Source organism: Diadema antillarum, unplaced genomic scaffold, assembly GCF_040938485.1.
Source record: "Diadema antillarum isolate AM-2024a unplaced genomic scaffold, OU_Dant_1.0 scf00000071, whole genome shotgun sequence".
Taxonomy (NCBI): Eukaryota; Metazoa; Echinodermata; class Echinoidea; order Diadematoida; family Diadematidae; genus Diadema; species Diadema antillarum.
The window spans coordinates 5340638-5392500 of NW_027270960.1; the positions used below are offsets into that span (position 1 = coordinate 5340638).

At 37.8% G+C, this 51863-nt stretch overlaps 1 protein-coding gene across 1 annotated transcript; it reads right to left on the minus strand.

Annotated features, from left to right (window-relative positions):
* Positions 1-4937: 4937 nt before the first annotated feature.
* LOC139716900 (thioredoxin domain-containing protein 3 homolog) lies at positions 4938-48023 on the minus strand. Its single transcript, XM_071628423.1, has 20 exons — positions 47973-48023; positions 39056-39223; positions 38360-38463; positions 37084-37272; positions 36280-36376; positions 32905-33012; positions 30214-30296; positions 29233-29480; positions 27735-27809; positions 26899-27017; positions 25969-26113; positions 24653-24760; positions 23565-23716; positions 22615-22759; positions 21783-22021; positions 21058-21093; positions 16364-16606; positions 10575-10673; positions 7336-7416; positions 4938-5084 (listed from the first exon to the last, which is right to left on the minus strand). The coding sequence occupies exons 2-20, from the start codon at positions 39144-39146 to the stop codon at positions 4957-4959; spliced, it is 2490 nt and encodes an 829-aa protein (XP_071484524.1). The 5' UTR covers positions 39147-39223; positions 47973-48023; the 3' UTR covers positions 4938-4956.
* Positions 48024-51863: the final 3840 nt, after the last annotated feature.

The window sequence follows — 51863 nt, forward strand, 5'->3', positions numbered from 1 at the left end:
ATTCATATGTGTGTATGTGTGTGTAAGGAATAAGAATAGAAGACAGATAAAGAAAGTCTCTCTCTTTAGAGATAGTATATATGTGTGTGTGGATATAGAATAGATGGATAGAAAGATCTCTACACACACACACACACACACGCACATATATATATGTGTGTGTGTGTGTGTGTGTGTGCGTGCGTGCGTGCATGCATGTGTGTGTGTGTAATATATATGTAGAGAGATAAAGAAGGGAAGAAAAAAGGTAGGGAGAGAGGGAGAGATGGGCAAGGGGAATAGAGGAGAGGAGAGGAGAGGAGAGGGGATAAATTAAGACCAAAGAAAGACTGCAGAATAGATAGTGGAGGAAGAATGCAGAAAATATGTAGGAGTTTATGGCAAAAATATTCTAAAGGATTCTTCAAGAATGAAGAAGAGAGATTACTTTAATAGAGAAGTAGAGGGAAAAAGAAAAAAAAACTTAAAGGGAATTTGTTATGTGCAGCATCATACAGATGTGTATTGAAATTAATCTGAGAGGGTGAAGAAAGAGACAAAGAGAAAGAGATTGTACTACTCCCTGTCCAACAGGGGTTGGGTAGTAAAGAAGAAAAAAAAATTTCAGCATCTAGACATATTGACTTTGTTAATTGAATAAGGGTGAGCCACTACCCCTCAATGTGAAGAGACAATTGCTTCAATGCACAGTCAAAAAACATTGTGGCATTCCAGTTTTAAAGTCAATGCCAAAACCGTGGAAATGAACGACTGTATTTGTAATTTGATATGTGTGTGTTTTTGTTTTTACATGCTCAGAGTAGACATTTTTTGTCATTTTGTTTCTATGGCAACACTGCTATTGAACTCCTGAGCGCGACATGGAGACGATTCAACCGGACTACTCAACAAAGGGTGGGCAGCATCCTCATTGAAAAGCAGAGTGTTGACAGACAATGATCACTGGAGATGGGCACAGCAAAAATAGTTCTGATTGCTGCAGTTCACAAGCAACGTGCATGAAGTATACAGTACTTTAGAACTGTGTCATTCTTGCAATATAAAAACATATTTTGCTAGGTAGATGCAGAGGGGGCATGCTGTAATGTCGGTGGGAATGCTATTCCACTGGGAATACGAGGGAGGAGGATCGTTCCACTCCGAGAGATCTATCGACACGTCGCAATTGGGGGGTAGACCTAGAAATCCCAGATCGGTCTGGAAGTTGTCAATTATCATGTGGTTTATCTCCAGTCTGGCGAGGCTTCTCTGCGGTTAACATTTTGACTCGTCTCCCTGATCGCCCAATAGTTCAGTCTTCTTCATCCCTCTCATTAAACACCACACCCCTCCCCACGACCCATCCTAGATCTCTTTTTCACTATAAATTTGTACCTCCTCCCCTCACCTCCTCCTCCCTCCTCCCTCCCCCCCCCCCCCCCCCCCCCCACCCTCCCTCAAGATTCTGAAGTACTTATATTCTTGGTTCAGGAACCAACTTTTAAAAAATCATCCATCTGACATACCCTCTCTTTTATTCCACCATGACACAATGCTTCCATCATGCATCCTCCACCCTGTCCATTCCACCCTACTCTCAATCTTTCTAAATACCCTCTGCCACCCCTCTTTTAACTCTTTCCACCTCTTCTACCATCTATTGTACACCGTCTCTTTGATACCTCTCCTACATCTCACATTACCCATTATACACCCCTTTCTCCCCTCCCCCCCCCCCCTCCTTTTTTAACATCCCTACCCATTGCCCATCCTGCACCCCTTCGGAATGTTTTCTCTCAACCCCTCCCACTTCTACTCTATGCCCTTTCTCAGTCCCCAGTTGTACCCATCCTAAAGCTCTCTCATCACCTCTACCTTCTATACCCCCATATGTCCCATCCTACCCCCCTCTCTAACCCACTTTATCACCCCTTCCTTCACCCCTTTCCACCCCTAACAGCTGATCTTCCACACGTCTTCCCTTTAAATCATATGTTAGCCTTTCTCATTATCCATCTCACACCTCTCCTTATCCTTCAGCCGCTTACCACAAATCAGGAGTCTTCCTGATAAGTGACGGGGAAAGGGGAGGGGGAAGGAGATATCTGCACATTATAAAACCCAGTTCAAATACCATACACTCGCAAATTATATAACTGCACAGTCAAACTGTTCTTCAATAAAAAACAAAAGGATAAAACTTGGATTCTTTGTATACCATTAGCCCATTTTCTCCAGGATTCTGACATACAGTCTTTATACAGGACCACCATTTTTTTTCCTTTTTACCCCATGAGAGTCCAGAACTGGCATCACTACTGTATGTACATCCTATGCCTCACCCACATATTTCCTTGTTGACATTATAACAGTGATACCGGAAAGATGGGTGCTACCAACATATTGCCTTTTTTGCTCCGCCCACACATTTTGTATTAAGATAAGTTGATAGGATGTAATGGCCTCTCTGATGCTTCTTGGCAGTTGGTCTCAAATACATTCTATTTTTCTTTAAGTTTGTATACTACATTCTGTTCAAGCACTGTGTGCAATGCCTTCAGAATATTTTCTCTGTATCTTTCTTCCACTATGTATCTCTTTCTACAGTGTATCTCTTTCTCTTCCAGCAGTATGTATATCTTTCTCCCTCTCTCTCTCTATCCTCCATTATGTAGCTCTTTCTCTCTCTCTCTTCTCTTATATGTTTCTTCCACTCTGCATCACATTCACCTATTCCTTTTGTTTGTTTTTTTCTGGATGTGTTTACTTTTTTTTTCATTCAGTTTGTATACTACATCCTGTTGATTAAAGCATTGTGCAATGCCTTCAGAATATTTTCTCTGTATCTTTCTTCCACTATGTATCTCTTTCTACGGTGTATCTCTTTCTCTTCCAATACAGTATGTATCTTTTTCTCCCTCTCTTTCTCTCTTCCATTATGTACATGTATCTTTCTCCCCTCTCCCTCTCTCTCCTCCATTATGTAGCTCTTTCTCTCTTCCTCTCTGCATGACATTCATTTAACATGCATTTCCAGATTTGTTAAAGGTTTGGGTGTTTTTTTTCTTTTGTTCCACTATATCATCAACTTACACAAAATGAAATGTGTCAAATTCCCCTGTCCGGTAGGTGATGTCTAACTTCATGTTTTCTTTTGTTTGTGTGTGTTTAATGATTTATCATGATCCTTGATTAAAACTGTTCTTGTCTCTCCATTTGGAGTACAAAAGATGACTTGTATGTATCCTCACTCATCTTTCAAACTACTCCCTGGCACCTGACCGGATAAAAAGATCTCATAACTTCAGAACTACGGGTTACTATCATCATATTTATTGCAACTGATTGACAAATTGCCCTACATCAATGTACATCGATGTAGGGCAATTTGTCAATCAGTTGCAATAAAAACACCTCGAAGGAAGAATTTCATGAATTTGAATATCATCATTTTTGCTTGTACATCTTTTTGTCTCTTTGTTTTCAGCTATGATATAGCAGTGCAAGCAATGCTCTCATTATATTCTGAAAGTATTGACCATTTCTATGGAGTCTTATGAAAATATCAATTTCTTGGGGATTTTCTGAAGCACACTCAATGAAAGGACGTTTTAATGCAAGTACATAAATCAGCTTTTTTATTTTCTTTTTTTTTTATTAATAACTTTATACATTTACTTCACCTTCCAGCATGTACATAATAATAACATAATTAACAAGCACATTACCTGCATTTCATAGAATAGCAACTGCAGTAAAAAAGGACGGACATGAGGTGTGGGACATATGAACGGGTGTTTTTGCAAGATGGGTCTGAGCTCTTAAGTCACATTCCAAGCTTTCTCATCAGTACTGTGCTTCCACATGATCAACATATGTACTAGACACAGACACCGAATGAATAACTTTATATTTACAAGCTTTGGCAGTGCTCAAGAAACCCCACCCCTAAAATGCTGATCCTATGGTGCAGCTTTCGTGCACGTTATCGGAACCCTTGCTAATGATTTGAACATGAATGGCATACTTGGCTACTGTTGAGTACTACATATCTAGCTCAAACCCGAGTAGGTGATCGAATACAAAGGAATGAATCAGCTTTATTTGTAAGATATTGTGCCCAGCACAATAGCCAGTGTAAAACTTTTGGGAGAGGGGGGAAATCACTGCTTTATCACCCTCCAGGACTTTGTCTGCCACCCATTTCCTGGTGATAATACCCCCAAATGTCACCCCTCCAATGAACCTGCAGGTGCTATTGCAGGAGGGGAGCACATCCATTTTGTTGAAATTTCACAGGGATTGGATTTCGTCGGCAAATCAACACGGCCTTTGCAACTTTAATCCTCGCTCCCGCTTCCATGCTCCCAGCATGTACTAAACAGGAACCTCGGAATCTCCTTTGGAGATTATTGCAAAATCGGCACGGGTTGAAAACCTTTTCCTTTCATTGAGCCACCAAGACTTAAGTGTCTTTGGATTGAATTGCAAGGTGATATATCGGATAGATATTTGATATGCTAGCAAAATTCTGTAGAGCAGAAAGTGAATTCTAAGACGGTGCCTTTAAATAGACATCATACACTGTCTGCAGACAGAAAACATACATCATTAAACATAGCATTCAGATATTACAGCATACCAGTCGTTCAAAACATAGTACATTGACATACTACAGAAAAATCTCTGCATGAACAACAGATTGATTTTTGAGAGATATCTGTACAAAAGTATACAAAGTACGGGTGAAAGAAGGAAGATTTCATATAGAACCACTGTCTTCATCAGCAAGCAGAATGGAGTGTATAAGGCTAAAATACACACACTTAAAAAGAAAAAAAGAAACTGTTGGCCAAAGCATGTATGGCAGGCATGTCCAAGAAATGTTTCCGAAGTGGGTATGTCAAGCAGAAGGGCAAACATTCACACCCCTAAAGGTAGCTCTCTCACCCCTCCATTACATTAAGAGTCCATCCACTAGGCTTCTCCGCCCTCTGCTGGTGGGGTCTCCTCGGCTTTGGTCTCCTCTCCCCCACCCTCGGGCTTAGCGTCTCCGTCCCCCTCCGCTGGGGTTTCCTCCGCAGCGGCGGCAGCAGCAGGTGCATCTGTGGGAGAGAGCAATCAAAATAAACAGCTCAACCGATATTGTTTTGACGTACGACGATGACCATGTTTAGAAGTGAAGTGCGGGGGCAGACATATTTATCTGCGAATAATACAGACGTAGGGTGATATTTGGCAATTGTAAGCCCTCGTCAAAACAGATCTTCTTGAGCCCTGCTGAGCTGTACATCTTAATCTCATTTCAAGCACAGGAAAATAGCATTGATTTGGATTTTCCTCTGTCTACAAAGCAACATCATTTGGCCTTCATGTGTACTACTACTGAAAAGACAATTCCACCGTCCTCTGTCAAGTTGATGAAGAGTTGATTGAAAAGTGATTTTGAGAAATATATATTTTCTGATTTTTAGGATTTTGACAACTCCATACTTGCCAACCTTCCAAACTAAGAAATAGGGACATCCTTGAACTTCCTATACATTATTACATACAAATTTTGAGAAAAAATAGGGACAAAACTGTAAAGAAAGTCAAAAGATGGCACTTTCAATTGGTGAAAATCAGGAATGTCCCTATCAAATACAGACAGTCGGCAAGCACAAAAAAAAACTATAGGCATTTCATTCCCAGGGTAAGGTGTATCAAAATGTTTACTTCCTATTTACGAGAAGAAAGTTTTCACACATCTACAAACAGAAAAATAGCTATCAAAAGTCTGTCTGTTGGTCTGTCTATTTGATCAATTAATCTTCCTATTTACGAGAAGAAAGTTTTCACACATCTACAAACAGAAAAATAGCTATCAAAAGTCTGTCTGTTGGTCTGTCTATTTGATCAATTAATCTTCCTATCTTTCATGTAAAGTGCATTCCGGTTTTAACGAACATGGTTATAATGACATTCTTGTTACAACGAAGTTAAAAATTCATGTCCTAAAATTGTCATCTATATATATCTTTGCGTGTTTGACTGTTAAGCTCTAGCAAAATTTCCACATAACGAAAGAAAACTGCTGGTCCCAAGGACTTCGTCATAACGGGAGAGCACTGTATCAAATCCATCCATCCATCCTTCCACCTATCCACCTTTCTATCTTTCTCTGCACCTAAAATTTCATGCTAGGTAAGGTCTTCTAAGTGTACAGTATTCAGAACTCCAAGCCTTTCTGACAGAAAAATATGGATGATTTGGCTCATAAGTAGGAAAAAAAGAGCAATTCCCACACGAGTGTGCAGTAAAAGCATCAAGAAAAATTGGAAACTCCTAATGAAACAAGACCTGGGAATGATCAAAATTCAGATTCTTTCCTCCAACTTCAGAATGGTTGAGAGTTCTGCAGTATTCTACTATCCTTTTCATTCCATATCTTCCTCTGTTAACCCCCGCTTGCCCTTTTCCAATGTGTTTAACCCTCATATTCAAGAACTCTGTCATGTTTTTTTTTTTCCTCTCTTTTTTTTTGTGTACATTTCGAACATTTCCTCACTTCATTATGCTAAATTCCATCACTTCTTGTTAACAAGACTTCATTCCTTCCTCAGCACATAACCACAAGTGGCCACAGGCATCTCTGCCTAGGCTCATTTCCAGGCAATCAGAGAATTAATCGTACAGCTGTTGCAAATGAACACAATGCACCTTATGCACTCTCCAGTATATTCAACTCTATTCCTACTTGAGTACACCCCCAAAATGGCACAGTCAATGCCGTAGTAGGCTAAGCAGTTCTTGTTTTGATTTTGTCATTTGCTAGTTTGCTTGTGTGCTTGCTTGTTTGCTCGCCTGCCTGCTTATTTTGTTCTAACGGAGGGCTGTCTCTTTGTAGACAGCTTGAGTATAAATCAATCTGACACACTGAATATTTAGCAAATCAAATTTAATATCTAATGTGTATGCATGAACAAAAGTGAAAAAAAAAAATCCTCTGGGTGTTAAAGTTCGAATAATTCAGAAAAGTGTCTTTTGATCTCAATGAATCAGAAACCAACAAGTTATCGATATCATTGTCATCATTACATGATTACATGATTAATGAGAACCGTGAATATCATCGAGTACAATGAATTACTAATTAATAAGTACATGTACTTTGAATATTCCTCTTTTTTTTTTGTGTGTTATAATACTGCATGTACTCAGGTATACATTTTATATTGTGTTCAATGATCTGTCCTTCCCAGCTGGATGAAAGTCCTTTTTTTGTTTCATTTTTTTTTAAGAGGGGGGGGGGGGAATGAATAAACTAGTGAATTGAATTGAATATTTTGCTGAAGGTGATGAGGCTCAACTAACCTGTGGTTTGTTCAGCTTCTTGAGCAGCCTCCTCTGTCTTCTCGCCTTCTTGAGTCTGCTCGGCTTCAGCTGCTGCTGGCTCTGGAATTTGAAAACACAAGAAAAAAGTTTAAAAAAAAAAGAAAACAGATTAGCACTGCTTATATTAAGTAAATCAAAATTCCCCCCAAATCCACCCTGTGTATTGCCATTTCTGGACAGAAGACATGACAGTGTATTTGCTTCATACATGTACATCACTCATACTCTTCAGGTTTCCTTGGGTTGGTGGTGTGTTGTTTGATTCAGGAACCTGGTAGCCTGTTAAGTCTATGGCGATTTCATAATTCAGTATGAAACGGGTTAACAAAACATCTTTGGATTCATTTGGACAAGGTAGAAAACAACAACATTAAAACAAAAGATAGCACTGTTAGTTGCTATTGTTGTTGTAAAGAAAAACATATGCCTCCCGCACCACTTTGTGGCGGAGGCATAAAAAATGACATCTGACAGAGTACTTTATTTGGCAGAGCAAATACGGGGCCAGGGTTTAATCTAAAGCACTTTCAGAGTCAATCATTCATCTATGTGTACGTGAGAAAGAAGGGCATGCAATTTACTCTAAAACTGTGCTAAACATGGCTCTCTGTGTAATCTATGCCATACAATGGGCATTGTAACTCTTTCTTGTGCGATGTGATGGGAATATATACATGATGCTGGTGGATAGCGACTTAGATATCCATTCACGATGCCTTATAGAGAAGACAACTATAACAGAAAATATTGCATTGGGCAACACGCAATCTTTGAAAGCTACATTTATGGTGTGCATGAAATGCACGTGAAGATCAAAAGTGAGTTGGAATAAGCATGATAAATTGACATGGACAGTTTGTAAGAATATGTGTGATTGTGAAAACACTCATGCACAAATCAGAACCTTCCTCTTAATGATTTCCTCCTTGAAATTTGTCAACCTATTTGTTATGTGATGTCTGTGAAAACATTATGGGCTTTGCATCCCTATAGGAACCATTATGAGGTTGATACATGTAAATAAAAACATCCAAATCTCCATAACAACAAAATGGGTTTCAATCAACAGAAAAATCAGGCAATAAAACATCTAAACTGAACACTGCCTTAATCTTGTTGAATCCATCGATACAAAGTGTCATTTCAATTATCATTAGCAAAGTTGATTTTCAAGCATGATTCTCCTGTTGTTGTGATCTGTTAGTGTCACCCAAAGACAAAACATCTGTACCACAACATTAAAATAAATTGAATTTGACGGTATTGAATGCTTAAATTGCACACTCAACAGTTGCTGTGAATAAAATCGCAAAGATGTTACAAGACACTCTTTCGCACACACCAATGAAAACATTCTTCACAAAATGATGGGGGGGGGGGGGAAATATGATAGATTACTATCATGCTTCCACTCCCATATTGCACATACATTGTACATGTGAAGTTAGGAGCAGAAGTTATTGTCCAGCGAGTGATAATAACATGGATGACAAAAACAGTGGTTAGCATTAAGAACAGTGTTACATGATGAAGCTGCGAAAATGAACATGTTTTCCTGCATGGCAAGACAAAAGTCAGATGAGATGAAGGTAGCGTACTTGGTAAATACAAGCCACCACCAGCTAAAATGCATTAAATCTTGCACCAAAAATACATATATTTCTTCATATGAATGATGAGAATACTATAATTTCTTTAGGATAGACTTTGTGTTATATCTTTAGTTTTTTTAATATTCATCTTCAACATATGTGACCCGCTACAACAAAAGGATCCTAAAGTTGCTGACAGCTGAGCCGAGAAAATCGAGTTTGAAGTCACATCATCAAACTTGGTCAAAACAATCGGATTTCAGTTTTCGGCATGATTTTGTAGTCTAATGTGTTGTCTACCATCTGCCGAAATTTCGAAGCTAAATGATCAAAGGAAAGGCAAGAAATCAGCGTTTTTCTGGGCCATGATTTTCCGACTTTCAGCGTAACAGAATCGTGTCCGAAGATTTGGATTTAGTGCGGCAGCTAGACTCCACCCCTAGCAACGAGGGAGTGGTCTTATTGGTCAGTGCGTGGCATCCTGATTACTGATTGGTCGTGTGTAGACCGCTGGTGCTAAGCTTGAATGAACATTTCGGAGGTCGCTACGAGCATACCTTCTATTGTCAAGCGTTAAAAACTGTCTCGCCTCCCCTTGATCATGATAGCGTTGGAAGGAAAACTTTGAACACGTTTTTCTTGAAACTCTGATTTCCACAACCACTTGACATGCGCTAATAAAATCGATATCTCCGCAACCGAGTTCTTTTAAGAGTTGTGCTATGATATATGAAATTAAAGTACAAGAGTAAGGGAATAATGTCATGCCATTTTCAGAAAATTGTCCTCCCCCGACTTTTGGATCCTTTTGTTGTAGCGGGTCACATAAGTACGTTTATTTAAGAATCTCCTCTAAAATGATACCTGTCTAAATCAATGCAATGAATAGAATCATTTCAGAAATAGGAATTATCAAAAAAGTAATGGAAAAGAACAAGGAATGGAAACAAGAAGAATGATATCAATTACATCATGTACATTGCATGACAATACAATGAGCAATGTTAAAGATGAAATCAGCATTGATTTAGGAAAATGTAAGTAATTAAATTGTGTGAAAGATGAAACAAAGGGAAGAACATGTAGCAGATGAATGCTATTGAACATTAATTAGTGTCATGATGCATGAGGCATTAAAGCAAATATGATCTTATTTGAATGTTTACTATCATAAAAATCCTCTAAACAATGGAGATAAGAAAATAAATGGTAATCAATTAGTACATATGTATGACAGAAAAATCAGAGAGTGAACTCTGGAAATAGTATGCAGCCATTATATAAGAACATGACGATACTATGGTCATGTTGAAAGTTGATGTACGAGCTCATCAAAATCCATGCAATTTTGGTAAATCATTTTGAATTGACAAGACAATGACAAAGCAAAAAAATGGAAACAATTAGTTGTCGACTACTATGATATGTTAATTGGCATGTTAAAATGCAATACAAGTGTATTACATATAGTTATACTTAGACATGTAGATCTTTTCTAAATGCATACACACAAATGTAATGACATGAGTTAAGTTAGTAAGTTAAGTTGGTGGAATGGCGTTGATGGATGAGCTAATTGCCAGGTTAGGCAACCATGCTGAGTCGCTGATTAGTGAATTCTCTCACCCTCCGCAGCTGCTTCTGGTGCTGCTTCTTCCGTAGAGGGCGCCGTTTCCTCTGCAGCAGGTGCGGCATCTTCAGCCGGGGCTTCTGCTGTTGCTGCTTCTGGGATAAAAATATTTTAGAGCAGCCATTAGAGCAACTGAACCTCATCTGACCACGTTGTGTGACTTCACTATTATTTAGGCAACATAGTTTCAGTAGCTGTTTCATATTTCCCAAACCAGTATTTTCAATCTTTATGAATTATAGAGCCATATACTTTGACAAACATGAGATTACTGAGGACATAGCAGCAGAAAGCAGAAGTTAAAAATACAAGTAATAAATTTATCAATATCTGCCTTGTAATGTGCACAATAATACAAAATGTAAACTCCATATTCAATCATATAATGATTGAGACTATCTGAGCAAAGATATTATTCTTTTTTATTCTTCTTCTGTTAGCACTTTTGGATATGCTCAAGAGTAATGCCTAAACTTCATAATTCTTTGAAAAACATTCAAGAAATGAGTCACATAACACTTATTGTGTTAATGCTAATACATTGCTGACATGTCACACAAGAAGTTGTATAAAGGTTGATCTTGTTGGTTTGGTTTTTTTTTTCCAATTGATGCATCAAGCACTATCCTTTTTGTATGATTAGTCTCAGAGAAAAAGACTACTAGGTGGTCATTCATGCCCTGACTTGACTTCTAAATGAGACATTATATCATTAGCATTCACTGTTTCAAAACTGAATATATTTCTCTGCAGAATACGTACATCAAATACAAAATCACACATAACAGCATATTAAATGGGTTAGTCAAATACCGGTAAGTGATTGGCTAAACACAGTCATGTGATGGAGGGACATTCGTTATGTTTGCCCATGGGCGAACATTTTTGTAATGTTCTCCCATGGGAAAACATTTTCACGTAACAAATGACAGAAGGCCTAGGTTAGGACCGCGCGCGCATAGTGAATTTGGCTCTGCGCGAGCGAGCGATTGAGTGCGTTGTTCTGGTAGTTGACGTTGATGTATTTGACGTATTTGACTAACCCATATAATCTAACAGATGATGACTTTTGTTGTCGGGAACATGTACCAAATGTTCCACCCTCAATAGCATTTCAAACCCTTCGGGTGGAACATTCAGTATGTTCCCTCCCCCGCCAGTCATCATCTATATAATAACCATTGAAGGAGTTCAAGAAGAAAAAAGCAGGTCAGCTGAAGCTAACACTGAACTAGTTTTAGTTTGCACATGAGCAACATTGCCTATTCAAATTAGCAATTTTCCTTGCATATGAGCCTGAAAGAAGACATACACATACACTAGCACATAAAGCTCTTTCCCTCAAAGATTAAACAAGTGTTATGAAAAATGATCATGTAGTAGTCTCCATAGAAAATATTGTATTTGGAGAGTTGGATACATGCAAATATATATGACAGGAATAGAGGATGAGGATTCAATGTAAGAAATGGTGAAAATAACAGAAAAAGTTTTAACATTCATTGAGGAATTGAATCATCAATACTAACTTCTTCTTTTTTTTTGCATAAAAGATGTCACATTCACTGACTAATGGCATCATAGTCCAACTTTATGCAGTCCCCTTTCTCTTGTTAAATGCCGCAGGGTCCTTGCAAAATGTGTTTATTGATGCATCATTAAAACAAACAAAAATGCTGAATAACACTATTAACAGAGAATACAAATTTAACACACGCAATTGAAACAAACAAAAAACATACCATAAGAAATCACTCTGCCCTTGTTTGAGCAGGTCTAAAATTGCAAAAACCTATATCTTTCGAAGATTCACAATATACACTACAACCAGTTTGATGTTTTCTTTTAAATGAGATTGTTATGGGGAAAAAAAAACTTGCACGAACAGTCTGTCTCTCAAAAGAACGATCCAAATTACATCTACGTATGATGAGGTGCAAATAAAAATGTCTGATGTGTGACATAGGATACTGTTGACTATCTGCCATATTATTATAACAATTTTTGGGCTTATTACATAACCTTTCAGAAAGCTATCATGCAATATCCACTCTATGGTAACGTATGTGATAGTATTAATTTTTGAATAGCCACTATTGGTTACTGTATGATAAGGGAAAATAATGAGTGTTTCCAGGGATTAGACTGCAATCTATTCACAGTGGAGGGCGAATTTCTGCATTTTATCAGACAACAAAAAAAGAATCTTGAATATTGAATGATGCACAAATTGTTGCAAGCACAGGCAGTGAATAAAGCAAAAACATAGTATACAAAAACATAGATGAATGAAATGCTGTACCAGAACAGACAAACAAGCAAACAAGCAAACAAACAAACACATTGGCAACCAAAAAAAGAGGGAAAAATCGGTGAGAAATGGGTACAATGTCACAATAAAATTCATGAAATAAATACAAACATGACTGATGGCAATTAACTGTTGACAGTGGTGATACAAAAGCAAAGTAAGAAAGCATGCAGTATTAAAAGTTAGACATGACTTTAGGCATAGGTGTCATGTGTCATCAATGAATATGATTATTCCATCAATATTGAGCAATGAGAGCTCAATATTGTTAATGAACTTACAATCATCAAAATGAAATATGCATCAATGGAAGAATGAGCAAAAAAAAAAAATGGAATGATGGGCATATACTAAAAAAAAAAAGTTGCAGCATAAAAAGGCAAAATAAGAAGTAAAGAATGAAAAACAAACAAAGGCTATCATGCCCCTAGTAATGGATAGCGTACAATCTTTAAACAAATCCAATCATAACTTATAGATATAAGTATCCTCCAGTACAAATCCCGCATGCAGTGTTAAGAATGACTTTTTTGCACTGCGAAAGCCGACCAAAAAAAACTAGTTTCAACTGATCTATAGAGGCATGGTGAAGGTGTTAGTGAGAAAAAGGCAATAAAGAAACAAAAAGGAAAAAATAAAGGAAACACCAAAAATCTTGTCATGTCTTCAGGGAAAAAAAAGAAAAAGAAATGACATAGAAAGAAGCTAAAGATTATTCAAAAGTGTGCATTGTGTCAAATGCTAGCTGCAAGATTGTCAAAACAAAGACTCCACTGAAGAACCAAGCCAGGAAAGTTTTTGAAAGTGAAACAGGTAAGGGTATACTCTAAATGAACAAAGATGAAGTCCTGAACAGAATGGCCAAAAGAAGAATGTTCCATGATTTTGATCAACCACCACCACCATTGGCTACAAAGGGGATACCTTGCTCCTCAGACTGCTGCTCCTCTGCTTTCTTCTCATCTTCTTTCCCAGCTTCTTCTCCCTCATCCGCTTTCTGCTCCTCCTCTTCCCCCTGTGCTCCGCCCCCATCGGCATTTGCCTCCTCCTCCTTCCCCTCCTCTTTCTCAGCCCCGCCCTCAGCCACGCCCTCCCCCTCCTTTGGCTCCTCCTCCTCCTTTGGCTCTTCCTCCTTCTTCTCCTCCTCCCCATCCCCTCCCTCTTGGGTCTCATCTTCTTTAGCCTGGGCTGGTGCCTGCTCCTGGGCCTCTCCCTCTGTGGCCTGCTCCTCCTGAACCTGACTCTCATCAGTCTCTGCCTTCTGCTCCCCCTCCGTCGCTGCTGCATCTTCGCCCTCAACCTGTGCTGCTGGTTCTTTGTGCAGTAGGGTGCAGATTAGTACAGTGCAACACTCAGGTGAGAAAAAAAAATGTACATGTATATGATGTACAATGTACACCATGTGCATTGGGTGTCAGATTGGGACCACATGGGGATCATCGCAATCATAGCCTCATAAAAAGAATCTTTGTTTGACAGAGTGCTGGGCAGGTATCCATTGGGAAGGGCAGTTGCACTTCTGAGGATGAAATAGCTCACTACTCTTTGTGTTCTAGAAACATATATTCTCTTTGCTACATGAACAAACTATAAGCATGTCACGTGAACTGCATCACATAGCAGGACATAGAATCTTATGGCAGCATCCCTCATCTGCAAGTCCTTCAGCATCCACCATGATTTCCGATGTGGATGGTGATTTATAGTCATACCACAAACAATATTTTGTGACAATTTTTAGATCAAAATATTTGCCAGTTCTACAGTGGTAAGGGTATTGAAATCATATTTAAAATTTCTTTAATGTTTATGGCACTTACTTTGCCATCATCTGTAAACAAAGTGGTCATATTTTCATATGTAATTCTGTCAGTATTTGTGTGTAAAGTTATTGAACTTTTTGCCACATGACACATAATCACCTTTCATGGACATCAAATATATGACTTGCAAATGAAGCAGACTATATGTATCTAACAGCAATGGAGTAACAAATTAAGTTTGTTTGTGTTTTTTCTATTAACCAAACACTCTTGCATGACGTTTGGTATCCTGAAATGTAAAAGAAGCCATTTCTTCTACGGTGCCTACATCATACAGACACTATGTGCTGATATTCTTTATTTGCACATGACTAGTGTGGGTGAAAAATGCACAGTAAATGATGAAGCAGCCCAAAAAGATGCCATGGTGTCTTCGCAGCTGGATCCTTTCTTTAAAAGCAAGCAGTGTGTGTAACAGAGCTGTATGAAGCTAAACATTATTGCAGTCTTTATACAAGACAAATGCTGGCTGCATATGTCTGGCTTTTGTGTCTGGCCAAGCACACTATGGAGAGAAAAAAAAAGCAATATGAAGCAATCTACTCAACATATGGTATTGTTTCATTCCATGCAGTTGGTGGCTAGGGGAAATGAAGACAAATTCTTCTGAACTGCAAAGAACAGATACAGCTTGTACTATACATAATCTCAGCCTAAAGGCTAAGAAGCAATGCAAGCCACTCTCACAGACACAGTGGAACATTCTTTTAGGCACATACTACGTTTTGTGCGTTTCTGCTTCCTGTGAAGAAAATACTGAAGCATTGTACATGCATGCAAGAAACTGCTACCAATGGCTGCAAAGTGGGTGGAATGTTACATGATCATGGTGACAATATTACGATGTAGAAAGGAGTTCATCTTATAAGTTTTATTCAGACAGTCAAATGGTCTCAATGTCACTGAAAATTGTCTGATTTTGCTGAATTGACACTTTGCTTTTGTGTCATCTCATTAATTACGATTTTTCTGTCTCAGGAGGATTTTGCCCAAGAAAGAAATGTTAAGATTAGGATGACAGATAATCTGTAAAATGTAGATGTTGTCCATCTTGACACAAGGGGACAAATTAATGCAATAATTCATATTTAAATTTTCTGATGGCCATGATGGAATGTGTATTTTTCTGGATGTTAGTAATCAAATGTTCTTCTCTTAATCAATTCTTTGAAATCAGTTCTTCAGAATATCCTTCAGTTGAATTGAATTGAATTGAACTGAATTGAATTGAATTGAATTGAATTGAATTGAATTGAATTGAATTGAATTGAATTGAATTGAATTGAATTGAATTGAATTGAATTGAATTGAATTGAATTGAATTGAATTGAATTGAATTGAATTGAATTGAATTGAATTGAACTGAACTGAATTGAATTGAATTGAATTGAATTCACAGATCTACACTCTATGGATTTCCTGCAATAATTTTCATGATTTTGTTTCATATCCTTCAAAATAAGTGCCGTCCATTATACTTCAATTTTTTCAATATTTGGGTGTTTTTATTTAGGTGTGACGTGAACAATATGTTTCAATAAAAGAAGAACTTCCTTTCTGATAAAGGCAAAGGAGTATATCTTTATGGGATTTCCAGGGGGAGTCAAGCCATAAGATAGGAACACAACTGTTTTTGTTTTGTGTTTATTACCTCCTTCTGCTGCTTGCTCTTCTGTCTTCTGTTCTCCTCCCTCTGCAGGTTGCTCAGCCTGTTGTTCTGCCTGTTGCTCTCCACCTTCTGCTGGCTCTTCTGCCTTCTGTTCTCCTCCCTCTGCAGCCTGTTCTGCCTGTTGTTCTCCACCTTCAGTGGCAGCCTGTTCCGTTTGTTGTTCTCCTCCCTCTGCTGCTGGCTGTTCTGCTTGCTGTTCACCTCCCTCTGCTGGCTGACCACCGTCTGCTTGTGTTTGCATGTCATGGAAGTTAGAAGTGATTTTTTGAATAATCATATTTCACATGGGATGTTTGTTAGTAATCATATGAATTTAGTCAATTGGGAAAAAAAATTGATACCAAGACAACTGTCTAATATTATTTAGTGTGTTTTCAAAACAAAGATTTTCATACTGAATAAATGCAATGTAGGCCTACAACGTATAGAAAACATTTTCAATTACATTACATGGAGTAATGCAATTTTTAAATATTATGATTATAATTCAGAACACTGAAAGTCGTCTTCAAAAAATGTATGTCGTTACACAGAGCAATCTTGACTTCATGACAAATGGAAACAACAGAGAAACACAAATCCTGGTGCAGCATCACACTTTTGCCAATATTCTAAAAAAACTCTACAAGGCCTTGATGATGAATAAAAAAGATTCATACTACTTTGACCAAATTCAAACTAATGAAAGCTTTCTACTCTTGAAACATATGGCATCAAAGCATTTTCAAATGAATACATGACTTGAATAAGCTGACTCACTGCAAGCTTTATTAAAATTTTATTGTATGGTTAGATACATCAATGATTACATCACAGAGTAGCAAAAATCCCCACTTTTAAGATCATTTTCATTTTTGTTTTCAAGAGCACGCGTAAGAATTAAAACAAAATTCATACCTTCTTCAGTTTGTCCTTCCTCTCCTTTGACTGCAATTCAAAAATAAAGATGGTATACTATTTAATAGAAAGATAATTCTAACAGGTACAATGAGCATGTCATGCTATAATGGTGGATGTTAACCCTAACTAGGCCGGGGGGGGCCTCCGAGGCCCCCCCTCGACGTTTCGCGCGATGTATCGCTATCGCGAGAAGCTATCGCCGCGACGTTTCATGACTTTTTTCTTTTGAGTCTCCCGCATCTTTTGACACCAAATTTGCGATGCCAGGGCACTCGGTTCCGAAGTTGCGCAGAAATATGCACGTGCATGTCAGACCAAAAATTGATCAGAAACGTGAATTCGTGTACAATTTCAATGTAAACTGTGTTTACAGGCAAATTTCATAAAAGCATGATTATTTTGGGGTTTTATTGATTAAAATCAATTAATAACATATTTTCTTGTTCGGAACAATGTCGCAGACAAATTTCATTGAAAAAACAATGAAAAACATAAAGTCGAAAAAACAAAGAAATACATAAGAAATTCAAAAAAAAATATTTTTTCTGATTGTGCAATTTTTTTCTCTTACATTTGCTATTAAGGACACAAAAAATGTGCCTGTTTTGAGCTTTATTAAGTGATTTATACCAAATTGTCTGATTTCATGCATCATTATGCATAAATTAGCATAATTTAGTGTAAATGATAATTTTTGACAAAATTAACTTCATGGTACTTTAGATTACATCATAGGCAATGTGTGTGCCAATTTTCGTTGCAATTGCGCGGTCAACAGCCGAGATCTGGAGGGGGGGCCTAGGCCCCCTGGCTCTATCATCTACCTAAATAGCCCGGCCTAGTTAGGGTTAACATGTGAATTGATTTGGAGAGTAACTGCATGCCTTGATTCAAACAGACACTTTTCAACAAACAGCTCTCTGTCATACATGTGTCGACTGAAAATTTCAAATGCACTTTGTTCCGTGAAGGGCTTCGCAAACACTGACACTTTTTAATACTGTGTGGGAGATGTGAGTTTATCTACAGTGAGCATCACAGATATAATAGCAAGTTGGTAAACATTAAGCTCTGTAATTCCATTGTAATTAATGGTTAAGCATCACTTACTGAGAATTTAGACTTGAGGTATTAAAGCTTTAGTTAAAACATCATAAGACACTATACAGATACAAAGATCACTGCACGCTGATTTCAAACTGTTATGAAAAGATAGACCTATACTGGTGCCCAGAGCATCTATCCATGCACTAAACTATTGGTCTTTTCTGTGGTATGACTGCATATGCACATAGTTTGTAGTTTATAGTCACAAGGTTAAAGGGATCATATAGTTTTGGTTGAGACCTAACTTCAGGTTTCTAACATTTTTGGGTGAGATAATGAGAAACCTTTTATGAAATATGAAAGAGCATGTAATTCCAAGAGGAATTCAACGTTTATTTGATGAAAATTGGTTTTGAAATGGCCGAGATACACAAAATAGAGCAATCCAAATAAAAGGTGGGACCCACCTTTTATTATGGTCGCTTTATTTTACTTTGTTTTTGGATGTCTCAGCCATTTCAAAACCGATTTTACATAAAATAAACTTTGCATTTGTCTTAACATATGCTCTGTACTATTTCATACCTGGTTTCTTGGTATCTCATAAAAAGTTAACAGCCTAATCCTTGCCTCCACCAATACTGTACTATTCCTTTAATGTTGGCAGATTTCCAATGACTTCTACAAATACAAGAAATACTGTTAGATGTAGCATATCTCAACGTCTAAAACTCGCAAAAATTACTTAAAGCCAGACTACTACGCACACATACTTTTATGTCCGATGCGTGGTATATATAATTTGTTTATCACTAACAATATTTAGACTGCAAGATTTTTTAATTGAACTACATCGTACAACTATAAAGAGCAGGATAAACAGATGAAAATGAGGAGGAGGATCAGTCATCATTTAAAGTGTTTCATCTCTGTGCCTGTTGAACACATGACATAACAATGATATCAACAGGCACCTGTCTAGACTAAATGTAACATGTGAAGATCATCTAAAGGAACAAACAAACAAGCATGCAGCTAACACTGAGAATAGTCATGGATCATGCAGCTATACGGATTGAAAAAAAAAAGAAGATTGTACATATTATAAATGCATCACTAATGTCGTTATAGAGGCATAACTGTCATATTGTCTACAAGTTGAGTTACGAAAAAAGTGCAATAACAAACTTTCCAGACAAAGTGGTATGTCAATGACTTTTAGAAATGGTAATAACAGCTACATTTATTTAATTTCCTGAGAAAGTGAAAGCAAAGTTGTGCCCATTCTCATGTTAAACAGCATTAGAAAGTCATTGAAATGACTGTGTATATATATTTAGAAGAGTTTCAATTGGGTTAGACAGATATGTTGATGGTTTGGAATGGAACGGGATAAATAGAAAAAAACTGATCAAATCTTGAACAAACAGCAGAGCAATATATTGGTAACAGCATGCATTGATATCATTCATTTTGAAGCTCACATGGTTAATAGGAATGGGGAAAGAAATCAAAATAATCTTGAAAATGGATGTTTTCCTTTAGTTGCTTAACATCTATGATAGATCAGTGAATTACTGAATCACTATTAAAGTATGTTTTATGTGTGTGGATTATATTACCGTAGTTTACAGCTTTACAGATGGAACTGAATATTTGAATATATGATAAATAAAAACTTCTATAATTCTTTTTTTTTTCTACATGACACTTGCAATCAGTGTTCTATTCAACGAATATTAGCTCTCTTCATCATCCACCCAAAACACCTGAAGAAAATGACCTAACACTTCCCGGAACTGTGTAATACTTAGTATATTTTATACTTAAAAGGGTGTCCTTTTTTTACCTTTTCTATGTTTGTTTTCCTTAGCAAATGATGATTGCTTTGAATTCTCTTTTCTAAGACACATTTATTTAATATCCCTACTGGAGTCTTTCTCTTTCTTTAGATATAATTTTGGACAAGTATCAACCTGGGTGTAGGAAATAAGTAATGAATATGTTTTATAGTGATAGTTACATGGAGAAGCAGAACTGATATCAACTGCATGCAGAATATATAAACAAAATAAAACAATTGCATGCAAGGCTAGACCATTCATAAGCCTACAGATGTCATGTTGTCTAATGATAATGGTTTTACAGAGACCTATTTGTATGCATTCAATGAACATGAAAGAAATATTACTTTTATTTTATGCTACAATTGTAGTACGTTCCTTTAGATGCTTCTATGTGTACATTTGTAAAATGCATCCTTGATATGAAGGTGAAATAAGTAATACAAAATGCGCTGTGATCCCAAGGCTCAGGATTTTGTGGCAGAACATATCCACACTATGCACATAGGATAAATATTTCAAAATGTACTCTCTGTGCACATTTCAAGGTTAATGATTAGTTACATTCTGCTTGGTTAGGTTTGTCATCTTTTGTTTCTATAAGTACTTGTACTTTGTTCAGAGGTCAGATTCACAACACATCCCTGTTTATTATCCTTCTTTTTCAGGAAATGTACACAAAATAGTTCTGCACTTAGGGGGAAAAATATTTTTGTCTGTTTGCAAAAAAAAAAAAGAATAAAAAAGAAACAAATCTGCGGAATATGGTTTGTGATACCACATCACAGAAAAAAAAAAGGATAAGAAAAATGGCAACTTTTCTCATCCATCAGGATGAATAAAACTGGCTTCATGAATGGTCTGCCAATTATACCCATAGCTTACCATCAGCGGTTTCTTTGGTCAGACTGGTTATTGAGTCTAATGCAAATGAAAATTTGATGACAATGCAGCTGCATACAGGACTATCAAGAGGTAGCTTGGCAACATGTGACAAATATTAATAGATAACACTGAATATATTGCTGCTTATGCTGGAAACAAAATGCAAGCAACCTATTATTGGCAAATCTTCATGCAGGCATGGATACTAAGAACAGATGATAAAGCTTGCCGTTTTCATAATCTGATCACAAGTGTAATAAATTTCATAAAACTGAAATCAGTGGGAACATAATGTGCCGTAAAGAAAGAGAAAATGAACAGGAAATGAAGGATAAGGTATTTGTCCATTCTTTATTAGATCTGCAGAGGATATAGCATTATTTTTCTTTTGATGATTTCAGCATTGTACAAGTGGTATTCCTGCTAAATCTTCTTTGCACACAAGTGGCCTTACAGTCATAATCAACAGTCTTTTTTGTTAGTTTTTTTTTTTAACTTCAGCAGAAGGTGCTGTTCATAGTCTATTTCTGACCACCAGTACAAGTATCATTTCAGGAAGAAATCCTGCCTATAGTATAAACGAGGTGAAAGATCTATGCAGTAAATATTGGTTTGGGGGAGAGTTGTTAGGTATGGAATATTTCCTCCAGGGAAACTGATGTGATGACAGGTTAGATTTTTCCATGTGAAAAAGGCACACAGTGGCCACATGGGCTCGTTCTTACCCACAACTTTGCCGTCGCCGAGCACCTCGACGTCTGGAAACAGCCTCTCGATTCTCGCCTTGGCCTGCTCCATGTCCGTGCTGCCGTGGACGGCGTTCTGGAGGACGTCCTTTCCAAGGAGCGCCCTCAACGATTCCGGCGCCTCCTCCCGGGCCTTCTCCGGGTCCGTGGGTCCCATGAGGGTCCGCCAGCCGTCAACCGCATCCTCTCTCGACAGCACCATAACCATCGACAAGCCACTGCAGTGGAAGGATTTTTTTTCATTGATTCATTCTTTTTCCAAAGTATTTCCTCAAAAATAGTCTTAGACCCCCCTCCCCTTGGTAGCAACAATTAAAAACAATTATAATGACAATAAACTTACTCTGCACTTCTTATGTTGATAAACAATAGACACGACTTACCAGGTGCGGTTAACTGTAGTTTGTCCTTCTTATGGACACAAGTGTATTCCTATAGGAGATAACATACATGTATTACATGTACTTTTTCTTTTTCTTCTTTTTTTTATGCTTAAATATTGATAGAGGTAACTTAAGCATAAAAAAAGAGGTTGTCCTGGCTCTTTGAACCCTGTCCCATTCACATAGGAAAGGAGTCACTAAAAATATAGAAATAATTCCATTCACAACATACTTCTTCACTGTAGGATCACAAATGGCTTTACATATATTTCTATTCTTAACCTGGCTACAGAACCACAAACTTTTTGACACTGGCGGCTTTGAGCTTCTAAAATATTAAAGTCTTTATGAAGGGAAAACGTACAGTCTGCAGCTGTCTGGTAAGGCGAAACTAACAACAACAGCAACGACCTGACCACATTCCTCACCTGGACATGTGATCAATAAGGCTGTCGTAGAATTCTTTCCCCTCGTGCTCCAAGTACAGTTTGGATGCAAGCTCCTTGTTAAGTTCTACATCTCGCTGTAGGTTGATCTGGAACCCAGCCTCCTTAATCTTCTCCAAGATGGCATCTGAAAGAAAAAGACAATCAACATACACATTATGTAAAAAAAACAAAAAACAAAAACAAAAACAGAAAAGAAAACAACAAAGTATTGATGAACAGTACTGCAATCATGCATTCATCTGTCATTTTTGAATAATGATAAGGATTCCATTTTTTAACCACATTAGCCCAGTCAGTATTGGCAATAATGAAACTATGTGTATTGGCTCTGCCATATTTTTTTTTTCTTTTGTAAATTATTATTCTTCATGTACCTGTATACTGTACCTATCTTTTACCTCCTTATTGCCAAGTATCCATTAATCTTTAAAGTGCTTTGTTCGCCAACTGGCACACACAATGAAGCGCTTTCTTTAGCAAACAAAACATAGTAAGGGTCAAACAGTGTACAATTGTATATCATAAAATGGGCTTTAGAATCTCTGCAATCTGATTGGTCAATTATCATGAATTGATTTTTTACTGACCCACACTGAGCCATGCGTCCGGTAAAATCCGAATGCATGGCTCAAGCCTTGTATAGTGTTGTACAGGTGTATCAGACGCATGATGGGGAAAAAGGGTTGAATTTCAAGAATTTACAGGCCCATTTTATAAAACAAATGATGCACAGGACTATTCCGTGGATCAGTGAGAATTGGATGCTTTGGTTTAACCTTGGAAACAATCTAAAACCCACTCGTTGCGGTCATGTATGGGTTTAAACAGTTCCAAAGTTGAACTCGTGCATCCAATTCTCACTGATCCACTCTGTCCTGTGAATCATTTGTATATTTATGACAGACGAGGAGATATCCATTGAGTCATACCTTTGTGTTCTCCAGCAGCGTCTGGCTTGATGACTGCAAGTGTCGTCTGCTTGGGGAAGAAGAATTGTAGCTCTTTCTCGGCCGTTTCCATGGAGTCACTGCCGTGGACTACGTTGATCTGAGCTTCTGGAATACTGTACTGGGCTCGCAAGCTGTTGCAAAAGAATAATAATGATAATAATGAAATAACAATTATACTATTAGCCCTTCATATGACAATTTCTTGGCGCATTGATGCAAAACAAAGAAGGTGAATTTAAAAACTGATTATAAGAATGGAGGCAGAATCAATAAAGCAATTGCAACAACAGTACGTATTGGCCAGGCATGGACATCATTCACAAGGCTGATGATAAGCACAATCAAAATGGTCCAAGCAAGGGCCCCATCATGTAGCTGGCACTAATGTACTTTCATGCCTGATAGTTACAGATTGAAGAACTATATGTGACATAGAGGTTTGTATGTGTCTGTTTCATTTTGTTTTTCCCTTCGCAACACATACTACAAGACAGATAGACAGACAGAAAGATACATTTGTAGGCAAAGGGCACATAGATAGATACAGAATGAATAGATACAGAGAGAGAAAAAAAGAATAGAGATAGAATATAATTACAGAGGTATACTCTGACAATATCAAACTTGATGTAATGCCTTTCAAATACAGTCCTCTATATAACATATGTCCTTTAATACAACCAATTTTAAGGCTGAAAAATGCAAACAAATTCCAAAGGCAAGTAATATAAAGACAGGTAGCAACATTACTGTAAAAGTGGATATTTTTGCGCGACTAATTTTTCACGCTTAGCTGGGTAAAAAGAGCTTTGCGTGTTTTTAATTCCGCAGAATCAAGACATCACGCACAGGAACACATGGCAAGCAAAAATATTTGCGTGCTTTTATTTTCGCGCTAGTTTCCGGTTGCGTGAAATGCGCGAAAATTTCCACTTTTACAGTATGATGTAATGCAAGACAGCAAGAGAATCTAATAAATGGCAAAAATAGAAAAAGTGAGGATCATCTCAGAAGGAGAGACAATCTACAGAGACTGTCAAATTTTCACCATCCATCGAGGGACTAACCTTTCAGGGGCCTTCTCCTTAGCCTCCTCCACAACTGTTGGTCCTATCAAGTCTCGCCAACTCTGGATGGCAGCTTCCTTGGCAAGACCCAGGGCCAGAACCTCTCCACTGTTGATGAAATACATGATATGTGAACATACCTTGTAGAAAGCTGCACTGGGAGGATTCTGAAGTGAATGTTAAGAATGTTGATGTTTTGGCCAGCAATTGTGATACAGGCAATCATGACAAGACTCATTAATTACCTTGGTGAAAACACTTGTGGATCCCGAAGATGTTGAGACACAAACAAGTTTTTAATTTCGGAGACATATATTAGCCCCTGGTTCAATTCAAATTCACAAAGCAGCATATCAAATTTTCAAGAAGCTTTCCTCATGCTACATATATGCAACTGAAAAGAGAGGCTAGACATGCAACTAGATTGAAACAAAAATGACAAAAATGACTACTGCACACAAATACTGGCCAGAATTCATCACAACGTATAACATCTGAAATTGAGCCTCAACAAACATAAGGAGTGTAGCCCCCGAAATTCATTCTACCATGCAACATGACTGGAAGAAAATACCCGGTACTGAAAATACTTGCTTACTGCGCCCCCCCCCCCCCTCCCCATAGTTTAAATGTAGCAATCCAAAATTCAATGAAATATTTCAAAATATAGGCCTACACCTTGAACAATTAGTGCGTTCTTCTAATATGCGAAAGAACTTGACAAAAAAAAAACTACAAATATTTCTGTGTTGTTATTCTTGCAATATCTTGTCATCTGGCATTCATATAATACCAGAAAATAACACCACAAAGAATGATGTATCACACAAGAAGTGTCTTCAGATGTGTTAAACCATCCCAGATGGAATCAAAATTATCATTTCTTAATTTAAAGGGACAGTTTAGTTTTGGTTGAGATCTGGCTTCTGGTTTCGAACTTTTGGGGTGAGATAAAGAGAAACTTCCTATGAAATACAAAAGACCATGTAATTCCACCAAAAAAATTCAAGGTTTACATGAGAAAAATCATTTTAGAAATGAATGAGATATTCAAAATAAAGCAATCCTACTAAAAGGTGGGACCCACCCTCTAGTACGATCACTTTGTTTTACTTTGTTTTGGGGTATCTCAGCCATTTCAAAACCAATTTTCATCAAATAAACTTTGTTCCTCTTAGAATGGTTTACTCTCTCGCAAAAAGTTAGAAGCTCAATCCTCATCTCCACCAATACTACAACACTATCCCTTTGACCCAGACCCATCCTAGATGGCATCCAAGCTGCAGAGTACCACACCCATAAAACTCATCACCCACCTCGTCATTTCCCTGATGAGGTCTTCAAAGTGTGGTGTTCCCTCCTGCTCCTTGTAGAACTCCTTGGCCTGCTCCTCTGTCAGCTGGATGCTCTTCTGGAGGCAAACCTCGAAGCCCGCCTCCTGGATCTTCTGGAGAATCTCGTCTGAAAGCGATCAAAAGATGGTCTCTTGCTTAACAGAATCTCTTCACTTTTTACCAATTCCCCTCCCCCCACATTCTCCAAACTCACTTTCCTGTCTCTTTATCTGTGTTCTTGCTTTCTGTCTCATTTTGTATGTACAGGTAGTTCATCAAAAGACTAATTTGACTGTCATCATTTCCCCCACCAGATTAACCGCAGGCGCTTTATTACACTGTCATCGTGTCTGTTCACCTCAACTTTGTCATGGCAGACTCCCTGTAGCTACAATGTCAAAGTACACAGGAAGAGGCTCAACCCCAGAGGATCATAAAGTCTGCCGTGACCATGAGTAAAATGAACATCTGACTAGAACATGTGTAGTTCTCCATCAAATGCAAGTGTTTCCCTCTCTTCTTCTTTTATTTATTTTTTTTTGGTTCTTTTTTTTTTCTTGTGTAGAAGGAGATGACACAGGAAGAGAAAACAGAAGTGGTGTAGCGTCATTTGTACATTTGATTACTAGATAAAAGAAGCAGTCAAATTCCATCCACTTTGACTGAAAAACCCTTGCAACATTGATGAGCACTACCTCCTCTCACATCTTCTTTAATATTTCTGCATCTTCAACAACACTTTGTGTCAACACTTAGACAATGAATTAATAACCATTTGAAGCTTTGCCCACACTTCTGATCCTCAATAATCGCATCACAAACTTTGATGGGAGTTTACTTTTTACACTATTCAGGATGACCCAACAGCAGCGCTAGACAATTGTACAGAGAGGCTTACGGCAGCTACAATACCTTTGTGATCTTTGAGGGCGTTGGGTCTGATGAGAGCGAGGGTTTTTTCGATAGCGGGAGGTGGGCCAGTGCCTGGGACGATCGGGACGTTGAAGTTAGGCAGCAGGAAAGTCAGCTCTCTTAGGTTTTTGCACATAGTGGAGAAACAAAAAGTAGACACAGTTTGATAAATCTCAATGACAAAATATTGACAATATTACCATGAAAATATTACCATATACTGGTGTAATATGATATGGAGAATAACACCAAAGAAAACAAACTTTCCACTTCTGCAAATACTTCCAGTTTATGTGTATGCTGCAGTTATAATCAATACTAAATCAGGATTTCTTTATTCTGTATTTATTATTCCTCAAATGTAACTCATGACTGATGCTGTCAATCTATTTGCTAACAAAAGCAGTCATATAATCTTAACTTTGTACAAAGAAAAAATCTTCAGGGCATGAAAAGAAACATTAATATTTCAGATATCCTTGTACATTGCATTTTCATTTCTCCTGAAATTGAGTCAGTCACAACATTACAATTTCAATGCAGACTGAATTTTTTAAAGGAATATTAGCAAATGTTAACCAGATAACAATTATCTTGTCTTTAAGACAAATTAGAGTTAATCAAAGAAATCTTGGCTGCTTAAGAAACGTACAAAATGAAGTCTTGAATTAAAGTACCTGACATGTCCTTGAAATATTTAATAATATCATATGCAGAACAAGCTAGAACCACAAACTGCAAGCTAGCCATATACATCACGATACCAATACTAGAGAAGGGCTAGACAGAGTAAGAGTGCAAATTATTCAGCTTGTAAAATATCACAGGAATTTTACCTTGCAGCTGTCTCCATGGAATCTGCTCCATGCATGGCGTTCATAGTCTTGTCTGTTCCAAACTGAGCTCGTAAACTGTGGTTATGAAGAGAGAGAGACAAAAAATGCTCCTTTTAAACCAAACACCGAAGTAGTGAACATTTCTACTTTGAAGAGTGAAAACCACACACATTAGGGAAAAAAATACACTGGGGGAGCTTGCTTGATTACACAAATCATTTTCATTTTGATTGTATTGATTACTAGTGTCCTCAGCGGTACAACTTGAGAAGGACTCAAGAACACAAACTAAACCCAACTCATGAATTTTGTCACAAGGTTTAGACGTTGCTATTTTGTCCATTCTGAAAACTGATAACAAAACAAAATAAAACAAAACAATGTGAAATCTTTTAACACCTGACATGAGTGTCAGAGGTAATATTGCCCCTCACTGTTATCAATGTGTTCTCTCATTCAATGTTTGGCAAATCATGCAGTTCTGATCAAGTTATCAGGACAGAAATATAATGGATCTAAAAAACAGACCATATTACTACAAGTACAACTTTAGGCAAATAGATGTACAAAAGAACCTCTCCTCTATTTGAATGAGCACATCATGGTGTTCATATGTTATAAAAATATATATTTTTTTTTTTATAACAGCCTAGAAATGAAAAGAAAAATCTAGTTTGAATCAATTTCAATACTCAGCTTGAGACATGATGTCATAACATGGTTCAGCCCAACACCAGCGATTATGATATCATCATTCTACAAGCTTAGTGAACCGGACATCTTTCGTGGACAGCTAGGCTCTACACTTATGACACAGGGTGTGCTATAAAATGGGCAGCAAAGGCAATTTATTTACCCCTCTGTACATGCTCAGGCACTTTAATAATTCAATTTGCCAAACATTTTCATGTGCATTCAGTACCGGGTAATCTATCCAAACTTGTCCTATCTGTAAAGTTAGCAAGTCCACTTGTGTGTAACTTTGCGCCTCAGGCCAACAGGAAGGCCATGGTGGCGTAATAGGGATCAGTGGGATAAGTACTACAAGTAGGTAATCTCTACTCATTTCCAATTAGTTTCTGTGCCAATTGGCAAAGGAAGCGCTCTAGTTTACGTGCCCATTAGCGAACAAACCACGGCAAGGGTTAAATGACGTCATGTTGTAGCCCTCCGCCATGTGATGTGCCTTCATTACAGTTTTTACACCCTGTATGTTTGAAGTGGCCATATAGTGTGCCCACACATTGTGAAGAAGGTCTACCTTGATGTTCTTTAGAGAGTCCAACTCATATACTGTTAAACCTGAAACAATGACACTTTTGCAAATATGAACCAAGAGCCTTTGTCCTGGCATGAAACTTTTGTGAATTGCCACTTGCATTCAATGCATTGTGTAGGCTAAACCTTTCATTTACATTTTCCTTATGCTATTCTTGGCTCCTCGCAAACTCACGAAAGTTTCATACACAAAACAAAACAAAATTGGGCTTTACAATACCTCTCTGGAGCCTCTTCTTTAGCCTGGTCCACGTCCTTGGGACCGATGAGGTTCCGGACGTCCGCCACGACCCCCTCCCCGGTGTCTCCGCGGGTCAGGACCAAGATGCAGCTGGGCCCAGTGGACATGAAGGTGACCAGCTCATTGAAGTGTTCGGCCTCCGCCTGGTCCTTGTAGAATTCCCGGGCCTCGTCCTCGGTCAGCGTTCTCTCCTCTCGGGTCAGCACCTCAAAGCCTTGCTCCTCAATCTGGACATCGGGAGGACACGAGTTTAGTACGACAAGTTGGTGGATTGCTTGCTGTGCTTTCACTTAATAGGTGTAGGGTTTCAACCCTAGCAAAACACCAAGACGATTAAGGAAGACACTTCACTATTAGCACTGGTCTCCTACTTCAATGGTTGTCCTGAAAGGTCAAATGTTTAGTATGGTTGAAAAAAAAAAAAGGCTGCCTGATGGAATGCTTTATGAAGAGAGAGTGCACTACTCTAGGCAGGTTTGACTCCTGCCGCCTCTATGGAGCTACTATACCACAGTCACTTCTACTGTTGTCATCATCACTAGTATTATCATTGTTCTTACTGTCACACAGTCACAATGGTGTGTTCTGGTTACATATTGTACATTTGATAGTATGCTCTTCCAAGTCTGAAGTTGAGACTAATCATATGACTGTTTGAAAATCCTGATGACAAGGCTAAGATGGTTTGACCCCCCCCCCAAAAAAAAAAAAATAATAATAATAATAAATAAATAAATAAATGAATAAATACATAAATACATAAATAATAGATAATAACAATAACAATACAAGAAAAATAAATAAATGAAAATAATCTAAAAATAATAAAAAAATCTTGCAATCCTGTTTCATGAATAAAACCGTAGGAAAGTTGTTGTGCAGACAAGGCATTATACTAGAATTGATGACATATAGTGATAAACAACAAAGTAAGCTCTGAAGTTTATAAAATCCTCTCACCTTTGAAACAATGGTATCAGCATTGCCATTAGCCACAGCATCCGGCTTGATGAGAACCACTGTGACTTCCTTGGGTACAGGTTCTAACAGAAGAATGCAACAAATTGGAATGTCAGTTTTCGCCAGAGAGATTAAACACATGCAAACAATGCTCACAATACCCATGCCATTTACAATCCGTATCTTGAAACACATTGCTTTCTATCTAAACACTGCAAAAATCAAAACAGGCAATCGCGACTGTAAACTGCAAAATGCAATTCATGCAATTGCCACACTGTACTAGCGCAACTACTCTATCTAACAACTTCTTCGTCAGATAGCAATAGACTTCATTGACCTCTAAGAGCAACTTTTCTTTGCAGTAAAAACAAGGTATTACATAGCACATTGTATGATATGCAATGCAGCCCACTGGCTTGCTCTGGCTGTACGATACAAAAATCATGCAGTATGCTATCATTTAAAACATTACCCTTTGGGGTTTTTTCGCACAATTTATACACTTCATACCATTCAAACAAAAGATCTATCTAATGTTTTAATCATGCAAGTACTACATATTTCTTTACAGACAAAGTTACCTTGTCTGACTTTTCACATGACATACATTTGTTTTCTCTTTATGGTAGTTCATTTTCTTTTTCTGTTAGATGATATAAAAGGGGCAGTTCGTACATTCAGAAGCAGGAAATAATGTTCTGAGAAGTAAATCATATTATCATACATGATGTTAGCTTGCCTATTGAGTGAAAGTCTACATCGGCAGTGATGGCTTATATACATGTATGACGCAGAACAAGACAGACAAGAACAAGACAGGTGTTCATAGGCAGGGAGGAATTGTACACAGACATTAACAGGCAAAAATGCACGACACATATGGACAAGATATAAAAATTTTCATATTCTGCTCAAAACCATCTCGCATGGTGCATGTGTATAGTGCTATTGTGTCAGATATAGTGTATGTTCCTCGAGGGCCAAGCTACACGTGAACATTATGTATTAGAGATTACCAGTGCAGTAAAAGTGATGGAGGATAATTAGATTGAAGAAGATTATCAAGCAAGATGAAAAAGTGATCACAGCATGAACATACCCAATCCTCTGGAGCATTGATTTACTCTAACTGTACAGAGAGACTTCTCTCTGTATTACTTTCAGCCCAGCCCAATAACTTTCCATTATCAATGATATCTGGAATCAATTGACTTACAAATGACATAATTGATTCTTTGATGTTTATGACCCAAACAGTTGTCATCTTCACTGGAAATGATATGGAGCTTATTCACAAAGCAGCATAAAATGTTATGTAGTGGTAACGCATACAGGTAAACATATGCAGACACACAATTTACATGTGTACATCAATGACTTGGATCACTTTTAAGAGAGCAATTCCACTTTATCTTTTGAGGTTTGATGGGCACTGGACTGGATGTAGCACTCATACATACAGAAGAAGAGGTGGAGGAGGAGAAGGAGGAAAAGAAGATAAGGCTAAGAGGAAGGTGATAATGAAGTAGAAAAAAAAAAAGATGAAAAAGATGATGATTTCAGTTCAGCAGCCTTCTTACCGGTGAAACTACAAACAGCTTTATCTGACGGTAAGAAACTGAATGCCATTTCTCAGGTTAGGACTTGAAAACATTCGAAAAACTTGCGAGTAAAAGCAGGTGACTTTACCTACACACCATACAGATCTGGAACTGAAAAAGTATTTACCTCATAGTTTAGATAATTATGAAGTGCAGATATTGAAATGATGGAAATTCTTCCACTGTTTGCAGCATAACTTTCCTTATGATGTAAAACCAGCCAAACCCTTGATATTTTAAGTTTAATATTGGAAACTGATATACCACAAACTGGATATAAACTAAAATCTATGATGTGTAAATCACTTGAGAGTTGGTTTAATCAATTTGTGTGAGGCAATCACTGCATTAGTAGTAGTCATATAAAGATTAGATTTGCTAATCATTTTGTATCAAACAAAATATTGTCATGTGCACTGAAAGTTATATGAGTTCTTTGAATGCAAAGGAGAATACTACACCACGTAGGATAGAGCCCTCTCACCCTCCTCCTAAATGTTTGAATATAATACCAATCTATTACTACAGCAATGTATAAATAGTCAGTTATGTGCATAGATTAGATATCTATACCTTTATTTCCAGAAAACATTTTCAAGCTCTAGATGTACCAGTGCTTTGATAAATCCATCTCTGCAATTCTATTCTACAAGGCACAATTGACCACATTGAGATTCACTAGCTGAGTTATGCACATTTCACTATGTGAGCTTTGTGCACTACAGTTTGCTACTTCATGTGCTCCTACAATTAAACTTTACTAAGCAGTTTGGAGGATATGTGTGGTATATACAAGTATGATTATACATAGCAAAACACTTTAAAATATACTGTCTTCACTGATATATGGACCAAGCATTGTGGACATATAAATGACTTCACATTTTGTTGACACTGTGCTTGTTGTTCTTTTGTGAAAAAGCATTACATAGATGCCACATTTTGTGATATTGTGCACTATGAAATGGACATGTAACTTTTGCTGTTCTTGTTGTTGTGATGTACAAAAAAATTAGACAACATCACTTCTACATTCACCAAGTCACTTTTATTATCACCGGACGTCAAACCTACATCAGCTTGATACCTGAAATTTCCCCTGGCTGCCTTGCGTGCATCATGGCATCTACCGTGCCTTGACTAACTGGTCGCACGCTCATCTCTCCGTCCTGCCCTAATTCTTTAATCTCCTTGACTAAGAGGTGGGGAGGAGAAAGAAGTTAGTCGCCACTGCACAACCACACAAAGCATGGGAAAAGGTCACGAAACAAAAATGTATGAAAATGACGAGTGTTAGTCTGATAGGTGGGGCAGTACAGTTAGAACATGTGGTCGAATATGAAGACAAAGAGTTGGCTAGCCCTCTATTGTGGATGGAGCTGTCATTTCAGCACAAATTGCCATGGCTAAAAATTGGAAGACGAACAAATCTGATAATTGTTGCCCTTTGCATTTCAGCACAGAAAAACATCAATTACAATAGTGGGTCATCAGCAATTTTGAATTGCACTCCTGCTACATGTATGTCAAAGTCTACCAGATCTAAATACAAGCTAATAATATTCAGCAAAGAGCTTTACCATGGGTATACGTTCTCAATGGCAATGCTCACTTTTCTTGACTTCAACTACAACATTCAGCCATATACCTCCAGTTCTCTCACATGAACACATGTCATTACTTTGTAATACAGATATTTTGTAGCTTCTCATAAAACTGTTTTTATTTCTCTTTTCTTTTCTTTTTTCTTTTGCAAATAGAGGGTTGACCAACACAATGCTTCATCTTCTGGGACATTCCAGAGCAATTTTTCATGGCATCATCAAAAGAGAATGATTGCAAAATAGCTCCAGTGTGGCAATTTAAGTTATGGCAGGTCTGAAAGGCAAAATCACTGATATTAATCATATATTACATAAAGAGAGACATTTTCAAGAAGTCAATGTGATTTCAACAAAAAGGAATGAAACAGTTATGGGGACAGTACAAAGGTAGCTCCTGTTTCATAGAATTATTGCTATGTGATGAAGAAAATTGTTAGTTGGTAGGAAATGAAGTTAAGATGGGAAGACATCAAACCAGCCATGATTTCATGGTTAATAGTGACCATACTACATTAACTAAACACTCGATAGACTTAATGAAAAAAAAAGGTCTACATCATACCACTAAAAAGGGAGGAATAGATTACAATGAAGCAACCATGTACACAAGTGCTACACTACATGTACATTCAGGAACAGACTACAAATTCCAAGAATGGAAAGGAAGCAAAATGAAATATATACTGGATATAAAATTGGATGATGATTGCCAACATATACAAACATCACATCAGGGCTGCACAGTATGATGAGATGCAATGTACTGCACAGCTAACACCACTGTAATTACTAAAAGGGTCCAAGTTTCGTTTTAAAACAAAATGTGATTAACAACATCTGCTCGTGATGAAGGGCCCAAGAACTGCATCATCACACTGCATTTGCTGCAAATTCAAATTGGTATTAGAATTAAGAAATTTATTTTTCATACCATACAGCCTTATTACTATCTAAAACCAGAGTTCCATACTTGATGCTGAATGATCATTTCATTAAAATCTTGTGCACAACAGTGCCTCTATCATGGAGAAGTAATCACCAAGCCAAAAAAAAAAAGGACAAGTAGAAATTACGCGGTGCGTAATATATGTCCCCGCCGGAAGTACAACTGTAGTATTTAGTAGCAAAATGTACAATATAGGTAAAAAGATGAAGGTCAAAGGTCACAGAAGTCAAAGGTCAAAATTCTATGTAGAAGTTTTGAAGCCCTCACCTAGTGCCATCACATAAAGCAAACGGAATCGAAATCGGGTTAGAAATGGCGAAGGAGTAGCATTTTGTAGCCAATGTACAATATAGGTAAAAAAATCAAGGTCAAAGGTCAAAGAAGTCAAAGGTCAAAATTCTGTGTAGAAGTTTTGAAGCCCTCACCTAGTGCCATCACTTAAAGCAAACGGAATTGAAATCGGGTTACAAATGGCAAAGGAGTAGCATTTTGTAGCAAAATGTACAATATAGGTCAAAAATCAAGGTCAAAGGTCAAAGAAGTCAAAGGTCAAAATTCTGTGTACAAGTTTTGAAGCCCTCACCTAGTGCCATCACATAAAGCAAACGGAATCAAAATCGGGTTAGAAATGGCGAAGGAGTAGCATTTTGTAGGCAATGTACAATATAGGTCAAAAATCAAGGTCAAAGGTCAAAGAAGTCAAAGGTCAAAATTCTGTGTAGAAGTTTTGAAGCCCTCACCTAGTGCCATCACTTAAAGCAAACAGAATTGAAATCGGGTTACAAATGGCGAAGGAGTAGCATTTTGTAGCAAAATGTACAATATAGGTCAAAAATCAAGGTCAAAGGTCAAAGAAGTCAAAGGTCAAAATTCTGTGTAGAAGTTTTGAAGCCCTCACCTAGTGCCATCATATAAAGCAAACGGAATCAAAATCGGGTTAGAAATGGCGAAGGAGTAGCATTTTGAAGCAAAATGTACAATATAGGTCAAAGGTCAAGGTCAAAGGTCACAATTGAAATTCTGTATAGAAGTTTCAAAGCTCCCATGTAGTGCTATCATATAAAGCAAACAGAATCAAAATCGGGTTAGAAATGGCGAAGGAGTAGCATTTTGAACATTTTGATCACACACGGACGCACACACGGACGGACGGACGCACACACGGACGGACACACACACGTACGGAGCCCGTTTCATAGTCCCCTGCTCGAACTCGTTCGGCGGGGACAAAAAAAAAATCAAATTTAATAAAATAGATAGAAATACAATGTACTAATAGACTTTTGGAGTAGTGGATGTAAAAGTCGTATTTATGTGCATTTTTAGAAGAATTTGTATCAACAAAAAGTCTTGTAGCCTTGAATCACACCAACTACATGTCAAATCTGGAATTACAGATTTAGACTTGAGGAAGTGAAGTGGACGTTTTGTAAGAGAAAACAGCCTGACAAACCTTGGTTATTACAATGAAAAATATAATTTCATGCATGAACCCAGTTGGGGCATATTTAAAGTGGAAGCAAGTAAAAATCCTCAAAAATGTTACATCAATTGGCCGCACTCTGTCAATTCACTTTTCAACAACCAACAGGATGCTGTAGAGCGTAGTTGTGGCATAGTTAGAGTGGAAGCCAGTAGAAGTCCTTAAAACTTAAATTCCATTGGATGGAGTTTTATCATTCCACTTTTTAACAACCAACAGGGTGCTGTACTTGCAGTTAGGAATAGGGAAAGTGAGAGGTTTAGATTAAATGTTAGATATGTCTGAAGGTGGTGGGGGGAGGGAGTGGATAGATTGACAAACAGTTACAATGCAGGAGGGATTGTATTGTGCAAAGGAAAGGGCGGGAACTAGGGATAGCTGAGAGGGGTCCGCTGCTCCATGAATTTGCCGGAGAGTTGTGTGACTTACTGCGGGCCTCCTCCTCTTGCCTCATCCTCTCCATCTCCTCATCCTTGGCTGCCTGCTCCTCCTCTGCCTGGGCAGCGGCCAGGAGTGGATCCTTGATCTAAGGGAGAGGAGAATGGAAGCGAGTGTGAGAAAAACAGTTGAACATGGTGGGGCAGGAAGCAAAATAAAAACATGATAGACAACGAAAGCACTGAGAGAACATTTGAAGAGGGCAGAAAGTAAAAGTTCCATTTACACTGAAATACCTTCCTTGATCCTCGATAGCTGATAGTGAAGGCTATTGTTCCCTCTTTTAGTTATACTTTGTTGCTTTCTTGTCTGTCAGTTAAATAATACACAGTTGTAGGTTATGACAACAAAATGTTTCTTGTATGTGGAGTAAGCTGGGCTGCTGTTTTCATTTAAATCTGTTTGTTTCATTTCCATCTAAAGAGATGGCTGGATAGCCCATATTCAGCTGCACTAGCAGTATTCTATGGGAAGCAGTTGTGAGGACTAGGGGCGGATCACTTCACTGGGTAAAACACCTGCCCCTTGCGATGAAAGAATGAAGCGGGATCTTTGAAGTGCATGAGTTGTGACTTTCTAACATACAGGACCTCCATTTATGTTCTATCGGAGGGACAGTATTTTGCCCCTTACCAGAGCTGATGGCATGATAACACACAATATTGCTAAGTAAGACTCATTGGATTCCAAGCCTTGCGATTGAAAGGCAGATGATATGCTACCGACTGAGCCACCTCCCCATTCTACTTCCAATGAGAGTTAATTGTACAAGTTGTGCAGCTGACTCTGCCTTACCACTTGTCTCTCCAGGCCCTCCTCCAAAACTTTGTGCTCTTGCTTCAGCTCCTTCTCAACAGTCTTGAGCAGGGCTGGGGCTTTGGCTCCCCGAATCACATTGACCAGCTGACCGGTGCCAAACATGAGGAAGCATGGCTCGCAGCGGCCACGGTACGGCTCCAGGGTCTCGATGCTGTCAGCTTCAGCCTGGGAAATACAAAGGAGTGCATCTTGTTTAAAGTCCGTACAACACTCGTGACTGTCTTTCATTTTACTGTTGCTTTAAGCAATGTCTTTGACTATGTGTATTTAACTGCATCTCTTGTGTATCAATCTGTGCATAAACTTTCAAAATTAGAGCAACAAGCTGCCTGAAGGATGTGGAAGTTATTCAATCCACAAAGTTTTGGTAAATTTATGGTTACCATGGCAACGCTTTATCTGACAAACACAAAAAGTATGTGTTCCACATCTATGCCTCAAGGCCATAATGCCTACCAAATTTGATTTCAATTGCTTCAAAACTGTGGAAGTTGTTCACTCCACAAGATTTCGAAGAAAACATGCGGTTACCATGGCAACGCTTTGTCAAGTACAAACACAAAGAGTGTCTTGCATAACTACACCTATTGATCATCATAGATACCAATTTTGAAATTGATTGCTTAAATACTATGGAAGTTATTCGATCAATCCACAAGGTTTTGGTAAAATTATGGTTACCATGGCAACACATTGTCTGACAAACACAAAAAGCATGTCTTGCACATCTATACCTCAATATCATCATTGACCTTAAGTTTCATTTAAATTGCTTAAAAACTGTAGGAGTAGTTCGCGATGCAACCGACCGCCCGACCGACCAACATCACGGTGATTCCTATATACCCCCTTCACACTATGTGTGGCGGGGGTATAATGAGAAATCAGTTACATGTAATCATACTTTCATGAAATTGAGTAACTAGGGTTCAATTCATAATGCCAACAAACTTTAAACATGGTCAGCTGCAAACACTGAAGAGATGGATGTAAACTGGACTGTGTCATAGTAAGTGATCACTGCCTTGAATCACCTTGAACACACCATGGGTCACAGAGTGGAGCAAACAAGTGTACTCTGTAATTTGTTATCAAAATTTAGACAGGATTCATGTACAGCCAAAAGAGTAAACACACAGCTGAAATTCAGATCTTGCCAGGAATACATATCAATTGAGTGGTTCATAGTCAGCTGATCATGCCATTATCTGTCACAAATAGATTGCTGATCTTCAAACATCTGTCCACTCACCACAGCAAACCTGAGGAGGTCATCTCCGATTTCATTCCTGAGTCGTCTGAATAGACCCACGGTAGCTGCACATGGTCCGCACCACTTCTGATAGACATCAATCACTGGTTTGAAGTTTCAAGGAAAAGAAAAAGTCAAACATAAGATTAAGTTTGAATCACCATGAACAGATTACATGCCATGTAAGAATAGGCACCAGGCAATGGAAGGGTATTAGAAAGATGTCGAAAATGAAGTAGGAAGGAAAATAGACTAGAAAATGGAATCATAAGGAAGTACAGGAACTGCCTGGGGTGGTCATGCTAAGTAAAATAATAATAATAATGAAAATATTAATAATAATACTAATACTAATTAATACTAATACATGTATTACTACTACTACTACTACTACTATTGATAATAATGATAATACTGATAATAATAATAATAATAATAATAACAATAACAATATACAAAATATAAAAAAATAACAAGATGTAATGAATAAATATGTACAACTTGCTCTCTTAAACTGACTAAGCTGAGCAGAAAGAGTTGGGACAGTGAAGCAAAGAAAATGAATGACAAGAATTAGGCTAAAGGGAAGCATACAGAAGAGAGCAAGGAAGAAGAACAAGAAAAAAAAAACAATAGGAAATTGAAAATTAATTAAAGAAAGGGGAGAAAGATGAGTCGTGATCATGACAAACGTACCTGCTAAACCCTCTAAGCCAAGAAGGTCATCCCATTGCTCCTGGTTCAAGATCTCCTTCTGAAGCGCTACTTGCTCCTTTTTTGCAGGCATGTTATCTTCTCACGCTGCAATCTGTTCTACTCAAAGTGTGTCTTCAATCAAAGCATGTGCTCCTGCCAATGTTCTCTCTGGATAGATACAATATACAGCAACAGAAAATTCAAATCTTGATTGCAAGGTAGAAGCACTACCGACTAAGCTACATCAGCCATCACCACTCTCATCAACGTACATTTGAATTGTCATGATACTGCTAAGCTAAGCTGAATTTTAAAAAATAAAAATAGTTGACAACTTTAGGGGTGTGCAATGCAACAAGAACATCTAGTCATTCATATTTTACAGGAGAAATGCTGGAGATTGAGGAAGAAATGTAGATGTGTTATTAGAGGGTAAAGTCAGTTCATTTACAGTAGATTTAATTAAGATATACCATGTAAGAGGGACACATGAGAGAAAATAACAGTTCCATGAAATGAGATTGATAGGCTTCCAAAAATTTACTTGTTACAAGTTGTAAGTGTAACAGGTATGGTTGGGTGGTCATAATACCGGCCACCTAACGTTTTTCTATCAATAGAAACGTGAAAAATCTCACAATTTGCCTGAAATTTTACTCACGTGTGGAGAAAATACTCCGGATTCACATGCGATCTGAGGTACGCGCTCTTAGATGGCGGCTTCGAGCGCGTGGGGTGTCATTTTTTCCGCACTCGGTTGCCCTGCTCATTTCAACCGACCACCATGACAATACGTATAAAGGGCACTTAAATGCATTTTTTTCGACAGGCCGCTGTTTTTTTCTAGCCGTCATTTTTCCCCCAATAATATTTGAATATATTTTGAATCCTTCGATATTACTTTTGAAGGACTGTTTGATGAATTTGAATTGATTTTCATTAGGAAACTTTTCATCGTAATTGAAATAAATTAGATGAGTCGGTTTGTTTTTTCACATTCATTTCTCGTTTCTGCATCAACTCGTACGGTCGTAGCGGGCGACAAAATGTTTATGTCATGTGTATGTGTAACGTGTGTGCATGATCGTACAAGCGGCGGTGACAATTTTGCGGTCAAAATCGTCAAATTTATTACGGAAGGATACTCTACATCTAACGAGTCAGCAAAGGTAGGCCTAGTTATATGCAGTTACACGATAAAGGGCAAGTCCAAGATAACGCGCACGTTACGTATGGGACATTCAGAGACTTTTATGACCTGAAAAATAGTGTTAATGGCCTTTGATCATATTGAACTTCATCATGGTGATTGATATCTAGAAGAAGTTTAATCATGTAAAAAATTGAGAAAAATGACCTTGACAATTATATTCTAGAAGAGAAAATATGTGCCGTTACGTATGGGACCAGAAAAATTTTGTTTTTTTGAACATTTTTTTTAACCTCAAAACTCTCTGAAAGTATATCATTCTACAACTTGTAACTCACTGTGATGAAAGTGACAACACTCAAGATTATCACAGGTAAGTTTCATGTCATTAGGCAAAAAGCTCTAATTACAGGTTCTAATTAAAGACAGACATGACGTGTTACGTATGGGACAGTTACGTATGGGACAGTTTGTCCCCCATTCATTTAGTGTGTGAAGAACCATGTTTATGGGTATTTTGCATAATTATTGAAGTAAAATCAGATGAAACTACTCAAATACTGATCCAGATTGTCAAGGAAACAATATTCCCCAAATATTCACCATCATAATCATATTCAATCATATTTTTATGATTTTTATGACCAACCTGGGTATCATGCCCTTTGTCCCCCATTCGTTTAGTGTGTGGAGAACCATGTTTATGGGTATTTTGCAAAATAATTTTGCAAAATACCCATTTAAACAAATTTTTGCATAATTATTGAGGTGGAATCAGTTGAAATTACTCAAATACTGATCCAGATTGACAAGGGAACAATATTCCCCAGATATTTACCATCATAATCACATTCAATCATATTCTATATTTTTTATGACTAACCTGAGTATGTATGCCCTATTTTTATCAGGATACTTACTACTGAAAAATTGAATAGTTTAAAGTGTTTACTTGCATTGATGAAGGGCAGTTTGCCATTTAGTTTCAATAAAAAACAACTTGACACAAGAAATATTAAGTTTAATAAATAAGCAATAGCTGCTGCGTGAAACCCCAGTGATCGAGTAGATATATAATGTCTGTCTAGCAGTCGGGTCATTGATTCGAGTCACAACTCAGTATGTATACCCATGAATTTTGTTGTGGCTACTACTGAAAACTGAATAAGGACAATTTGTGTATCACTTGCAATAAAAAAAAAAAATCAATTTACTTTTTTTTTCTTCTATATATATATCACAACCATTTCAAATTGGATCTCCATCACATAAACTTTGTATTCCTCTAGTCTTAGGATTTTATGCTCTTAAGTAATTCATATAATTGGTTTCCAGTCATCTCTTTAAATGTTGAAAACTGAATCCCCATTTCTACAAAAAACTATACCATCCCTTTAATGCTGATTTTTCATTGTGTATTTTGCCATTTTTCCCTCCCCCTTTCTGAAAATTGTTCAGTCAAGTTCATGTATTGTTTCAAGTGTCTATAACTCAAAAAGTAGCTACAATGTTGGGATGCTTTCTTCAGAATGATTGACCATTTGTATACTGAGAGACCTTCCCAGCTAGCTACATGCATTCACATGCAATATGTATGAGGATGTCCCATACGTAACGCATATGTCCCATACGTAACATTATTTCAATGCCTAATAAAAAATATTTCTTTTACTTTTTTTTCTTTTTTCTCTGGTATTTAATTTCTCTAAACAATAAATTAGAACTTTCCAAAAGGGCATTAAAATAACCTTAGCAATTTCAGAAAAAACCTAAAAAAATGACCTCATTTTGTTACGTATGGGACATCTCATGATAGGACACGAGCTAATTTGCATAATCATTTGCATAATCCCTAAATTTTCACACCAAGTTAAACTATGTGATGAACTTCTTATGTCCACATATTAATCAAATATTATTTGCTTTCCTTTGAATTAATATGAATTTTTATAAATGTCCCATACGTAACGCTGTGTTTCACATTTATGCAAATGAAGCCCTTGAAATTTGCATAAATTTACATAATATCATTTTTTCCTTTACGGAAATCAAAACTTCAACTCATAAGCTTCAAAATGATACCAAACATGTCAATATTGAGCAAAGATGAAATTTTGCCTTCTGAGGGGACCTTATCTTGGACTTGCCCTAAACCTTATTCGATTTTGCTAAATTTCGGTAATTTAGAGGGAATACTTAGTTGTTTTCGCCACATTTTACTCGGTAGCGTAGCCCAGTGAAGAATCGAACACCGTTGCGCGTAGTCCCATGCGTACATTTTCTTTCTGTACGCGCAATGCCATTATAGTGCGCGGTCGGTCGATATGGACCCGGTCGGTGTGTTGAACACCTACCAAGTACCATACATCTAGACATAGACAACAACTCTTTCCTTATCCAGTACATAATACATGTCCGCTCTTGGTGGTGAAGAACCTCACATTCTGAACAATGCCGATTAAATATGTACCAGCAGTATACCCTACCCTAACCCCGTCGCGGGGCGCTGTAACACAGTAACAGCGCCCCGAAGCAACCCATGCAATTTTAGGAAGCACTCAAATGCACTGCAACACGTAAACAACTCATCGCTCAAAAGGACACTTGGATTCGCAACGAAAAGCCACATGATATAAAACCATTATTGTTGAATATTATAGCCGACTATTTTTTTCTCACCATTACCTCCGAAAACAAGATAAATAGTCATCTTTGAGACCGTCTACTCGAGATACTGCCCGTTCGCCGTTTTGAACGTATCACGTAAATATACTAATCTGCGCATGCGCAAATAAATATTCATATTTTACGTCATCTGCCATTTGAGTATCTCGTATTTGGTTCTCGGTATCATAAAGGACACCTGTACGATAGGTATCATGGAGTTCAAAGATGCTCTAAGTGAAGTAGAGGAGGATGCAAAAAGAATTAAGTTCAAAGTGGAGCAAATAGAAATTATCGAGAACGCAGTGAAACAGAATGACACCTTCCTAATGTTGCCAACTGAGTTTGGCAAGAGTGCTTGCTTTGGTTTCATCACCAAATCTTGGAAGTTGGATAAAGCAGGGCTGGACACTAACCCATTTTTTTTTTTTTTTTTTCTGCCGGTCCAACCTGTCTCTGTCGGATCAGTAAATATCCATTTTTCCTCCCCATTTTTGTACTGGTTGGAACAGAAAATTTACTGGTCAACAACAACCTGAAAAAGCATTAACTGGCTTGCAAATTTATTTTCATGTTTTTGTCGACAATAATATTACCTCCCCCCCCCCCCAAAAAAAAAAAAAAACATTTTGCAAATAAATATTTTGTAAAATCAAATGCCTTGTTTACGGATCATTTTCTTGAGAAGGAACAAAAAGGAATCATTTGTGAATTGATTTGTTGATACGAAAAGGAAGTAAAAAATAAAAAAAAAGAAGGGACTGAAATGCGGTTTTTTAACTTTCCTCCGAAAATTTCTTCCCGTATCTTGGCGTTCTTGAAAGTACACTGCAGGGTCGAATTTGTAATGCTTTGTACTCCTATCTCTTCTTCGTGTATAGAACCATTTTAAAAGAATTGAATTTTTGTGAATCAAAGTGTTAAATGATTATGAACAAAATCAGATTGTATCAAATGCGTTTGTGACTTTTTGTCAACATCGGCGCACGTAGAGTAACACGCGTTACTTAAGTTCTGCGCTTTTCACATTTTTGGTGCTCAGCTGGATTGTAATGATTATATGAATTATTTTTGCTGTATAGTATTTTCTGATGCACGTGCCAGAAGGGGTTCTTTATTTTTCTCCCGATAATCTTTTCGCATTTGTGCATGCGCTCTTGAAAGGTATATACGGCAGCATACGGCATCAGGGTCAAATTCACGATCCTTTTTGCGCTTATTTCTACCTCAAATATCAGCTGGATTGTGACGATTTCATGAACTTTACTTCGGATCACTGTTCGGATGTAATCTGTTGTGATGAACACACCAGAATTGTTGACAATGCGCCCTTTATTTTGCTCCGATAATCTTTTCGCATTTCGTAAATGCGTCCTCTCGGATTAGAAGAAATGATACGGCCGAATTCATGATTCTTTTTGCACCTCTTGTTCTCCTCAAACTTCAACGGGATTGTGATGATTTCATGAATCATTTCGGCTGTAATTTTTATAATGCACGCGCCAAAAGAGGTTTAAAATGTGTCTTATTTTTCTCCCGAATTTGTGCATGCGGTATGCGTTTTTGAAAGATACACAGCATGCAGGGCCAAATTCACGATCCTTTCTGCGCCTATTGTTTCCTCAAATTTCAACGGGATTGCCATGATTTCATGGATTATTATTCGGCTATAATCTTAATGATTCACGTGCCAAGAGGGGTTGAAAATGTGTTCTTTATTTTTCCCCGATAAAATCTTCGAATTTCGTAAATGCGTTCTTGAAAGATCATAACACGGCCGAATTCATGATCCTGTTTGCGCCTATCAATTTAATATCAGCGGGATTGTGACGATTTCATGAATTCCTACGGCTGTAATCTTTTACTTTGCACACACCAAAAGGGGTTGAAAATGTGTCCTTTTATACTTTTTACCGATATTCTCTCCCACATTTCGTAAATGCGCGTCCTCTCGGATTAGAAGGTATTCACGGCCGAATTTATGATTCGTTTTGCGCCTATATTGTCTCCTCAAACTTTAACGGCATCGCGGTGATTTTATGAATTATTTCGGCTCTAATCTTTTGTGATGCACACACCAGAAGGGTTGAAAAAACATTCTTTATTTTTCTCCCGAAAATCTCTTCGGAATTATTCATGCGTTTTTTGAAAGACAGTATTCAGGGCCGAATTCGATATCCTTCTTGCGCCTATCGTTTCCTCAAATTTCAACGGGATTGCCATGATTTGATATTCGGCTGTAATCTTTATGATGCACCACCAGAAGGGGTTGAAAATGTGTCTTTTATTTTTCCCCCAATAATCTCTTCGCACTATTCGAATATTACGATTTTTTTGCGCCTATTTCTATACCTCAGATATCAGCAGGATTGCGATGATTTCGTGAATTCTTTCGGCTGTAATCTGTTGTGATGCACGCACAAGAAGGATTGAAAGTACAGTGGCTGTAGTTTTTTTTCCCGATCATTTCTTCGCATTTGTGCATGCGTTTTTGATAACCAACATGGCATGCAGGACCGAATTCAAGATCCTTTTCGCGCCTACTGTTTCCGCAAATTTCAACGGGACTGCGATGATTTTATGATTTTTTTTAAATTTTTTTCTCGTCACATTTTGTGCATGCGTTCTTGAAAGGTAAACAACAGGACAAATTTCGTTATCCCTTTTGTGCCTATCTTCATTATGAGACCATTGTGAAGGAATGAAATGAAAACAAACGCAATCAGATCTTTATACTGCTGTAATTTTTTTTCAATTTTTCTAAAAATCTGCACAAGTAAACTCGTTCTATCATGTCATGCTGCTGCAAAGCCGGGATCGGATCATGGGTTTAAAAAAGGCATGAGTGAAATGACCACAGAAATGCGTGCGCCTCTACGAATACATACTCCTTGTCTGATGGCATGACCGCCGATCGCAAGCAAACGAACGATGTAAACGCGTTGGGGAATACCGGCATGCATTTCAGCAGTATTGTACATACACGTATGTATAAGGCTTAAAAGGGTATTGATCAAGCTAGACAACATTAAAAAAAAAAGCCATGGGGAGCAATGGAATACAATCCCAATGACCATGTGGATGGATCTGAAAGGGTTAATTTCTAGTTTTTCATTAACCAATCCATTATGCCTTTAAGATGAAAGCCAATCTAAAATTTTATCAATTTCACGACAATGATAAAAAAAAAAATCCAGCAGAACAGTGCAAGAATGATAAAAATCGGATAAAAAATAAGGAAGTTATGATACTTGAAATTTCAAAAATTTTCAGAAGACACTTCTTGTCCCATTGCTATGAATGAATGAATGAATGAATGAATGAAAATGAATGAATACTCAAGAGTCAATTTTATTTATCTGTATGTCACAGTACATAGAAATTTAGCTTCCAATTCTTCCAACTTGTTACAGACAATAATTATGAAACACACACGCACGCGGACACACACACACACACATACACACAATCAAACAGAAAGTGACAAGCCTGACAGAAAAAGAAAGACAGGAAGGATCTCCTCTCATGCGATAGTAAGTCTTTTGGGGGAAAAAAAAAGGTCTCTCAATAAATAATCAAACAATTCTCAACTATTGGAAATAAACAAAACATGTATGTAACAGAAGTGTATTCAATTCAAATCACAGTAGAAAATGAACATGAAGCAAAAATGAATATGAGTCCCCAAGAAGCAGAGCTTGTGAGTGGAGCCCATTGTGAATGTACAACATTAAAACTATAATGTACAGTGTGAAAGGAAACTTGATCTATAGATGAGACATCTGGGGCATTTCCTCTGCAGACTGGGGGAAAAAATAAAAAACAAAACATACCCTCTATCATGAAAATCACCTGTTATTTTCTTAATCCTTCACATCTCAAGATGTTCATTATGTGTGCACTTCCTTTATTGCAAATAAATAATGAACCACACATTCGAAATGCGCTTTAAAAACGAAATAAATAAGTGCCGGTAGGCCCGATAGTAAATCATCGCCCAGCATGCATTCTATTTGTTACGTCTCATGAATATTCATTTCAGTTCTCAGCGAGCCGTCCGGTGTTTTTTCCACACGCATACATTGCGTATTACAGTATGTGCTACATTTTATCCATATTAGCGCATGCGCTGTGTAAGTCATACTACAATACGAAATGCGGTAGGACTATAAAAACCTCGGATAAACTCTTTCACAGGGCTCTCAAAACAGATCATATTGTAAATCGACTTCGCCTGCCGTGATTGTAAGTATCTTATCTAAGAGTAAGGCCACTAATTTCGGTATAAAACCCTCTATTTTGGTCTCTGGTCACGTAAATGCTCAGCCATATCAGGTGCTTCCGTGACAGGATAGGTTTGCTGTGCGACCCCTTTACGGTACGTACTTGTATTTGTCCGTATGGGGTCGCTGCTGCGGTTAACCCTACCCTACTGTACTGCCTGGTCCTACTATACTAGTTTAAGTTAGTTATTACACCCTCACGTTAGTTGTGTGTGCAAAAGTTACAGCTTATGCTGTGGATATATCACGTAAATTACCCAATGAGCTTTTAGATTTCTACATGTAGATGTCTAAACCGTCTAACATTAGATCTAGAGTATCTAGACCAGGTCTATAGAAAGAGAGTCCTAACGTGAGAGTAGGCAGCAGCATGCAGACACCACACGAACATCAATATTCAATAAAAGTGCAAATTTACTGCTACTGCTAGTGCTAGACCTATGATGCTGCAAAGTTCTGCACTCTGTGGCATGCAGTTACGGACAGTTAGCATATTTCTACATAAATTGCATCTTTAGAATAACTGTCAATATTATCGATAACAGCAATGTCTGAGCTCGAGTAGATCTAGGTCCTTTTAGTGAATGCTTTGCGTCACGATATCACACATGCACACTTTCTAGCAAAAGAAGGTCACAAAAATTGAAACATATGGGACTACGGCGAGTGACTAAAACATTCTTTTTGAAATTACAAAAATTTCCGAGGACCCCTTATTCCAAAATACAGCAGAGCAACGCTTTTATCTTGAGAGATGTAGAAGTATCTTCCATATTTGTTGGGATAGTATCATGTGAAAAATTACGATCGTTTTACTTACGAGCACGATAGAGAATTCCGTCGGATAAGTTCGTTTCGTTTACATCCAAAGCGTTCTGTTGCCTGGTTGGTGTCACGTGACTTACTGGACGAATACATTTTACAAAGAGGGGGTTAAAATTTCCCGTCTCCTAATTATCACACTAGTTTCCATGATGCCGTCACCAGATTGTGATCAAAATCAAATTGCGTGAGTAATATTTATATTTTGTATCAGTTTTGGTAATATCTTATGATTTTTCCTGCCAATCATTCCATAATTGCATCGCATAACCACTACTGCATACACGCAATACAAATCGACGAGTCCCCAAGACTTTCAGTTCGATATGATCCCCACACCCAGACCCTACGATTCTCCTAAATAGGTGGGTAGATCTCCAGATATCCTTCTGTTCCATGTTGCGAGCTCAAGGCCTGTATGCACACAAGCTTTCAGTACCTCATTCAGAATTTATTGCTCAAGACTATTTACCAGTAATATTCGATTGCAATTATGAAAGTTATGAAGTAAATTAAATATCAGATACACAGATTTCCTTATCTGATGGTGCAATTCCATCACACAAAACTTGCTTCTTTTAGAGAGTGGTAGGTCTACATCTATCAAAATAGCATAAATAGAAATCAAAGAAAATAAAATTATGTTATTTGCATCAAATTGTAGTTCTGTAAAATACTCTAGCAATGAGTCATATATGCTTTATGTTTGTTGGAAAGGGGGTTGAATTGCCAAAATACCTCGTTTATACTATTTGTGAGCAAACCAATGAGAGAGTTCATGTTATCTCGCAAAAACACAACCGTTCAAAGTTCCATTACTTCTTTTTTATACACATATTTTCTTCCTGTTTGGATGAAACTCCTATCATTCTGTTCACCTGGTTGCTCTACATTATTAATGTCAAAGCATAAACAGACTGGAACACCATCTGATCTTTTCCTTATCTATTCCATACATATAATGCTTATCCAAAAAAAAAGTCACTTTGTGATGTCTCTGCCCCCCCCCCCCACCCCATCTCCTTTCTCTCTCTCCTCCTCCTCCACCCCTCTTCTTTTTCTGTTTACTAGTAATCTGCCTCCCTTCCTCCTGAATATACAAGCATAAAATGTGTGGGTGTGTGTGGGTGTGTCAGAGCTACCAAGTCTCACGCATTCTGCGTGAGACTCAAGCATTTAGGGCCTGTCTCACGATCTCACGCAGGGCACCCATTTTTTTCACGCATCGCGTGAAGTCTGCAATTTGTGCCAAAACTAAGGAGCATAGCTCAAAGGATTCAAGTGATAGTTGCAATTGAAGGTATATTTCCCTTTTGTCTTTCAAAATTAGTAAAAAATAGTCACTTAAGTATGCACCAGATCGCATCATTAAGAGCTAATAATTCAAAAAAGCTCCCTACCATGGGAGAGGTGACACCCTCCTCGTTCACGCGCGCATGCGCGCGAGCCCCAAAACGCCGAGTCATGAAAATCTCACTCATAAAAGTTTTTTAAACTTGGCATCTCTGGTGTGTGTGCGTGAGTGTGTGCATGTGTGTGTATCTCTGTGTGTTCATATCATATTAGGGCACTTTTAAAGGGGCATAGTCCCGGTAGTGTAGAGGGCGCTGTTGATGATACTGCCGATCACCGTTAGCATTGATATGAAGATTACCGAAGTTGAGCTGTCATCAAGAGTAAAGTGCGTAGGTGTTGCTAAGTAACGTTGCCTTCGTTGTCTTCTCTGCGCATCGCGCAGTCTGTAGTAATGCCAGGGTGCGTGCATATGTGCTTGTTATTATGACATCACAAAAGACGTTTGCTAAAGCTGTCATCCCCCTCAGCCGAATCATGAGCCGAACTGTGATCCGACCACTGACTTAACAGTGGATCGGACTTCTTCGGACTCGGGGAAGTGGGCCAAAGCGTAAGTGCTAAAGAGGAGTCGATAGCGTAGGTCTCTATAGGAAACTTGCGCCGGGACCATGCACCTTTAACTACAGGTGATATGGTGTAAAGCGTGAACAGAGCTACCAAGTCTCACGCATTGTGAGTGAGACTCAAGCATTTCAGGTCTGTCTCACGATCTCACGCATGGGACCCATTTTTTCTCACGCATCAGGAGCATATAGCTTAAAAGGATTGAAGTGAAAGTTGCAATTGAAGGCATATTTCCCTTTTGTCTTTCAAAATAAGTAAAAAATTGTCACTTAAGTATGCACCAGCTTGCACCATTAAGAGCTAAAAATTTAAAAAGCTCCCTACCGTGGGAGGGCGGACACTCCCCTTCCACACCCTCCCCTTGCTCAGTCACTTCGCTCCCTCGCTCATGCACATGCGCACGCGCCAAGATGCTGGTCGAGTCATGAAAATCTCACTCATAAAAAGTTTTTGAACTTGGCATCTATGTGTGAATATAAGCAAAGGTGAGTAAGAATCTATCTCACCTTCTCTCACACCGTTATTCTCTTAGAATTTTTTGTCTTCATATATCTATCACATACCACAGAGTAAGGGGAGGTGTATTGCAGAGGTTGGCCTGACTCAGACATATTCCCGAATCCCAGTAATGAATTGGGTACACCTTCAAATGCAGCGTACTGACAGCCAAAGAATCTTGATCAGAGTCAAACATTACCAATGCTGAGTGTATGCTCTGGTGCACATGCATTTACTGACACAAAATTCTGTTACGCTGTATAGCAGGCTAGCGCGCTGGTCATGGTTTTCAAATTAATGTTTCCTGGTGGGCAGCAAATGAAGTTTGATTCAATTGGGATAACCTTAATTCTCATCACATAGTCTCTCCATGATATTGGGTCTTTTATCTACTTTGAAGATATCTTCCCATATTAACTTACGATGGAACAAAAATATATGGTATATGCCACAAACAAACATAAAGTACATGTACTAGTAAAGTGCATTGAAAATATACTGATGGATGGATGGATGGATGGATGGATGGATGGATGGATGGATGGATAGATGAATCATGGACGGATGGATGAATGGATTGGTGGATAGACATACTTAACCCTATTCTAACTGGGCTATTTGAGACCAAGTTTTTACTGAGGGGGGGTCAATTTGACCCCCCCTTCAGATCTCAGCCGCCGATCGCACGATCGCCGCAAAATTTTGCCTGAACGTAGAGCCGGATGTCAACTAAAAGATTACATGGTAAAACAATAGAAAAATGTTGATTTCATATTTTTTTATAAATTAATCATGCAAATTTACGCATGAAATCATATTTTCACCTCTAACTCCATCAAAAAGAATGAAGGATTGCTAAATTTTTGTGTCAGAGTTCCTCAAGACACATCAAACAATTTTCTTGTAAAAAAATAGTGCAATCAAAATCAGTTTCTTTTGTTTTTTATTGTTTTGTTAATTTCTTATGTATTTTATTGTTTTTTCGACCTTTTGTTTTCTATTGTTTTTTTGCCAAAATTTGTTGCAGGCACTTTTTCAAGCTTATCTACATTAGAATTGATTCATTTCAATGTTCAAAAGTTGAAATAATCTAATTCATATCAATTAAACAAAAAAACACAATTTGCATTGGATTTGCACACTAAATCATGAATTTGAGCTGTTTTCGGGTTGACATGCATATGCAAAACATTGCGTAACTTCAGAACGGTGTATCCAGACATCGCAAATTTGGTCTCAAAATATGCGGGAGACTTCAATGAAAAAAGTCATGAAACGACGCGGCAAAATCTTTGTGCGTTGCGGAATCGTCGTGCGAAATGTCGAGGGGGGGGTCAAATTGACCCCCCCAGTTAGAATAGGGTTAAGAAGCAGGTAGACAGACACCACAATAGATAGATGGATGATAGATATAAAGATATATAAGCATTATACAGATATATAATTACATAGATAAACATATATACAGGCA

Coding starts and splice junctions, on each gene's coding strand:
- LOC139716900 (XM_071628423.1), bottom strand. CDS start 39,146: ATGCCTGCAAAAAAGGAGCAAGTAGCGCTTCAGAAGGAGATCTTGAAC. Junction 27,810..29,232: donor AAAGAAGAGGCTCCAGAGAG/GTATTGTAAAGC, acceptor TCATAACCACAG/TTTACGAGCTCAGTTTGGAA. Junction 7,417..10,574: donor ACCAGAAGCAGCTGCGGAGG/GTGAGAGAATTC, acceptor TTCAAATTCCAG/AGCCAGCAGCAGCTGAAGCC.